The 60,948-nt window shown below is 41.6% G+C and overlaps 1 protein-coding gene across 1 annotated transcript; it reads left to right on the forward strand.

Annotated features, from left to right (window-relative positions):
- The first annotated feature begins 21,202 nt into the window (after window positions 1–21,202).
- On the forward strand, window positions 21,203–44,044 carry ACTR2 (actin related protein 2). The gene is made up of 9 exons (XM_066316471.1): window positions 21,203–21,360; window positions 26,904–27,014; window positions 31,867–32,082; window positions 35,547–35,619; window positions 37,404–37,540; window positions 38,307–38,456; window positions 39,151–39,296; window positions 39,680–39,812; window positions 40,969–44,044. Exons 1-9 carry the CDS (start codon window positions 21,313–21,315, stop codon window positions 41,137–41,139), a joined length of 1,185 nt encoding a protein of 394 aa, XP_066172568.1. The 5' UTR covers window positions 21,203–21,312; the 3' UTR covers window positions 41,140–44,044.
- Window positions 44,045–60,948: the final 16,904 nt, after the last annotated feature.

The following is a 60,948-nucleotide window of genomic DNA, read 5'->3' on the forward strand; positions in this document are numbered from 1 at the left end:
ACCAAAGGTAGGAGGAATTGGGCTCCTGACCCAGAACTGCCTCCCCATAAAAGCTGTCACGTTAGCACAGCAGAGCTCAGAAATCATTTTGCCCCTGGACTATGTATAAAACGGGGGGGGGGGGGTGGGAAAAAGTAATACAGGGATTTATTTGCCCTCCTGCCTTTCCCCTCCCCCTTCTCAGTGTCTGGCCCGTGGAGTGGGAAGCTCTCAGGCTGACAGATGCACAGCAGCCTCGGGAGAAGGTCAGGAACACACAACATTGCTGTTGGCTGTTTGGATCCTGGGAGTGCTGGGGAACAAACACTGATTTCAGCTTATCAATAGCAGCAATAGTGTCTCTCTGGCCTGGCTCACAGTCCTCCCATGTGTCTAATTTCTCTGCAGGACTTGTCAGCTACCAGTGTTTTTCAGACAATATAACCAGGCCATTTCAGATGGGTTGGCAGCACACCTGAAATGGTGTCAACAAATTCTTCCTATTAATTCTTGATTTAGGAAGTAAAGGACAAAGGAGAAGTAAATTGCTGATGGGCCTATGGTACCCCTGGGAGGGAAAGTACAAATGTACCCATACTCAGATGTAGTGAGATGTCTGAAAAATAATCCTGGAGAGGACATTGGTATTCTGGAACAGTTTAACAGAGCTGCTCCACTATCACACATTGCTTAAGGGAATTTACTGCTCTGTGAATCACCAGACACAGGCTGATGTCCAGCTCTACCTCTCACTTTGGCTGGACATCTGGCCTGTGCTTTCACCTCCCACAGTGAGAGGAATGCAGCCCAAGGTTTCAGTTTGGTCCCAATCACAGGCAGGAGACAAGAGGTTCCAGCAGGGTGGAGTGTCAAGAGCACTTGGATGAGAAGTGACAGCAGGATGCTTGGGGAGTAGATGTCCAACCCTGGTTGAGCTAAATCTCTTTTGGGAAACTCCTAGAAGGAGATATAGCACCTTGTTCTGGTTCCTTTCTTCAAGCCTAGTTTGCTTCAGTACTGCTGTGACCACACTTGTGTTTTTAGGGCAACTGTCAGCCAAATTTGAAGTAGAGATTTATGTTGAGCAGGACATGAAACACTGTAATAAGCAAGTTATCTATTAACTTTGATATCTTTCTGTTTTACTTCACACTGTTGCCACAGTTCAGATCCTGATTTCACAATATTTTGCAAAACTGATAGTGCCACATTTTGTATTGTAAGAGTAGCCATGGAGGAAGTAGAGGGGTTTGAGAGCTGGAGTTTCTGGGACACAAGCCTCTGGAAGCAGGGTTATATTGCCAGCTTAGGATAGCAGCTGTCCTAATACTAAATATTAAATATTAAATATTATATATTTATTTAGTATTATAGAAAATATATTGTATATAGTGTATATGTATGTTTATTATATTAAATACTATAATCATGTTTAGCAAACATGATTTGCTAAATTCATGCAAAAAAGTTTTTTACTCAGTTCCTCTGCTTCAGCTGCATCTATTTGAATCTCAATAGTGATATTCTTGAAAACGTCCAGATATGACAATTCCACTGTTCCCACAGGCCATTTATGACAGCACCCACAAGAAAGGCAAAAAAAAGCTCACTGCTAAAATGATTCTAAGGACAAATTAAGCAACTTAGGCTTTTACTTAAGGCTGCCAGTAAATTCAGTACACTTTGCTTCATCTGTTACATCCTGAGCATCTTTTCAATCATAATCTTCAATGCCTCAAGCAATAAAGAAGATGCAGCTCGAGCTAAAATGCTGAGTTTCCGTGGCTCTGTGCCAGCTGAGGATCTGGCCTGTTTGTTTTTATAAAGGCAGCTCAGAATCTGGACCACAACTCTGCCACGGGAGGTTGGGCTTGGAGGGTGCTGCCTCCTGATGTCCTGCTGGCTGCACTCATCTCCTCCCAGCAAATGAACCCTTTGTTCCTGCTGCAGACCTTGGTTCACCTCCTCACAGCCAGCGGGGCAGAGTCCTGCCTGGAAGCCCATTGGGAAAGGGCCCAGAAACACAAGGTTTGCTGAAGTGGGAGTCAGAGAACTCCCTGCAGGTGCTGCCCAGGGCTGTCTTCTCCCTCTGACTCACAGATAGCAGGGTAGTGCTCCCTGGAATTTGGCCTCTCTGCTCTTTGCCTAGGTATCTGTTTGCTTAAGAGGTCGATTCATCAGGCAATTACCATCCCAATGCTCTGGCACGTAGTCAGCCAGCTGGGCTGGCATCTCCCTGCCTGGCACCGGATGTTATTGAACACTGACATTGATTTAACACTGAAGGTTGCTTTATTGGGTCTTGTAGGTGCCTTTGATGCCAGAGTTCTGGGAGGCAGCTTCACCCTGCTAAGCTGAAAAGCTTGTATGTTCTTACACATGTGCATGGCATCCAGAATTGGCAAAAGGATGCATTTCTAGTGAAAAGCAGCAAATTAAATCAATGGCTGTTCTCTCTTTCAGCCTTCATTTTACCCTCTACTTTTCTTCCCTATCAGCTTTTGTGCCACCAGGCTCACTTCTGACTTCTTCCTCTTTCAAAAACTTTCTTCTCAATTTTTCTTTGCTCACGATCCTCCTCTGTTTGCTCATCCTTTTCACACACCTGCCTTGCACAGCACCTTCAACACTTTCTGTATTGCTTACATTGCTTGCAATGTGCAATTCACCAACAGGATGCCTCCCTTGTCTCATGGCCTGACATTGACAATATCATTCCACACTTTCCATGATCTGAACTTTGAATCTTGTGGGGTTTTTTGTCTTCCTTGGGCCCTGGCATTTTGTTCTCACCCTATTCATCCCTTGGAGTCCCTGTCTATCTTGGTTTGGGGCATTTATGAGCAGGTTGTGACACTGCTTGCACATGCATGTACAATTTAGTGTCAGGAGAGAGTCTCAGACCTCTGTAATGTCATTTGGGTCGGCAATTGCATTATTAGACAGTCTTCTGGAATTATCTGTTTCCATGGTGGCTACAAATGCAGGAAGGAGGAGCCACCTCCCACACTACCCCAGGAACAAATGCATATCTTCAGGAGGAAAGGACAAACAACTTTTGCCAAGCTCCACAGGCACTTTCCTCTCCCCACAGGATTAATCTGGAGTCCTGCCAAGGCAATGGTTAGGCACAGGGTTTGGGAAATACTGTTACAGCTCAAAGATGCAGCACTAACTAGACACTCAAGACACAGAATGTACTGTTCAGGGTTTGGGCCTCCTCAGCCTTGTAAGCAAAGAAGTCTTTCTGAAAACTCTCAACATTCTTTCTTAAAACTGTGTTTTTCTTGCCCATACTTTCTTTTCAGTTTGATGCATTTCATGCCTAAAAATGGCAACAGAGAAAAACAAACAAAAAAAAGAAGCCAACAAGTCCACTTAGTCTACCTAAAGTTCTGAATGAAACGTCTATTTGATGTTGGACTTTCCTGTAAACAGGTACATTTTAGCTCAAGGGTTTTCCTTTGTTAAGTGTTATGGGATTTGGGGGAGATTTGAAAGCAAGCTTACATAATTGGTTTATCCTATCAGTAATGCTGATAACTGCATACCTTTGCTGGCTGGCAGACTAAACTTCGAGTTGTCATACACTACATTAAACTAACAATCAACAGAAAACCAGATGGGATTCATCTTTTATTATTGTTATTCAGCATGAATCCTTCAATGTAACAAGAGTTCAAGGCAAAAAGCTCATGCTCTGCTTTGATTAAGACATTCAAAAGCCTTCATCTTCACCCTAACACAGGCCAGACAGAACTAAGTGAGGGCAGCTTACAGGCCTCTCAGTGACAACCTTTATTTAAAACCCTTCTGATGTCTGTTCAGGGTTAGGCATCATCCTTATTATTTCAAACAGAAGCTCAGCATTTGGATCATATGAGGTTACATTGCTACAGTCCTGTGAGGAGCATGGGACAGAGCACTCTAATAAGTCTTTGAAGAAGCAAAGAACAGTGAAATAATGTGATTTTTGGTAGCAGATTTTGAAAAAAAAATACAAAAAGGGCTTCATTCTGCTTAAAACATTAATCAGTGAATTCAAGGGGTACAACTCTTCATAGTGGTAAAGCCAATATCAAAATCAAGCATTCAGTGGGTCCACAAATGGTAAGGAACCCCGGCTCTGCTTCACTGAGACAGGTATCCCTTGAGGCTTCAACAAACCCTCTAGGCAACATGTCCTGTTTTACACAACTTAACATTTGCAAAATTTGAAGACCTATCTGTGAGTAAAAATGAGTCCAGCCAGGGGATTTTTATCTGGATTGCACTAAGCCAAAATTAGGAAATTACACCCAAGAGTCAGCAAAGTGTGGAAAATTAACTATACAATTCAAAGTTTTAATGATTGTTTGAATTTGTTTTCCCTCTCTCAATTTCTTTTTCTCTTCTTCCTCTCTCTCTACTCCTCCTCCTGCTTCTTTTTGCTTTTTTTAATTTATTTTTTTTATCATTGCACTGTGCCTGCACTGACTTGACCATACTATTTAGACATGCCCAACCTAAATAAAGCAAGAAACTCTTAAATTCCATAGAGATGTTTCATTCTCAAGCTAAGAGGCAGCAACATTTAATTACTAGCAAGCTAATCCTGCAATCATCACTCACCACAAGCACTCAACACATGGAAGGGTGCTAAATTGATTCTAAATAGCCTCGTGTAATGACTGACAAACATAAAAAAACAAACAAACAAGAAAGCAAAGCTGTTCAGATAAAAAGACGTGTTCTGAAATGTGGTGGAAAAGCATGAATTAAGACTAAAATATCCACAGTGGCAGGCAATTTAGATCTAGGTTGACTTCCAGGTATATCAGAATGTTTCTCCCAAATCTCACAGGCTGCTTACCACACCTATTAGTCACCTATGGATTTTTCGGTATGAGGTATTCTCCATGGCTGAGAGGGTAGCTGCAGTAATTCATCAATAGGATCCTTTCCATGAGACCAACCACAGGATTGGCACTGAGGAAGCAGCTCTCCAGTTTCTTCCTGAAAGCAAGCAAAAGGAGACAGAACAGATATAATTTCAGGAGCTATACATTCACCATTACCTATTTACAGTCCATTTGCTATTGTGAAAAATGATTACAAATAATATTATTTGATATAAGGTACTGAAATTATTTGTTCCTTTTACCTTAAGAAATAAAGCTTTTCAGGGATCAAGTAATTCATAGTTAAATGCAGTCACTCCCTACACACTGCATGCATTGCCTATATTCATTAACTAAAGAGATTCCTTTTATACCCTGCAAAAAAAAGGGTGACAGTTTGAGTAACTGAGATAAACTATTTAAATCTGCCTGTTTTCTAACACAATATTGCCCCACATAATATCCATTCCACATTAGGGCTTTTATGTCCAAATACAAAATCTGCTAAAATGTGTGGTTCAAAAGACATAGCAACATCAGACTTAAACAGAGAGCATCAAAACATCGTGTGGGGCAGAAAGCCACAGAGGATTATTGAGTGAGATGGGATTTGAAGGGAAAAAAAAAATAATCAGGACAATTACAATTACATTTGCTTTCCTCTTTGGTATCCATGAGACCTCCCCATAGAAGAGAGAGAGAGCACACAAGGGAACAAGGGTGACAGCTTCTGCAGTGATGACTTTTTTCTGCCTTTTTTTTTTTTCCTAATACTCTAGTTCAGAAAGAACAATGGGCTACTGTGCTTTCCACCAACACATAATTAACAGTATCAGAGATGCCAGCCCTCCTCGTTAATTCAAAGCAGGGTCTGATCTTTTCTAGAGTGTGCCCAGTGTAACACTTGGTGAACTGAATGAGCACCCCACTCGGAGCAGCTGTTTTGAAAGGCACCCAGTTCTACAAAACTGTGACACATTCTCCCCCAAATCCTGCTTTGACTTGGACCAAGTCATTCAGAATTGTGCAGACCAACCATCTGCCTTGTTTTAGTGGTTACATTTTCTGCTGTAAGTCATAAATCTCACGGATTACTGAGGAGGATGCAGCCTATCTCCAAGGAAGAGGACAAGGGGAGACTGTGCAGTGGCAACATGTACTGTTGCAATGTTCACTGCAGGCACAGGAGCAGAGAGAGCTAACAGCCCCTGGAAACGTTTTGTATTCAGGCATACAACACCACCTGCCACAGATCCTTCTAATAAAAGCTGAAGCAATGCATCTTCATTTTCTTTTGGTGGGCAGTCACTGTACATGACAAAAAGAGCTGCATGAAAGAAGCTGTGGACATGGCATTTAGTCCAGCTGTAGCTTTTTCAGTCATGATAAACCCACTAAACTGAGTCAGAAATTACTCATTCCTCCCCATAACATTGCTCCAAAGCATTTGGCTGCAGAGAACCCCCAGATACTGGCCTAGGATAATAAGACAGGAGAGAATATTCCAGGAAAGTTCCAACTGTAAGTTTATGCTTATTGCCATTTTGCCAAGTTCAAACCCATTTCTCCTGCTCTGTGGGCTATATCCCAAAGGACAATCTGGCATGTATCCAGCCAGAGACAGGCCCTGAAAGAAATACTAACATGGGGCACATGCACTTTGCCTAGTAAGTAATGTCTATTAAATGCTTGAGTAAAGTTGATGTTAATACCCACCACTTGCTTAATAACAGAGTGATAACAGGGAATGGCAGGATAAAAATGCTGCCCTCTGCCCTTCATTGCATATAGACATGTATGAAAATCATTCAGTACTTTAGATTCCTTCCCTTAGCTGTGCCAAAGGCTAGTTTTTATTACTTTTTATTGATTTTATTAATTTTAAACACAAAAAGTGTTTCAGACAGAGCTGGCCTGCAGGAAATGATCCTCTTTTTTAAATAACAAGATCCTATTGGCCTTTCCAAACAAATGGGTGGCTCCATTTGGCAACAACATCCTTAAGAATCCATTTACATTTTTAATTCGTTTATTGTGATAGTTAATAGTTAATTATTAATAGTAGTTAGTTATTGTAGTTAACTTTTCTTTTTAAAAAGAAGCTATTGATATAAAAATGGAGACTGAACCAATATCATGACCATTTTTAGTTTCATGTTCCCTGAAAGAGTATTAATTGCTGACACAATCTGCTCATCCCTACTGACATCATCACAACCAGCTCAGATAAAGGTGTTCCCTCTCATTAGAGCAGCATTTGCTTGGGCACTATAATGCTTTCAGAAATTTTCATTTGGCAGCAGTTTGCCTTCTAGAGAGAGCAAAAGTTGGTGTGTATAAAACTCAGGAACTTGGTTTCACTTTTATTTCATGGTTGCAACACTGCAACTCTGAAGCTGAAGGATGAAAAGGCTCCATCTTGCTGTGATATAAGTCTCTGTAGACAAGCTTACAAAATAGGTAAATAGGTCTCCCAAAAATTTATTCTGATTAAGAAACAAAGAAAAACTATGTATAGATGGACTGTTAATTTAACTGGATTTGCACAAATATGCCACTTCAGAGGAATATACTCCTTTTCACCAGAAATTTGAATACCAGGGATTTTAAAGGTGTATCTGTTCAACTCTGAAAAAAGTCCTTGCATTAGATGAAAATAATTAGATTTTGTTTTGACCAAACAAAAAGGGGGCATTTGAAGTTGGGTTTTTGAAGATGTATAAATGAAAGGGAGTAAGGACAAATCAGGAACATCCCAATTTTGTGGGTGTTCACGATGTTTTGGGAGACTTGGAGTTTCCTGGTGGGCTGCAATGATGTGCCACTCCTTCAGCACTACAGATCACCTGTTGAATAGACCTGAACTTGTCTAGGTCCAGTTTGAGATAAATGGAGTTCTGCATACGAAAAATGCCACTCCTGTATCAGTTTATTATCAGCAGCTGGGGAAGAAAAGAAGGAAATGGGAACTTTAAGTGGTTTGATTTGATCGAATACATATTAAAAAAAAAAAAAGCCCTTTTGTTTTCTAAAAATGCTGCTCTACAACCAGATAACAATGGATTGTAAATTCCTGGATGTAAAGACAAAATTTCGATACATTAGACTGGCAATTTTTGCTGCTTGCATGAACAAAACAAAACAAAACAAATCAAAACAAAACAAAACAAAAAAAAAGAAAAAGAAAAAGAAAAAAGCATCCTTTTACTGACGTTTATACAGAATATTACAGAATATTGTCATGTTCTGACAGAACAAAGTACATCTCCCGAGAAACTGTCCCACAGTGAGTGATGGCTTGTATCTCTGCCAATATTAGCTGTATGGACCAAGTAACAATATTATGTTAATAACTGCTGATTGCTATTTGTGTACCAGGCTGTTCCAATGCCATGGTGATGAGCATGCTGTTGGTGTCTGGAACAGATGGACAGCACACAAGAGATCTTTGCCTTGATTTTAAGACAAATAGGATTACCTGTTTCATTCATAATGCTGCATGAAAGCACAGACAAAAGCACAGTTCTATCTCCATCTCCAGTAAGTGACAGGAGGAAAAAGACACATGGCACACAAAATTTACCCTAATTTTAAAGGACAGCAAACCTTTGAATCACTTGTCAAGCCAATCCAGCTGCTTTATGCTGTTTAGAGTGGAAACAAAATTCACCATCTTACTGTGTCAGCAACAAAACTCCTTTGCAGCTCTCTGCAAAGGTGATACTTGAGGCTGGAGATGAGGCAGCTGCCTGCATTCTGCCCAGCATCACTGATTCTGTATCTGCTGGTTTAAACATCCCATATAAAGAAGTCATTGCAATGGCTTTCTGCCATTTGAGAAGAAAACTGAAAACACTGTGAGTGACACTTGACATCAATGCTTTGATATGACAAAGAAACAGGAAGAAAAGCACACTTCGGTTCCATGATGTTGTTTCTTAAGCCCTATCACCAGCACCAGATAGACACTTTATTCTGCACTCTCTTATTCTTTCACAGAAATGAGGAAGAAAGACCAAGAGACAAAAGAAGAAGGACATGTTTTCACTGTAGGTTGTGCAGTTCTGTTTAGAAGGAAGCCTGTGATATTGGGGAAAAAAAAGATCTCATGACAATCTCATACACAGTAGAAGATATGATGCTGTGTATTATTGACAAAGTGGTTTTGAATGACTGAAAAAGCAGTTATGTGGGGAACAGAACTTGGACAGAGCACTGAGACCACAACAATAACAACTCCTATCCTATCTCAGTGAAAATCGAAAAGAGGAAACTGAAATCCACTGTTTTCATATAAGAGCTGCCAATTTCCCGCTGATAGCAGAAGCCAGTCATGTTTGGCAAGGAAATGACCTATTCCTGCACGGCAAGGCTAGGAGGTGCAGATGGCTTGTGAACAAATTTCCCAACCACTGATCTGTTAAGGGCACAAAACAGAAAGTGCAAATGGTTTTATGGACAATCATTCAGTTCCTGCCGGGTCGTCCGCAGGATGATTCTGGAAGCACTTCACTCAACTTGGCATCCAAAAAAGGTTTGAAATAAGGCCACCTACATGGGGGAGGTGTCACAGGCGCTGCCAGAGTGAGCATGACCCAGCTCATGGCTTGTGTCTCGGTATGAAAGGAGGAAGAGTCACGAAAAATGCTAAAAGTCTGAGGAAATGAGATTTAGCAGCGTCTACTGAACGTGTCAAGCGAGGTCAGCGCTCTTCGCGCTGGCAGCCCGGCATCAAAGCCTCGCAACTGAAAGGAGAAAACTTTCTGCCGTGCTTTTTGCTCTTCATTCCCTTTTCACCTGCAAATAGCACCCATCTGCATCTGTTCAAGGGATCACCTCACACTGCCGCAAACAGAAAGAGATTTTGAGTGGGTCCCCGTTCTCTGCTGAAACACAAAACTTGAGAAAATAACAGGAAATAGCCGAGCAAAGACAGTTTCCAAGAAGCACAGAGCCAAATCAGCACTTTGTTCTTAGTGGGTAAATAAAAAATCTCCTTTGCTGCTCTGTGGAGCAGGGTGAAATATAGTAGAAAGACTTACACTGGTGCAGAGCTTTGCATTTGCAAATATTGACTGCATTTTCATTGGGTTCCAGTCACAAAAACAGGTTGGATAAGGTTATTAGTGTTAATTTGAAAGCTAAGCAGTGATGGCTGCACATCCAAAACTGCACCCCTTCCTTCTTCTGAAGGACAAGTCCCTCTCTCCTGAAATGGGTATCAAAGATGGAGAGAACCAATTATCTTCTGAATTACCTGTTTCTCTTTATTGCCTACTGACCATTTGGTGAGAGAAGCTGGCTGGCCTTTAGAGAGTGGTTCATTTTACTTTCTCAATTACTTCTGTTCTCTTCAATAAGAAAAGTGAATCTGCGTAATAAGAAAAGCAAAGCTGTGTATAATACCATCGTGAGACTTCATCTTTATTGTCTAAATAATTCAGTCTGTTCATTTTCATTAGGAAAACCCCAGAGTTTCCATGCTTCGGCACTAAAGTTTTAGCCTGAGTCCTAGAAGTTAAACTACGTGCTTTTTGTTAACTTTACTATCCCTACAGTTAACTTACATAACGCCATTTAGCAGAGGTACAGCTAAATGACTACCAGAAATTGGTCTGGAGTGATGATGTCATAATTGAGGGCATGAGATCAGAGAGCAAAAATCTCTATATTCAAGGATGTGCTACCTTCAAAGGGGAAAAAAAATGGGGCGAGGAGGAAAGAAAAAAGAAATTAAATGAAAGACTGCCCTGCAGCCTTCAGATTTTCTTAGATATTCACTAGTGAAATCAGTGAAATATTCTTAGGCAACAGTTAATTTTTAAGCTGATAATATTCAAAATACTACCCAAGGAACGTTGAAAATAGCACTGGAAAATGTGACCTGAGGTGCTGTGACTTACTCTGAGCATGTTAAGAGGAAGACCACAGCTGCTCCCAGGCCCTGGTGTCACACTCCACACAGCGTTGGTGGTTAAAGCTTGTTTTCCATGATACAGACACTTCCAATATACAATCTCAAAGAAAGGCTATCCAGAATAGGATGAACATGTAGTAACTCTTCTCAGAAGCAGTCTCCCAGCCTCCAAATTCCACATCCATTTGTTCCTCCTGCAGCCAGGAAGACATACCCTTGTCTGCTCCCAAGGATGCACAAACAAACCCTTTCCCTTCACAGAAGCAAAACAACCAGTTTATTTGCATAGCCTGATAAGTACAAAGATCACCTCAATCTACTCTTTTAGATTCAGGTAGTAGTAGTAATAGTAGATAAATTGTTGGTATTAACAGAAAGAAGGCACTTTAGCTTCATGATATGTAAAGGAGGCCTTGTACTGGAAGACAGCTCTTATTCCCAATACATACATAAAATAAAAATGAGGAATAGGAATTAACTTCCTCAGATTTAAGAAGGATTTATCCCTGGATAGGAGCTGTGCTGTTAGACAACACATCCTAGGGTGTACTGTACATATAGTTCTTGTAGAAGTTTATTACTTTCTAGAACCATAAGTTCCAACTCGTTTAATTGAAATATTACTCTGCTACAAGCCCTCCTGAAGGGTACATTTTTACTGAGAATTTCAGTGAGGCAAAGAAGGTTTTTTCATCACACCTATCTATACAGATTTTTCCATCCTAGTTATGTCAACAGATATTTTCTATTTGGTGGAAAAACGTTTGCACTTGGCTAAACACCTAGATAAAGCCCTTTTGTTTACTGCAGTTAAGATGTATCTTTTTTTACAGGCAATGACATAATCTACATGAAACCCACCTTTCTTTCCCACCAAGGCTGATAAAAGGTATACATTCCCTGGATAGAATAAAAAGGTGTAGATTCTCTGTGCAGAATAAATGTTTTAGCTGGTGTTAGTAAACATGAGGTAGGTTATTCAAGCTCATGCCTGGAGCTAAATGCAATTTTCAGAGACAGAGAGGACACGCACACTGCTGTTTGTTCTGAACAGCTCTTCTGATAGGTTCCTCTTTCATTTTCCATTTAAGCTTTTGTGGTTTTTTCCCTGGGACAAAAAAGCATAGTTTGCCACTACCAGGTATTTCAGCTACATGTTCTCCAAGAGTCAAAGGAGGATTATTTTTCAAGTCAACCATAGCACCAGCAAAACAATGGAGCTCTTGCCTACAGAGATGAAGATCAAAGATGAAGATGTTGATAAGAACTATAGAAAATTGTTCTGCCTCACAAAATTAAACTTGACCTACATGTTCAGGCAGATTGCTTTGTGCACCTGCTACTGGATTTTGTGTGCTCATTCATCCCCACTAGACAAATATATGTAATTTTGGAATGACTATCAGGTTAAGCAAAATTATTCATATCAGTAATACCAACGTAAGATACACTTAAAAAAATGCAATCTACATATAGATACAGACCATCTCCTGGAATTCTAGCACATTTTCACCTAGTGAATAACCAAGTTCCAAATAAATGCCAACAAAGTCCCACAGGAGAACAATATTGTAAACTGGTCTCTCAGTTCTCTATAAAAGAGGGCTGAAAGATGAAAGCAGGCTTAATTTTGAAAAGCTGCTTCCATTTGCCCTTTCTATGTCCCAGTGAGGTAACCTTGCCAGTGCTGGAAATCACCAAATATGAAGGAAGTGCCTTCTCCAACTGTTCTGATTCCCTAAGGAAAAAAAGGCCTTTGTCATCATATTTTGTATGTGAGTGCCTATTCTGCTGTCTTCACTTCCTCTTAGAGTAACTTTTGAATCCAGTGCTGATTTTAAACTAAATTTGAAAATGAATCACAGGTTTGAAGACACAAAGTTTAGTGAAAGCAGGCAGCCAGCTGGGAAAAAGAGGAGATCCAGATGGAGTCTCCAGCCATGGAAAAGAGTGTAGCAAAAGCCTCATTCTTACCAGGCATCAGACAATCCATCTAAGACAAGAACCATACAGGCCAGAAGGAGAACTTGCGTGAAGCACAAATCCATTGGAAACCAGGCTTCAATGATTTCATTACTCATGGACTTCTTGCTTATTTCTCTTAGACTTTTCTACCACCCACAGGGCTAAGGTTCCCTAAACATCTGTTCATGCCATCCATAGTCCAACCCTGCTCTCAGAATAGATCTCCTTAGTGCCCCAAACCACTAAATAGTTCTTCAAATACCTTTTCCACATACCTTTTCCAGCCAAGGCTACAGCTACTGTTGTTCCAAGAAAGTAACAATCACAAAGTGAGCCCTTAAGACTCCAAAACTACCTACCCAAAAAAAGAGAAAACCATATTTCTCCAGCAATGCAGACATTATGAGGCCCAAGTTTATTGCTCTTCCTCCTAGAACAAAATGCTTTTTGGCACATTTTCCAATCCTATAAATGTGGTGAAGGAGTGAAAATTAAATTAATGCACAGAACAACTGTTATGACTCAGCCTTCAACCTAAAAGTAGTGATCAGTACTGATCATACTTGCACAAGTTTTGCACATTCTTTCACAGTTTCAAAAACCAAAAGCCTTTTCAAAAACCAAAGCCTCACAAAAAGGGTAGCGCTCATCTTGGCTCCAAATAAATCTCAATTTTTTTGGTATTTTGGTGTTCAAAACTTGCATATCTTCTAAATTAACAAGTACCTTAATACTAGTTCTTCCCCCCCAGCCATCCACTTCCATAAAATTGCTAGGAAGCCGGAAGATTGGAAGCTGGAAGTTCTTCTTCCACATGGAGTGAAATGGCCAGTGGGGTTCCATATCATTAGTGTTGCATATTCAGTGCTGGAACAGGCAGAGAACGAGAGCATGGAATTATTTCTTTAGGGAATCCTGCTCAAAGAATCATCCTCCACCCACTTTTTGCACTAAAAAGGCAGCTGTTAACTCCCTGATCTGCCTGCCTATGACAGACAAAGGAAGTGAAGAAATAAAACAAGTAAGTGATGATGTTAACTGAGGAATAAATTACTTTTGGTAGTCAGATGGAGGAGAAGCCTCTGAGGAAATCACCACACCCTGCCGGTTATTAAAGGATTGTGTGGAAGCCATGGCTGGGCAGCTGCTAATGCAAACTTAAGGAAATATTTGCTTAATAAAAAGATTAAAGGTTCCCTGACAATGTCTACTGTGCCTAACAGGACCAGACTGTTATAGAAAATGTGGTCTCTCCTTCAGATCCATCCCGGCAAACTGCTGTGTGTGCAGCAGACAGATCTGTGCATGCACAGGTTAACTGCAGGATTCAAGCCACAGGGGAAAAAGAGGAAAAGGTTATTTTTTGCCTACAGACTATGACAAAAAAAAAAAAAAAAAAAAAAAAAAAAAAAAAAAAAAAAAACAAGCTCAGAAAATTAGTTCTGTTATGGATCAAGACTTACATGACTGTGTACTTTCCAGACAGAACAGAGTTGCAACCTGTTCTATTTGAAGGATTTGTTGCTTAGCAAACTTTCAAATGAAGACTTTTCGCATGCATCTGAAGGAAAAAATTGTAAGTTGAAATTTGGCCCAAAATACATATTTTTAAAACTTGAAGCTGTAGGGAAAAAAAAATCAATCAATACGTACACAAAATTTACAATAATAAAATTCACAAGTATAATTCCTACTATGAATATCCAGAGGAAATGCACAATGCTGCAGAACTCTCTTGGTTACATTTTTTACCAGTGAATGGTACTGTTCACATTCTTCAAAAAGATTAGAAGTGGGAGGTTGCATGGAGCCACTCTGATTCATTTAATCTTTTTTTGTCTTTTTCCAACTAAGCATTTTCACAGGGGAAAAACAATGATGTCATCAAGTTCCTCTCTGCTGAGACTGTGTAGTTGCAAGGTTTTCTGCTGATTTATGGATTAGAAAATTTCAGTGATATTGCTAATAAAAGTAGGTTATCTTGCCATTACTATGTGGTAGTTCATGAGGGAGATAGGAGCACGTCATGACCTGCTTGTACATCACAGTTAAGGGATGAAGAATCACCCAAAATTCCAGGATACCAAAAAGGAGACCAGAATTAGGCACGATTTTTATTTGAATAAATCAACTCCATATTTTATTAGTTATTCTTGTCTGCAACGTGATTTTCCTAGTTAGAAGAAACGGACCCAGAGGAGAATGACACAGATTAAATCCTGCCTCTGCAGTGTGCTGCAGTCTTTCCTGCCACAACTTCTGAGCCAAATGTTAAAAAAATCTAGGAAAACTCATACAGTTTCACATTAAAAGTAATACACAATTTAAATACATTTTTTTAATTATCAGGCAAAAAGGACAAAGCCAGTTGTTGCCATCTTCACTATCCAGGCTGCTTGTCGTTGTGATGTTTAAGAAAACGAGATGCTGAGTTATTTGTGCCCAGCTCTGACTCCATTTGGAGCTGAGCTTAACTAAGCAGAGACAGCAGCGAGTTACTACTCAAGACTGCCACCTCCTGTCTTAAATCTCCTCTCTTAAATCAGTAGTTCCCTGATCAGGGTGCTCCTCCCAACGCCGGCTTTGATTGTAAAGCTAGTTCTGCCTAGAACGGATGTTTCCTCGAAAATAATCAGAAACGATTATTTACATAAGTTACTAGAACTAGAGCAGCCATGCAGTATGTCGTGTCCATCTCTGAGCAGCTATTGATTTCCATGGATATCCAAAGCTATGAGACCTAATGAAATCAATTAAAATAAGATTATTTCCTTCTCTATGCTGTGTGTCATTGTTCTGCATCTCAGCTGACAGGCCTATCCATCTTATTATGCACATTAATCAATTGCCAGCTATAAATACATTACTGGCATCTGGAAAGTGCTACTGCATTTATAAACTGTTGATTAAAGAGAGAAAGATTAAAGAGAGAAAGGCTGCATTTTTTCCCCCAAGTATTAGCACTAATTTAAAGTACAAGTGGCATCAAAACTGCCAAAGCTGAGAAATTAGAGGCCACAGTCTGACAGCTCATTGCTTCTAATCAATTAGGTGACAACCTCACCATCTTTTATTTGCATCAGAGACTTTCTCTTCATGTGCCTGGCTACTGGAATCCAAGTAAATGCACGATCCTCTCTTACTGTCTGGTCTGAGACATCAATATCTCCCTAATCAAGAAGCATAAAAACTCTCATACAAGTTTTGAGAACATACAATATTTACAAAATACAGAAATACAAAAAACCCAAACCAAACACCCTCCCCCAACAAGTATTTCCTTTCCTTCTTGTTTGTCTTATTAAATTTGAAATTCAGGGCAAATAATCTCTACAGAGTTGCTAGCTGAAAGTTTGTGATATTGAGCGTGACAAGAGAAGAGAGATTTTCCTTATTTTAAGCTAGCCACTGTCTAGTCACCTTTCTCATAAAAAATATCTTTCTTATGTCCAATCTAAACCTTCCCTCTCTGTTTAAAACCATTTACCTTTGTTGTGTCACTTGGTAAAAAGTCTTCTGTCACTTTTCTTATAAAGCTCCCTCCTAATATTGAAAATAAAGTCTCCCCAGAACTTTCTCTTCTCCAGGCTGAACAAGCCCAGCTCACTCACTCAGCCTTCATAGGAAAAAATGGAAAACCTCACTGCTTTCTATCTTCTAATATCTACAGTATTTTACAGCAAGCACAGATACTCCCATGTAGAAGTATTTGGTAAGAACTGATTTTAAAAGTGCAGAAAACAGATAAAGAATGGTAAAACCTCCCCCAAAAAAACCCATTAATCAATTAATTAAAAGTAATATTTACCTGCATGAGGCTTAACTTCATCACACTAAAGGATAAATTTATTTGGGACCACTTTCTTTGAAAATTGGAGATGCAAATTGACTTCAGCTACCAGAATTCAGCAAATTGCATCAAAACACTATTTTGCCTGTGCTGTGGATGAGTTTTGAAAACTGCATTTATTCTTTTAACATGTGAATATTCAAGCTCACAGTATTAAAAATATCAGTGTTGTGGTTAAGGCACAGGACTGGGCATCAGATGGTTTAGATTCTAGTCTTAACTCTGTCTCAGACTTCCCCTATGAGATCATCAGTTCCAATTATCTTTTCAGAACTGGCATCTAATTTTGGATAACCCAGCTTTGCCTGCCAGGCTTTAATATCTGGAACCCAGTTTTCAGAAAATGGTTTGATTCACTTAGGCTGGTATAAAAAAGACTCGAAATCTCTGGAACTCAGGTTTCTAAAACTCTGAAATTCCACTGGGTGCCATTTATATCTCTGAAAAGTGGCCTCAAAATGTTACCAGTGACGTCAGTGGAGAATTCAGGTTTATTAATACCTTGCATCCATATGCCTAAACAACTACAAAATATTTAGAGCAATGGATAAGAGAATCCAGAGAGAGCATCCAGAGGTTTCCTATAAGTCCAGTGTCCAACACATCTCATCTGCACATTTCACTGCTTCATCTTAAAACCTCAGAAATTAAACTGTTTCAAATAAGAAGCAAAGCTATAAAGGCAGATTTTCTTTACCATAGAACTGTTTGTGGCCCCTAAATTTTAGTGAAATCAGCACAAGTATATGCCCTGCATGGATCTGGGCTTTTGTGCCAAAGCATCATCACATCTACAGTGGTCAAAATTCATGATGATTTGCAGTGCCTGAACTCTGTAAGATCACTTTGTTTGAAGTTGAGTTTTACAAGTTTTGAACGGCAGATGGGATATATGCTAGAGACACTACATGAAATGGAATTTTTGTTTAATCTAAAACACAAAGTGACCTTTACAATGTGTTCTTATGTTTATCTGGAAACGAGCCAACAAAAATAAAAGTTCATACTCTGTACCCTGTGACGCTAAAAAGGAAAAACATTTTCTCCACCCTGTGAAGAAACACTCGTGAAAAATACCCAACAATAAAAACCTCTCCTCACAGTATTTTAATTACAGCCAAATATCTCACTCAAGAATCCCCGTGTAACCTACACTGGATCATACCATCTGTGTGAAGATGTTTTGCAATTATGCCAGTGCTCCCAGCTCAGATGACTCAGAATTGGGTGGTGCTTATAGGGAGGAGAATCCAGATCCTTTTGTCCTTCACAGAAATCCAGGCCTGCTCAGCGGGCGAAGGTTGGTGAAGTTTGACAACGAAATTGTCTTTTCTTAGCAGGAAAATGATCCTGCTTTGTCCCCTGTGGCCACACTGCCTCTGGCACCTGGGTTGGCTCTGAGAACCAGGAAAGTGAGATACTCAGGATCTGGTGAAGGTCAGAGTCCCTTAACACTAAAGAAGTAGTCACACAGTGTCGAGGGTGTGTCTGCTGAGGGTTTACCTGCCCTTTAAACCATGATCTAGTCTGTTTTTAACCCACGACAGCCAGTTTGATAAATCCAGAAAATGATCAGTGTTTAGTCAGGGGACACTTTTCTGTGAATATTTCTAGTCTTCTAGTTTGGGGAAAGTCATGAAATAAACCCCAGAAAAAGGTAAAATGCCTCAATAAGAAGCCAAAGAGATCATTGAAGAGAAAAGATTCATGCCAGTTTTCAGGTAGAGTGTCTTTCTCCTGCCCTGCCAATACAACATTGGAACCAGCCTCATCAGCACAGGAATGAGCAGGCCTCAGTTCCTCCAGGCAGCCAGAGTTTGCAGGTCCAAATTCCATACACCTACACTGGGAGAGAGCTCTGTGGGCAGTGGAGGTGGAACTAAGGAACACACTGTTTGCTTTGCTGCAAGCAAGATATCACTACACCCTCCTTTCTCTTCTACACTGAGCAGAGCTATAGGATAGCTATTGCAATGAATAATTTTTCTTTTGAATTCTGAGTGTTTCCTGCCTCTCTTTGTGTGCCTGCACTTTAGGATAAGCACTTAATTGGCAAGTTCATAGAAGTCTATTAAACTCAGTGTAAGAGAGAGGTAATAGTTTCTCTGATATGACTCTGCTTAGTCATTACACTTTTATTATCTTCTATCAGGTCTTGCTCACTCACAAAAGTCACAGCAAGCCACAACACCTTATCCTGTTAGGAAACTGTGGACACTTCTCTCCATGGCTTTTCCTCCTACAGACACTGCTTAAAAAAATAAAAAAAAAAATCTTTAAAACAAGAAGTAATATCTCAGTTCAGCTAAATCAGTAAAACAAGTTTTAAAGGAGATGTCTGTTCAAACCACATTGTATTTCCTCTCCTCCACTGTACATGACATTTAATAAATTACAAAAATCTTTTATGGCCATCCAACAGTTGGTAGTAAGAACAGTAGTGAATTTATTGACTGTACCATGCAGGATGTAAGTTCTAGTACTTCTGGTACAGAACCTGTGTCTCTCTGATAGGAAATCTTTATGCTGGGCTATAAACAGAAAATTAACCATTTATTTTTGCCAGACTTCAGTATCAGTATTTCTTGAGAGACTTTAAATACACTGTAAATTCTAATGGCAGTTAACAAATTAACCCTTTTTCATACAGCGTTTTCTTTAACTGATGGCCTTAAATTCCTGGCAGGAAAAGGCTCACCTGATAAAAGCTACAAAAATTATTAAAAAGGAGTTTTAATATATAAACTGATATATGTAACAGGTTATATATATTTATATATAACCTATTTAAGATCTAGTGAATATCTAACCTCAGAAAGGTTAGTGAAGAAAGTCTGCTCCTTTTTCACTTCATCACTGCCATATTAAAACAGAGTTTGCCTTGGAGCAGAGTAAATGTACATGAGGAAGCACAGCTGAATCATTCTGTCTGACAAATAATTTGAACCCCAAATGAAACATTTCTCACTCAGAGACTGCAGATGCTTTGTCCATGAGTATGAGGTGGCATGGTACCATATCCAGCTCTGTGGCACTAAGGCACAGCCTGGTTAAGTGTTGTGTCCAGAATTACCCAAAAAGTCCAACAGCAGAGTAGGAAACAGGGTGTAGTTCCCCTAGTGAACCCTCTATGCTGGGTTCAACAAGCTGAAGGGTTTAAAACATACAGATTAATTAATTTTTCTGGATAAAGAGCAGGCTTTTAAGGCAATTGCTTTATGCATCTGCCTTCAACCAGCAATCTAAACCGTGCCATGCTCTGAAAAGCAGATTAAAATGAGGTCATTAATCATATGTGTATTAGAAAGCAATCTGTACCCAGGTAAAGCTGTGCAGAGTGACCAGGATGTCCTTCCATCACAGCTGCATGCCCCTGGATTATTAATCCATGTTTGTTTCCATAGCCTCTTCCTCCTACCAGGTATCACAACCCTGTCATTTCTTCATTCTCAATATCTGGATGTGATTCAAGTTTAAAAAAAGACAAATGTTATGGCCTATAGTCTGGTATTTTTAAAATTTCTGATTGTTCTCACTTGTTCTGTAAAATTATAGGTAGAAAAAATCGCAACCATAAACCTATACATCTATCCATATGCGATAGGAGAAATGGGTTTAAAGTCTTTACTGACCTTAAAAGGCTCAATCTGAAAGGATCTGCCAGGTTCTGGAAGAATGGATTCTTCTAAAGTAAAGCCCTGAAAGTTTGTTGTAGAGTGAAGTACGGACTGAACTTGTGAATTTGGGGGAGAAAACGCACTGACCTAATAGATTTATGAGTATTAATTTCTCCACCCAGGCTGGGCTAACAGCTAATTTTAATGGGGATTATGATGGAGGGGATACACGTTCGAGGGGGAATATTTAATATGGGAAGGCTGTACCTAGGGAAATGAGGACAACTTGTGTCCTCCAAAACTTGGGGAGAAAACCCACAAGAGTATGGCCCAGTGGGCTCTCTCCCTTTATTCGAATAAAGTTGATTTTTGTAGGATTCCTCGGCCTCCGTTGGGGACACCGGCCTTTCACAGCCTCATTTTCCACACAATACCTAACTCTCATAATTATACAACCCCCTTCGTGGTTATATTGTGTGATACCTAATTTTAACAGGCTGCTGTTCGTAGTGGAGCGACCCAGTTCATGGCACGGAGGGAAAAACCTGGGAAAAACCTCCCCTTGCTCCTGACTTCTCATCCCAAGAGAAGTCAGGAACAAACCCCAGATTTTTTTTATCCTTCCGGCACGCCGAGCTCTGGAATAACACAACATTCACGGCAAATAGAAGCTTTTGAGAGCGGCCTGATTTCGCTCGGGGCGAGGACAGAGAGCAGACGGGGAGGGCACGGCGTGAGGGGGAGAAGGCGGGCGGCCCTCAGGGGAGCCATCCCCGCCTCGCCGTCGGCGGGAGACGAACACAAAGCGCCGACTTGGCAAATTCGGGTGGCACGGGGAGGCTCAGGGAGACTCGGGGAGGCTCGGGGTGACTCGGGGAGGCTCGGGGTGGCTCAGGGACCGGCTTTCGGGGCCGCGCCGCCGCCCGTGTCCCGCCGCCGCCATGGTAACGGGGGCGGGGCTGGCGGCGGGCGGCGCGCGCTGACGGCTTCCGGCGTGCGCGCGCGGCGGGCGGCGCGCTCGGGGGGCCCGGCGGAGGTCGGGGCGGTGCCGGTGTCGCGCTCGGTGTCGGTCCCGGTGGCGGAGCCGCGCTCGGCGTCGCAGCGATGGACACGCTGGGCAGGAAGGTGGTGGTGTGCGACAACGGCACCGGGGTGAGTGTGTGCGGGCGGCGCCGGGAGCCGCCCTGCTGCGGGGCGCGGAGGGGAAGGGGAAGCCGGGAGACTCCCCCCACGGAGCCGGCCCGGCTTCCTGCCGGCACCGCCCGCGGGCCGCGCCCGCCCGGCCCTGCCGCCGCCACCGGGCCCTGCCGCCGCCGCCGGGCCCTGCCGCCGGGCCCGGCCGCCATCCCGGCGCTGGCGCGGGCCCGCGGAATGAATGGGCGGCGGCGGCCCCCGGCCCCGTGTCGCCGCGGTCCCGAGCCGCTCTGCGGGGCCGGGCCGCCGCCATCCCCTCGGCGCTGTGATTTTACCGCCGGTAGCCTCGTTGCTCTACGTGACCTGAGCCAGTCCCGCTGCAACAGCGAGCGTTTGAGGCAAAAACGCCGATTTTTAAAAATCCTGAATGAGCGCATTATGCGTTGAGCAATCGGGATGCCTCCTGTGTCTGCAGGGTTATGAGGGTAGGGAAATGTTTGCGGGCTTAGTTGGTGGGGTTTTGTGGGTTTTTTTTTTTTTCTTTTTTGGCAGCTGCTGTTCAAAATAGAGCATCATCCTTTCTTTAATACCTCTCTCATCTGCCACTTACCTCCAAATTGGCTTATTTTTTTTAAATGAAAGGTTTTCTCCCCATCCTTTCCACCTTTTCTGGCCTCTGTAAGGCTGCAGGCACCCGCTGGAAATCCATCCTTTTGTCAGGCTGTGAGGCACCTTGGCAGCCAGTGAAAAAAACACCATTTTAAAGCAGAAGGAGATCAGATGCTATCAGTGGATATTTCCCCTTGGTAATCCTTTTTTAGCAATATAGGGTTTCCCCTAGTAAAGCAGTAATATAGGGGAGTTACCTTAACTGGTGGTACATTTAGATCACTTGAATAGCCAAAAAAACCCAAGTTTGTTTTGTTTTTTTAAATAATATGGACACTTGCAGTAAAGAGTTTTTAGGGTTTTTTTGATAAGCCTTGGAAAGAATAGCTGAGACAAAGGGTGATGTTATTAGCAATTCAGCATCCTAAATTAAAGGGTTTTTCAGTTAGCATCTGAAATGGTTAGAATGGTTCAGGAAGAACATCATATTTGACAGTTCAGGGGTTTGACAGTTTTGATGTCTTCATTAACCCTCATGTAGTAGAAATTATTTTTAATAGGGCTAGGGTTCAGAGCCTTTGGGCACTTCTTACACTGTCATTGAGAAAAAGGAAAGAAGGAAAGATTTTCTTTTCTTTTAAAAGCATTTTCTTGTATGGAAGCTGCTTTCTGGTTTGTTTGGTTTTGCTTTGAGATTTTTTTTAATGTTCTTTTTCCTTTAAATATTCCTATTGTGAGGCCTAGATTTGAAAGAAATAATTCAGAGCTCCATCCATTAGTGTGGATGGCAGTAATCAGTGGGTTGTAAAATGTTAAAATGTTTAGTGTATTGGTGTTGACAGCAGTGTTATGCCTTGGCTGGTCTCAGATGTGACTCAGGAGGGTAAAAGCAATTGTTCCAATCAGATTTCCCAATTCTGTGCCACACAGAGATTTTTTTTTTTACAACCTGGGGTATATTTGTACCTGCTGTTAATTCCAGAGGCACCTTGGATGCATGCTTTTATTCTCCTCGTGCCTTGTACCAGCAGGATATTAATAACCACAAGGGTGGAAGGTGCCTTTATGGTGCAAGAGGAGGGGCCTGTGTCACTTCAGCTGCTGTGGGTTTGGGTGAGGGAGCAGAGTGTCACAAGGAATTGTTCAATCAGTCAGCTCAAAATGTTGAGATTGAGCTGGGATAATGGGACAAGGATTGGGGTAACTAAGCTGGACCAAAATTCCATTCAGTAAAACTTTCAGAGTCTCAACTGCATGTGGAGATGTCAGGTAGTTCTATATCATTAATATTTTGATAATAGTATTTTTCCTATGTGACAAGAGATGTCTTATTTTAGAGTTCTTTCTGACATCTCACACTTAAAAGCACGATTGAAAATAAATCTCTTTCCAGGTGTCAGAAATCTTATAGATTAAAAAATGAAGACTCATTGGAAAAATCAGGGGAATTTTTCACATTAGGCTTGTCTTTGAAATTTGCTGTTCTTGTTAGGCTGCAGTAGGACTTCTGATATATCAGGCTGCAGCCAATCTTTGAGGAAGAGGTGAGTGACTAGAAGGAAGTTCTTGCAACATGTGGTGTGGGAGGCAGGCAATGGCACCTCTAAAGGTCTAAAAGCTTAGAGGTGGATGTTCTTATTGTTAGAGGCCAAACAAAAAGTCACTTATTGCCCTGCAAAATTGCTGCAATTGTACTTAGGGTTTTTTGTTCGAGGGTTGCATCGGTGGAAAGGATCAGGCACAGGATCTGATAAGAATATTAGTGTTCATTTTAAAACCAGTCACGTGAGGTGTTTGTGAGCTTCCTCATTCTTTTAGTTTGAAAGAACACTTATACATGCAAGTTCTCAGTGTTTGATGACTCAGTAGGAAGTGAAAGACACGGTATAAAACCACAGTGAAATGGAGAAGAAACTATATATGGTAAAAATTCTTACATACGTGGTCTTGCACACAGGCAGGCTAAAAAGCTGCTCTCAGAACGTTCTGAATGTGTAGCAAATTGTGCAAAAACAAGTGCTGATGAAGTCCTTCCAGAAATGGGTAGATTCATGGAGTGCTTGTGTTATTGTGGGAAACATGAGCATTGCACTGAAATTGTTCAATAATTGCTGTAAGGGATGTGCACAGCAAGAGGTGGAAGAGAAACAAGTGCACTGTGCTTAAATTAGAGAGTTTCAAACTGAGAGGGGGCAGGACAGTGAATGTTTAATATTGGGCCTTAGAAAAGAGAAGTTCTGCAGTTCATGACATTTACTTGAGGATTTTGAAGGATTTCCTCTAAGGGACAGGAGGGAGAGGTATCTTATGTTTCCTGTACCCCTTCAAAAAAATCTAAAAGAATCCAAAATCTATTATTATATAGATCTATGCATTTACCTGTTGGTAGTTTTACCAAGCCTATTTCTTCAGCTGTGATAGGCAATGTTAGATCATCAGAAACATACTGAATATTCAGAATAATGCCAGGGAGAATACTACAGTGGGGGTGCCCCCATTGATGGGGAGGCTTAAAAGGAAGGGTCACTTATTGTTCATTAAATTTTTAGGTAGACTGAAAGGGGAAATTTCAAATTTGAAGGCAAGTTAAAATTCTGTCCCTTCTGTCTATGACAGAGTCTAGCAGACTTTATAAAATGTCATTTTTAAGGCTCTGTGTTCTGGCCAGAAGGAAGTGGGAAACTGACTGTGAATTTCCAAGCTTAATCTCGCTCATTGCAGTTCCCATTGATTAAATCTGGTTTTGATTGTTTTTTTAGGCTGCTTGGAGAAATGACAGTCTGTTTTTAAAATCTAGGATTTGTTAATTGCCAACACAGTTAATTTCCCAGGAAGGTCTTAATGTAAAAAGAGGCTGGAAGTTACTATTCATATCAAATAGTTAGAATTTTTGTGGGTTTGTAGGTCAGCAGTTTTTAGGTCAGTGTAGTTGTGTGTGATTCTGAGAGGTGTTTTAAAGGCTGGCCAAGAAGTGCTGATGTTTGTGCAGATTTTTTTTTTTGTTTTGGTTGCTCTATAAATACAGAGAGTTTAGCAGGGTTTAAACATTTGAGCAGTGGAGCTTTTTGAGAGGGTGTTTCAGGAGTTTAAATTGTTAATATCTGTTTAGATATTACTTATCCTGTTCCTTCTGATACTCTGGTGTATTTCAGGTATGTGATCCAGAAGTGCTTGTGGCTGCTCTTTGCTTCATCATAGCAGCGCTGCATTCTTGAATTCACAGATAAGATCTATACAACTCCTAGGCACGTCTGGCCTTAGTATAACCAAAAAGACTTGGTAAATACTTGCCTTTGCAGAGTATTCCATGTTTGAAGTAGAATAAATGAAATGAGTTGTGTACACAGTGTCATTCTTCAGGTATTCTGCCTTTGGAGGGCAAGCGCTGAAGGAGTGAAAGGAACTGGGGTCACAAAAAAGCAAAATAAAAATCTCTTCTCCTCTCTATTACCTCTTGGCTCTTTCTGTAACTGGCTCTCTAAATTTCTTTCCACAGCAGGTGCCCTTTTTTACTGCAATAAGGTGAATAATTAGGAGCAACAGCACGAGTGACTTTTCATGTTACAGTCAGTGTAATGACAGAATTCCTCTCAGCTGCAATTAGCTGTACTCTTTGCTGGGATAATTGTTCCAGTGGCAGTCTTCAGACCTTGCTTCAGAAAATTCAGGGAATACTTGGAAAATTTTAGCAGATGGCTTTTAATAACAGCCTGCAGGGGGGAATTACATTTTGGAACAGGGTCCCAAGGAGTCTGTGAATTGTCTGTTCCTGGAGGCTCCCAGCACCCAGCTGGTCCAAGCCCTGAGCAAGCTGCTCAGAATTCAGTGTTTGAGCCCAGCATTGGATGAGACAGCTCCTGAGGTTCCCTCCAACCTGAGGGATCCCATGGTGCTGGGTGGCTGCTGCTGCACCTCAGTGGTTGGGTAATTTTGCAGATGAAAAATTTTGGTTCTGTTCTGGCTGTTAATATAGTCCAGTATGCAAACTGTGCATCAAGAATAAAAGAAGAGTCCTTCTCTCCCCTTCTCTCTTATTCTCTCTCTTCTATATGAGCTGTGGGTGGAACATCAGAGTACAATACGTGAAAATATCCTATCAAAATAACTTGCTGATTCCCATGAATTAAACTTGTAATTTCTTGCTGGCACATTTAAAGTTCACATTTTACAACTGAACTTCCTCCTGTAGTGACTCTATGTATTTTTAAATTGCTCAGTAAATTGTCATTGTTTTCTTAGTGTGTATACTATCTTGGAGCCCAGTGATATAAAGTTTCCTTTTGTATATATTTGGGTGACAAACACTCTTTCAGAGCATCCTGTTTGGTGTGAACTGCCATCATCTGAGGTTATGGTTGTGCTGTTGGTTTTAGAAATGCTTACTGCAGACTTTATCCTTAAAGGAAACCCTCAAAATTGTGAAACTTTAGGAAATCCGTCTGAATTGCTAGTTCACATTTGAGCACTTCTTATAAGAGTGTAAAACTTGAATTCACAAGGTTTTCTGGCTTTTTCTGGTGTGTAATTCATTATCCTACTGTGTGCTCTGATTGGAGAGATGATTTAATTAGGTTTCGCTGGGTACTCATTATAAAGTGATCCATTACAAAATTACAGACTCCAGGTTGCTAGAGGACTTTTTAATAGAGTGGCAAGAAATCCAAATTCAGACACTGGACTTTTTTTACAACTTACACTTACTCGTTTTAAACTGTTTCTCTAAAATCTGATAGTCTAGATTTAAAAAACATTCTGGAAAATACTTTTATTCAGTTTTAAAAATCTATGCATCATCTAAAATGTGTAAAATTGATTTGAAAGTATAAATCAAATTGATTTCCAGTGGGGCACATGCTCTTAAATTTGGACTCCTAATTTTTTATCCCAGACCAGATTTCTATATGTAAACAGAAGTAATGTGTATTTTAATAAAATGATTTCTTCTTTTTCAGTTTGTGAAATGTGGCTATGCAGGCTCGAATTTTCCTGAGCACATTTTTCCAGCTTTGGTTGGAAGACCCATTATAAGATCAACTGCTAAAGTAGGAAACATAGAAATCAAGGTAAATTTTTTTGATTATTATTTCTTTCTGACAGATAAAAATACTTAGTGCAGCTTTTAACTTGTGTAATGTTTGGAATTTTTTTTTCCTTAACTCTCTTTTATGCTGTTTCAGTATCTCTTGATTCATTTCTATATTGGATTTTAGCATGTCACAAACTACAAAGTTAAGAAGAGGGTAATCTAAAGCACTGGAGGCCTTCAGATAGTACACCTGAGGAGGCAGCAGGTAGGGCACGAGTGGTTCTGGGCAAAAAGGGGCTTCAAATGCCAATGTCTAAATGGTGTCAAGATTAGAAGGCAGAAATCAGACAGGAGTGACTGACTGTCACCAAGCTGTACTTGTGGGTTTTTGAGACAATGCTGAAGAACTGCTGGAGCTTCCAGGTTTTTCTGTATGGTTTGCTTTCTACTCAGAGTTGATCATCTGTGATCTTGTACGAGATGTTGAGCCTTGGTTGTGTTTGCGTTTCATTGTTTCTATGGTTTTCGTTTTCCTTTTGCTGTTGATGGACGTGGGTGCTCCACACCAGTTAGAGAGGGAGAGGCTGCTTTGTCTTGGGGCAGGATTCCAAGACATGGGGGGCAGAACCACTGCTGGAGAATTCATTTTCTGAAGTCCAGGGAGCTGTAATTTTTCACTCATTTCGTAATTAGGGAGTAACACTTCAAATGCCGTTAGTTGCTTGTGCTGTAGGAGCTTCGGTAAATGTCTTGGCCCTGCTGTGGTCACATCCTTCCTTCTTGCTTCCAGCCACACAATTCTCACCTTGTGCTGGTCATGCTGCTTGTGCAGGCATGTTATGAGCTGATCCAGGTGAAATTGAGGGATTTCTTGGACAAGTAAAGTAATGAGTGCCTCACTAGACCATCATGCAAACTCCAGTTGGAGAGTGAGGAGGAAGCAGAGGCAGCATTGCAGAGCTGTGGAAGTGCCCATTTAGGCCAGCCAAGGTTGAGTAGGACCACACATATATAGGGTTTCAGTTTTGCTTTCCTTACTGGTTCTGAACAGCAGTTTAGGAAGAAGAAAAACTGTTATCCAGTTTTTCAGTCCAGTCCTGTTCCTTGTTTTCAGAACCCTGTAGCTGACGAGGAGGACTTGAGTTGTTGGGTTTCTGCTTCTGCCTGTAAAATGGTTGTAGTAGCAGAGGCCCTACAAGGAAGTCAAAAGGCTGAAAGATGCTAGAGCTTCTCAAAATGTGATTGTGGATTTGTCTCGTTGCTGCCCCAATAATGCTTTACCCTGTGTCAGCTAGGACAATTTAGTTGAGAGGATAGAGATATTTCCCTTCCACAGTAGAGAGGATTTTTTTTTTTGTAAGGAGACAGAAAACATAATCCTTTTTCTAGAAAGATTTGGGGAGAGGTATTTCTTTGGATATCTTCTTGAACCTAATGTGAGAAGCCTCCTTGAAGGAGGTCCTGATAAAGTTTTATGAAATTATGCAGTGATTTATGAGTCTGAACTCCCCCCCAAATTTTCTTGCATGAAATCTCACTGTTGAAGTCCTGTTTTCTTTCCAGCTGACTCAAAACAGCCTGCCCCATCAGTTTTGGTATTCTCTGATAATTTAATATTGTTACATATAACAGTGCTGCATTGAAAAGATAAGAGGTAGAAGGAAGTGGGTAATTGCTATGAGATCAGCAAAAAGAACCTGTAAACTATCATCTCACATACATTGCTGGTCTTCTGCTTGAGCATGGATCGTGTTGGTGTATTTCAAAGAGCATAAAATGTATCTAGATTCTTTCCAGAGGTTTTATATCATCTGCCTATAACAGCTTGTCACCCTTTCTTAAGGAAGCAGTGTATCAAGAGAAGAAATCCCTGCCACAGAGTGCTGTTTTTCTTTGTGAGAATCTTGTAGATTTCCCAAAAAATTGTATTTTAGCAGATGAGTTTTATGCCAAAATTTAATTCTAGGCAGACGCTGTGAGTTCTTACAGGGTAAGTTTAAAGCTGGGTAAAGGAAGCTGGCAAGGAGATTATCAGTTTAACTTTTCAAAACTATCCATGAAAGCTGCTCTCCTGTGAAATTCAGAAACTCTGTGAAAGGAGGCTGGAAGGTGTTAAAAACAGTGGTTATCATCCATTGAGTTACCAATTTCAAGTTGCTTTGGATTTTCCTTATGGATTCTCATGTCAGCTAGCATCAGGGCTATAGCTTTTTCTCCTACTCAGGGATTCAGTCATTACTGGGATTATTTTGCCTCAAATTGCAACTGAAACCAGAAGCATAGATGCTGTTCTTGGCTTTTACTGATTTACTAGTGTGCAGCAGGTTTGGGGGGGTATTAAGAAGTCAGTACTAAGGAGTAGTTTTCAGTTCTTGGCTATATTAAGTGAATTTTTAAAACAAAATTTGAATTTACAATTGTCAGAGCTAGTTGTGGTCAATTGTCCTGTGCAGAGTCTTGTCTAGTTCAGATATACACCTAGCCCAGGGTGAAACTCTACTGTTACAGAGTATTTATACACAGAATCCTATTTATGAGAGATAGGCAGATGCACTGATCTTGTTTGCAGTCTAGGGAGCCTAAACATGACTTGGCACTGACATGTAGCAGTAACTTCCTCTAAAGAGACAATTGAATCTGATGTCCTGATAACGTTAGTTTGGCCCTAACTGAACTAACTCAGATCATTTCCTGCTGTACATGCATCTCTTTTCAGCCTAATTCTACTGTGTACTTAAAATAATTTGAGAATTTCATTTAGGCCTTTTCTGACTTTCTTGCTTCTACCTTTTCTTCACCTTTCTTGACCTGTTGAAGTAGAATAACAAAATGATGGTAAGTGAGGTGGCCCTGTGCTTTTTGTTTACCATTTTTGCTTGATGAGACCTAGTAGCTGTTATGTTATTTTTTAAATGCTATTCATTGTTTTGTCTTGTCTTACATTTTACATTTGAATACATACTTATTTTGGACATTGTTCATTGCTTTGGTTTACTGGCAACTAATTAATGAGACTATGTTATGTATTGCTTTTAAATGCTATGTAACCTGTAGTTTTGCAAGATGCAAGAATAACATTGAAAGATCAACGTGAAAGATCAACTCAGCATCTTTAACAGTAGAAATTGCTCGATTTAACATCACAAACCAAGAGTTTGAAGAAACCCTTCAGATGTCAGTTAGATACTACTGAGTAAGGAAATGGTGGAAACATTGGATGCTACAATATTGATTCCTCTGCAAACTTGGTTGTGTTGTCCTTCTTCCTCTGCAACTGCCAAGTGTAACGTGTTTGTTAGTGTGCTAGTGCTGATTTCTCAAGAGAGAACAATTGTTCTGCCCTTTAGCTTTGTTTTAAAAGGATGTGAAAGTTTCATGCAACTTTCGCTTTGCACCTTTGAAGTGCAGCTTTTCCTGGGCTGTGTCCTGTTGGGCAGCTTAGAGCCTCAAAGAGCAGTGCACAAAAAACCCCTTCTGATTCTTCTGACTGATGGAGTTTGTGTTGTCTTCAATTCTCATGAGTAACATGGCTACATGGTGGAGTTCTCATAGTCTGATTTCACCAGAGTGCTTTTGGTTGAAAGTGTTGGAGTCCTGACTATTGTCTTCTGTGCAGTCGAGAGCTGAAGCGTGATCTGCTGTGCAAGGGAAATAAAACACCTTGTCACGGAGAGGGGGTGCAAGAGGAATGGTTTCACTTAAACTATTTTCAATTAACTTCCTTTTTTTATATAGTCAACAGCAACTGCTTAGGTTACATCTAAAATAGGCATTATAAACTGGATGCCAGATTTTTTTTTTTCTTGTGCATCTTTATTTTTTTCCCTGGCACTGAACAGTAGTTTGAATAACCCTCACTTCCACTGTGCTGCAGCACCTGCAAACTGTCGTGGCATATGCTTGGATGAAGCAGCTAGCTTTTCTTTTATTTTTTTTTCCCCCAATTAATATTATTATGGACACAGAGCTAATGGTTCCTAGAAATATGTTCTTCCAGCCTAAGTACAAGTGAGTCAGTTTAGGCTTCCTTAGAAAAGTATGGGATCTAATGAGGAGCGAAGATAAGATGTTATTGTGCATACTTCCTGTGGGAAATACGTGGGAAAGGAGAAGATGTGATGTTACTAATTTGAATGTGCAGTGTTTGCATAACTAATGTTAATAAACAGATTGCTTAATCAGTGTGAAATGACTATACAAATTGCATTAGTTGGTTGTGTTTGTGCAAGAATGCATTACTGGGGTTTCTGGCTTGGGACTTTTGGCAAGGAGCAGACGAGGTTATATTCTGTATTCAGATGTGTCTCTTCACACCCTATTGACACAGGCAATATGTAAACCATTGTTTCTTTTAATGTCTGGTGTGGAATTTATAATCTCTTATTTGCTTTTGCTCCTGTTCGGTATGCTTATTCACCACTCATTATTCCTTTTTTGGTATTGTGCACAGAAATTTGCAACATGCATGGAAAAATATTCTGCCAATCCCACCTACTACCCTTATGTGCTGTTTTGCATCTCTCGGCTCTTAGAAATTAGTATTTGTTAAAATAATTTTGGAGGTGTCAGTGGAGAAACATCTGTACTGACAAAGTCTTTGTAGTCTCTAGCTCTAACAGGGTTTATTGGTTTCCTTAAGATTAATTGAAAAAATCAAATTAATAATATCTATTTTGGAAAAGCTTTGGGATGGGTAAGAGCCAAATTTCAATATTACATGAAATATATTCTACTTCTCTCCTAAGTACCTGCAAATGATTCAGAAATGTGGGCATTGTTTTAGAGCACGTCTGGCCTCAGGCTGAAGCACCTCACTGTCATTCTTGAGGAGTTTGGTGCTTAGAAAACTTTGTGAATGCTGACATGTCTTTTGTATTGAAATTTGACAGGATCTGATGGTTGGTGATGAGGCCAGTGAATTACGATCCATGCTGGAAGTGAATTATCCCATGGAGAACGGCATCGTCCGCAACTGGGATGACATGAAGCACCTTTGGGATTACACCTTTGGACCAGAAAAACTTAATATTGACACAAAAAATTGTAAAATCCTCCTCACAGAGCCTCCCATGAATCCGACTAAAAATAGGGAGAAGATTGTGGAGGTATGTGTGTCTGGTGGGAGCTGATACACAGTCATTGCAGCATTGCTAAGAGATTCCTTGTTCCAGCAGCACACAGTGACTGCCTGCAGTAAAGCAGTTCTGTTCTCTGACCAAAACCCCTTCTCAGCCATAGGCATGAATGCTACTGTGCTTAAATTCAAACCAGCTGATCTCATTCACGAGCTGTGAGCAGGCTCCTTGTCTCCAGCATTAATAGCAGCATTAAAACACAGAATTGGAACTACATGTCTGTCTTCACATACCCAGGATATGTTGATTACTGGCTGTTGGATGGATGTTAATTACTTTAGATGACTTGGACTTGTATAAGCCAGTAATGCAGAGGAGATTGGAGCTAGATGGTGCTTACCAGATGGAGCAGTGTGGTTGGAGGTAGCTGAGATGAAGGTGTGATGACAACCAATGCTCTAATCTTTAATTAGTGCTAGGGATTATCAATGAAAGCCTTGTAAGAAGGAAAGCCTGGTTCTTGTATCCTCAGTCTCAGGGTGCTGCTCTGGGTGCTCTAAGCTCCAGCTTAGGCAGTGTGGGTTGTCAGATATATGTTGTTTAGCTCCTGTACCTGTGACAAGGACTCAGTAATGTTTGATGAGAACAGAATGTTTAGTTTTCTGTTTTGTTGAATTTTTTTTCTCATAAGCATCATAGGTATTTTCAATTAATACAACATTGAGCATCAAAGCTTGTATATATATATTTCCCTAAATTCATTGCTTAGTCTGTTAAGAATTTACATTTATCCTCATCTTTCTTTTGAAATCCTTTTGATGTCACAGCTACAGTAGTGCTTTCTGCAACTTGGCAGTGAATACATTTGCACTAATCCTTTCTTTCAGTGACCAGGGAGCAAATGAAATCTAGCAAAATTGGGAAAACTTAAGTGAAAAAAAATCAGACTGTGCAACCTAAATTCAAAATAGTTTTTTAGCAATTAGGGTCCTATGACCTAAGTATCAGGTAATGCAACAGTAGTAATATCATGTACTGTATATCAGCCAGCTGTGGTGTGGTAGGCAGAGCAGGTTATTCTGGGTGGCCTCCACACTGCAGGAGTGGCTCTATTTTCTGCCCAGGGTTCTTTGCTTTTTAGTTGTCAGCAGTAGTGTTGTTGTTTCTGTTTTCCTGATAAATACAAAGGGATGGATTTTGGTTGTTTTCATGCCAAGTAATTTTATACCAAAAATTCAAGAGTCCAGTGTGGCTTCTGAATTCTGATAGAATATTTGCATTGCTCCATTTGCCTTTTTAACACCACCCCAGAGACCGGAGATACTTAATCATCATGCAGAAGATTAGTGAGAACTAGAATCCATTTTTGTAAATTTAAATTTGAGTTACACAGAAGCTCATTGTTTCTATTAGTGTTTTTAATGGAACACAGCGTTATGAAAACTTGCAATATTTAGTTTAACTGCAATGTATTTATACTCCTTCCATTTTTGACATGGCCTCCTCCTTTCCAGGGAGATGAGCCCAGAATGAATGAAGATACTTCCTAAAGCCTGCAGTAAATACAATAATGTGTCTGCATTTTGGGATACACTGCAGTAGCATTTTAGAAGAAAAGCTCAGTCATCTGGACCATATAAAGTTGATAGATAATTATATAGGCTGTCCTTCCTTCTGTCTCCAGTAATTCTCTCTCCTCATTCCATCCCTTTGTCAGAGCCCCCTGCAGTGGTGAGGCAGCAAAAGTTCACGTGTCAGCTGTACTATAACATATGTGTTTAAAAAGTGCTTTTCCTTTCATAGCATGTACAAGAGCCAGGTTGCTCCTCAGCTTGACAGAGTGTTTGCTGTTTGTCCTTATCTGCTGCACTCTCATTGTGTAACACCCTCAGAAGCAGCCAGACTCTATTGGCAAATCAAGAAGCTGTAGAGACACTTGAGCAGAGTAACTTCATCTAGTCCAATCTAGGATTCCTTGTATTTTTTTTCCCCAGTCTTTAATTTTTCCTTTCTGTACCCAGTTAGAACATCAGTTTGTAGGTAATCAAAAATCTCCTGTTATGTGAAGAAGCAGCTCTTCAGGGAAACATTGTGCTCAGTATTTATATCTTGAGATTTGTTAACATACATGCCCTTTGTTAAGGCGTTTTCCATGTCAAAGAAATTAATGCAGAGGAGAATGCATTTCTTTTTTCTTGAAAGAAAGAATGACAACACCCCCAAAGGTTATAAAAGGTTTTGCAGAGGCCTTTAGGGTTTGGTACATGTGAAGGCAGTAACTAGTGCCATTTGAATATTGATTTTGTTGTACGAAGGTGATAATTTAGATTTTTCATACATTATTTTTTCATTTAATAAGCACTCAAGTTGTTTGAAAATACTGGAATAGTGCTGGGTTTAGACAATGACTACTCAAAGGGGATCTATTTTGAGTTGCTGCCCTTTCAACTGTTCCCTTTCTGTTCCTTTTCACACTGTTCCAACGGAGGAGGTTCTTTATATAGTTCAGAATTCTAAAATTGTCAGGCATCAGCTTTTTTTCTTCAAAAATATTTAGATATCTTTTACTTGAGCTGTGGGAGCACTTAGGATTCATTCAGTTTCTAATCCCAGAAGGGTTCAGAAGGTTGCAGGATAGCAAAAGCAAGTGTATGTATGTATTGGAATAATCAGAGTTCATCCATTTTTCCTGGTAAAGCTTATTGAGGGGAAAACTGCTGTACAGCATGATTTGTTTACTTGGCCTTTTCTTGTGTTTAGGAAGAAGACAAGATCCTATAAACTCTACATCCTTTAATCTTGGGCTGCTTCTTAACTGAAACTAGTTCAGTGATTAGGGAAACATGGTGTACAAGACAAGGAGTTGGTTTTCCTGTTTGAGTGTGAGTTCTGCAGTCCTGCAGTGTCCTCTCCATAGTGGACTTCACACTAAATTTAAAAGTTTGTCAGTGGTTGCCCGTTAAAGAAAGGAAGAGGGTGATCCAGATCCAGAGAACAACCTGTGATACTGATATGGACGAGTCTGGTCTTTATTTGACAAGGGTGCAGTTGTACAAAGTCTGTATGAAGAATGAAATATGCCTGAATTTTGTTTGAAAGCATACATCTTAAACAAACATTTTATTCCCAAGTCACACTTCAGTAATGAACCGCTTGGCTGGTCTACAAGTACTGCCTCCCACTCATTAAGCACTTTGGAAAAGTGAAAATTTGTGTAAAGCTGTAAAAATTGATGTGTGGGTTTCTTGTAAGTATTTGCTTAATGGATGTGGAATATTTCATCTGGCTTGTCTGGTGTGAACAGGTAAAATACAGAACCCAAAGCAGATGTGTCTCTAATGTTTGTGTAGAATCTGTGTGATGAAAATTCTCAGGGAGTGTTTTTGATTAGTAGAAATACATAATTCTAGAAATACAGTTTTCAAACACGGATGAAATTTCTTTGAGGCGTTTGGCCTGTTTTGGAAGCTGATTTTTTTGCCTTCATCTTACAGGTTATGTTTGAGACCTACCAGTTTTCTGGGGTGTATGTAGCCATCCAGGCTGTTCTCACTCTCTATGCTCAAGGTAGGCAAAATTAACCTCAAATTTCTTAAGCTTCCAGATGTGTTACTGAGCCCAAGTATTAGCATGGCATCACTGGGTTTGGAGATTAATTCCATGCTGTTCTCTAAGGATACTTGGCTCTGACTGACACCTTGCTTTTTGTTTTGAGGAACCATTGATAGATGCCACTGTTGGTGTTATTTTCATGGATAAATGCAAAAACCTGGTTCCTCAAAACCCTTCGGCATCAAATCTTCATGGCTTACTTTGGATTTTCGGAAAAAGAAAGAAGTTTTTACCATAAATAATTTCAAGAAGGGGATCATGGGACTTTTGCACTATTTCCAGGGGAAAAAATGAATAAAAAGTTGAGTCTTTTGCTGTAGATAAACTAAATTGAAATGGTCCTCAGCTTGAGCAGAAAATTATGGATTGACTGAATTCAATGGAAATTCTACCATCGACTTCAGTCCATCTAGGATTTTAAGAAGCTACTCAAGCAAATCAGTTCTAATACCATTAGTCCTTGCATCTCTTTGTTGGTGACTTGGTGTATTTAGCTGTCACATAGCAGGACATAAATATCCATATCCATAAATTTAACACGTCACTGTGTCTCTGTCCAGGACCAAAAGCAATGAGGTACTGCAAGTCAGTATAACTACTTGAACCAAAACCACTTTTGCAAATCTGAATATTAATTTTTATTTTCTGCAATCTGTGCTATCAAATATTCCCTCCATGGTTTTCTTTGGTTTGATTCCTTACAAATATTTATTTAACTGACATCTACAGTCTTAAATTCTGCTGCAATTGTACGTGTACCTTTTGGTGTAGTGCTCTGTTACTTTGGAATAACAGAACGTGAGACAACTTGGAGCAGTCTGTAGTGTTTCTACATACCATCATCTAAAACAAAGCTGGAGACCTTTTAAGTTGTAAAAATCAAGGGACACATAAACATTTGCTTTTGAATTTTTTTTAAAGTCTTTTAAACCATCCTACTTCTTTATATTACTTCGAAGATTAAGGTACTGGCTAATATAGAGATGTGCCTCATTTTAGTGCATCACACTTCCTAAGTCTCTCCTTAAAATATGGTTTCTTGCTTTAAGTAGCTTGTGAGAAACTATAAAACTGTGTTCTGATCAACTTTCACCATTGATTTTTGCCTCTTAAGTATAGAAACTTCTGTTTCTACATGTTCATGATATCTGTTTTGTATACCTTAGAATTTAATAATTTGTGGTAAACTTTTTTCGTGAGAGTTGATTTTTTTTAGTCTGTGAAAGTGAATCTTGTTCAGCCTAATGCCACTTGTGTGAGGAAATATTAGGTGTGTGCTGTATAGTCCAGATATTCTCTACCTTACAAAAGTATTTGGTTTTTTTAAATACCAGTAAAAATCAACAAGTCCCAAGAATTTAACAAGGTAAACTTGTGGCTTGATTATCTCTAGATTTCTTAATATTTCAGAAATGAATAAAAGATTGCACAACTGAATCCAGTGGACAGATTTGTGCCCTAATAGGCATTTAATGAACATAGATACTCCCTTTAATTAGAGTGCAATTTAAGATGTCAAAACACCACATAAAACTGTGATCAGTAGAGTTCTAAACATCAAGGTAAAAGTAATACTTTTTAAAAAAGTAAGATGAAAACCTAACATTCAGTATCTACTGATGACTGAGAGAAAAGAGGTTGTATCAGTTTACAGTGAAAAATCCTATCTTAAACTCGCTGCTCTTCTGCTTTATTTATGGAAGTGCAATAGAAGTTATGCTTCTCCTGCATTTTTTTAGGTTTGTTGACTGGTGTTGTGGTGGACTCTGGAGATGGTGTCACTCACATTTGCCCAGTTTATGAAGGTTTCTCCCTCCCTCACCTCACCAGACGGTTAGATATTGCTGGGAGGGATATCACTAGGTACCTCATTAAGGTAAGCTGGGAGGGAAGAGGGTTTAAGATTGAGGTGCTGTCTGTGGTGTGTTGGTTCAAGTCAAAATCCCTTGACAGCAAGAAACCACTCTGTATTTTGTTATTCATGTTAATTACAGTAAGAACTGTATTCTCTGTGTTGCTTCAGTCTGTTCTTACTGTGTTTCCTCATCTAAGTCACATGTGTTGATACTGATGTTATTCAGAGACATCACATTCTCTTTGTGGTAATCTTGTAGGAAGGGAATTTATTCCCTGTTTGGAAAGTTGGCTTTCTCAATACCTAAGGTGAAAGCTAAATTGTATTTTCTAAGTTCAAATCACTTGTTTTCAGAAAGACTTCCTTCCAGTGTGGAAAACAGTGTAGTGATTCTTCCCTGATTATTAAATGAGAGACATGTTTAATAGACAATTCATTTCTTTGGGCGTTTTAAATAAAAGCAACATCTTACATTGACAAATCTTATGGTTAAACTGAAATATGGGAATGTTCTGAAGTGAAGTTCTAAAGGGAAGAATTACTTTGGGGTTTTTTTCATTTGTCTTTGTGCTGGTTATGCTGAAAGTTCTAATGATGAAGAAAATTTCCCATATGGAATAATGCTGCTGCTTTTCTGGGGATAATGGATACGCTGGGACGGATTTGTCTTAAAACCCAAATTTACAGCTCTGAAGGGGAGGTGAACAGTCATGTGTTTAAATATCCCTGTAAGGAGAGATCTGGGCTGTTCCTCTCATTTCCTGCTGACCTGCTGTGTTCCCTGCAGCTCCTCCTGCTGCGAGGTTACGCCTTCAACCATTCTGCTGATTTTGAGACGGTTCGCATGATCAAGGAGAAGTTGTGCTACGTGGGATACAACATTGAGCAGGAGCAGAAGCTGGCACTAGAGACAACGGTTCTAGTTGAATCCTACACTGTGAGTGTCTCATGACAGCTTTCCTTGTCCTAAACTGCCCAGGTTTAAATTCAGGTAGCATTCAGCTTTGATTCCTTCGCAGTTTTTGTTGGCAGTAGCTCACTTCTCAGCCTGTAGAATCAAATTAGTTGGTTCTGGGGAAATCTTCTATAGGTTTTTTTCTTTCCAGATTTTCTGTAAGACTTTGTAGTCATTTTTGTCGTTGTAGATCTTTGAAATTTGAGTATTATAATACAGGAATTTGTAGAGAAAGTGGGCTTACTCTAGCAAATGAAATTGTTTCAGCTTCATCCATGCAGCAGTGAGACATGGCACTGATATCTAGTGGCAGAAAAAGTAAACTAGCTCTCAGTGGAAACTTTGTGATCACAGTGGGAAGAATTTGCAGAAAAGCATTTTTCTTGCTGTAAGATAATTTTTAAAATTGATGCTAGGAGTTGGTATTGCAGGGAAATATTGGTAGGTCAGTATCAATATGTCTGGCCCCTGATGTCTCCAAGTCAACTGCAGAGTGATTAAAGCATTTGTATATTCTTGCAGTACTACTGAACGACTTCTTGCAGTGCTGACAGTTACCAACAATTTCCTGTGTTAAAACATTTGGGAGCAATGTAGGTCATTTCCTCTTGGGGTTTTTTTTTTAGCATTCAAGTGGCTAAAAGTAGTCTTTTCAATGGTGTTGTTTCTTCCCTAGCTCCCAGATGGCAGGATTATCAAAGTTGGTGGAGAACGGTTCGAGGCACCCGAGGCTCTCTTCCAGCCTCACTTAATCAATGTCGAGGGGGTTGGTGTGGCTGAATTGCTGTTCAACACCATCCAGGCTGCTGACATCGATACCAGGTGAGAGCAGAACATTTAAATCCTCACTCCAGGTGCAGAGCTGATGGAAGGACTGTCTTCAAAGTAACAACTTTTGCTTTAGACACCGATTTGTGCTCCTGGGAGGAGGGTGTATGCTGGGAGCTGGGCTCAGGCTGAATTTTTGGAGCTTAACAGGTTGTCTGGAAACTTTCAATGAGAATGAGCAAAGATCAAATCTTGAAAGCACAATATTTTTTTATTTCTGCTTTCTGGGAAAGCATGAGCACGTCTGCTGAAACCGTGCAGTCTTGTCTTTGTGTGGTGATTTTTTATATTTGTGTTTACTCTCCTGTCTGTACAGGTACTACTGTAGTACAGAGTAAACTGTACAACAGTACAAAGAGTGTTTTTTTTGGGGGCAGGTCTGAGTTCTACAAGCACATTGTGCTGTCTGGAGGGTCCACCATGTACCCTGGGCTGCCTTCACGGCTGGAGAGGGAACTGAAACAGCTCTACCTGGAACGAGTTCTGAAAGGAGACGTGGAGAAACTCTCGGTGGGTATCTTGGTGGCTGCTGCACCCTGGGGGCTCAGAGGCTTCCCCTGAATCCCCACTAGAGGGAACCAAGTGGTCAGGAATGAGGGATGCTGCGGGTGGCCCTCCCTGCAGCTTGCAAAATCTCTGCCCCTCTTCCTCACCCCTGCCTTTGCTTTGTATGCACTTGCAATAAAATTACCTTCTAGACCCTGCTAGTAGCCCTCCTGAAGTCTTGGGTTGATTCGAATGTAAAACAGGATGATGAATACCAGCACACAAATTGTGATGTTGGTTAAACAAATCTAAGGAGTTTCTGTGCCTTAAAGTTGTCATTGGGAAAAAAAAATAATCAGTGAAAGTTTTGGTTCATACTACAAGTGAAATACTCAAAAGTGAGAGAGGCTAGAGTTCTAACACACTTTCAGGTGGAGTAAGTCTCCCTTTTCCATTGGTTATTGTGATAAGCAGGCAACACAGGCACATTGCAGAGATAAGTAGCAGTGTGTTGTACTAAAAATTCCTTTGAGTGGAGTTTCTAATGGTGAATTGAATTGAATTTCCCTGTTTCTTAATACAGTGTTCTCTGAAGGTCTTCTGTGGAATGACTCAATTGTACAGGATGTTTTACATCTGAGACAGTATTTCAGTCATAGCTTTGTAGTCATTTTTGCTCTTGAAGTGAGAGCTTTAGCACTGAAGAAGTTAAGGGAATATTAGTTAGTGAAGCTGGTTTAGATTGTGTAAATTGGTATAATTCTAAAATATTTGTGATTTGATGGTCTGGTAACTATTGATAATTTTAACCATCAAAGATTAGGAATGATTTCACTTTTAGTAGTGTTCGTGAAATGCATAAATGGGGTTTTTAATTTTCTGTCGGTATTCTGAATCCTGAGTTTTTTGTTGATATGCTGAAAGTACAATTTCTGGGCAAATGTCAGTAGCTGTGTGTAATTTCCAATGCAAAGCCATTATTTTACTTTAGTTTCTCAAGCTGAAAGCTCACACGGAGTGCCCTGTGCAAACATTTCAGTTCTTTAGTTCATTTTTCTCACTAGACAGTTTCCACTTCATTATTCTGGTGGAAAGCCCAGATTTCATTTTTACAAAGCTTCATTTCGAGAATCCTACTAAGGATTTCTTTTCTTTTTTTTTTTCTTTTTTTCCTCCTCAGAAATTTAAGATCCGAATCGAAGATCCCCCTCGTCGGAAGCACATGGTGTTTCTGGGTGGGGCAGTTCTAGCAGACATCATGAAAGACAAAGACAACTTCTGGATGACCCGACAAGAATACCAAGAGAAGGGAGTGCGTGTGCTGGAGAAGCTTGGTGTGACTGTTCGATAAATCCCAAAGCTTGTTCCCATCACGTGTCTAAAGCTTTTTTTCTTTCATTGCCAATCTCTGAACTCACTCAGCTCCATGCTATGGAAGGGCCTGTCTGTGGCCTTTTGACCCAAACGTCAGGTTTTGTTCTGGTTTCTTGGGGTAGTAGCTTTTGTTCAGTGTTTTTCTTAATGTGGCTACATTTGACTATTAAATTTGACCACTTCCCTGCAAACAGAACGGAGCAAGAGCAGCCTGTCTACTTCATTGTTCCCTCCCAGTAGGCAATTGGGTAATTCTGGTAGGCTTTTTTCTTCTGGGTTTATTGCTGTAGTCTTGCTAGCTTTTGTCTCTAGTTTACAAGGGGTTGTGTGCCTTTTTTAGCATAAGAAAACCTTTAAACAAGAGTTTTTGCTATTGGATCATCGTGGTGGTTATCTTCGCATCTTTATGCCTCTCTACATAAAGTTTTTTGGGTTTTTTTTTTCTTTCCTGCAATTAGGAAATTTTGATTAAACATTGTTAAAAACCTAGTTGAAGTAGCTGGAATGACTTTAACACAACTGTTTCGATGTAATGTGGTTTCATATGCACTGCTGCCTAAACTGGCTTCTGAGGTGGTTCATCCTTAAAGGTGGTGGTGGGGCCTTCAGACTGTGTTTCTCTAAGTGGGAATGTGCAGTTGCCACGAACAGAGAAACACCTGATGTTCTGGCAAGTGTACATTTGTGGCCTTAGGTGTCTTTTTTTTTTCTGGAGAGAGGAGACAGGTTTGAGCCGTGTTTCTTTTTTGTTAAGGGACAGCTGGGGGGGGTCAGCCTGACCAAAAATGCCTCTTTTTGTAACTAAATTTTGGTACCCTGTTGTCTCAGCATAGGAAGCAAGAATGTTAAATTAGCTGTTGTGTAATTGTTGAAACTTAGATATGCTGAGACAGGAGCCTCTGAACTTATTGAAGAGATTTAATACTTTCAGAAATGCTTGTGAGAACTGTAACTATAGATATTTAAAGCCCCAGAACTAAGTTTTAAAAAGTCTGATGTTTTAAGTGCTTGTATGTACATCAGAAGCACTTCCATTAAACTTTACAAGTATATTAACCTAGTGCCAAGTAGTTACTGCAAATGAATATTTCAATGACCAGTGTTTATTGCAGCAAGCAGATATTTATAAACAACCAGTGGCAGTAGGTTATAAAGAATGACTTCTATTTGTTCCAGTTAAGAATAAGATTGGAATAGGAGATGTTGGTTGGTAAATAGCCACAATTCATTTTATCCAGTCTTGATTTTTTGATACTTAACATGGGGTGGGGAAGGAAGTGAAAACCAGTGATGAAAATGCTGTTTCCAGAAAGTACATTAAAGCTGAGTTGTTCTAAAAAAATAGAAGTTGTCACTAGTAATTATCAGCCACCTTCTCTGAGTATAGTTGCCTGTATTTTTTTTTTTCCCTACTAGCAGACTGGTAACTATCATTGCAATAAAATCTGCCTTACATAAAGCATAGCAAAAACTGCTTGCATACAAATGCTAGCTAGACTTAGTCCTACTTTACTTTCCATAGAAAATATTATATTACTTCTTACTGGTTTTCGAAGCCTACCATAACATTTAAGCATAAGGAAGTCAAGATGTGCTCTTGACTTCCAAACCTTGGAATGTATGAGAGATGCTTTCATATACTTGCCATTTGTCTACATCTTTACATTAATAATTGACCCCAGAAACATGGAAATATTAAACTCCCTCGGACTCTTTAAAACGTGCTTCCTTTCTAAATTGAGCAGACGGCTTCCTTTGGCTGAGCGAGCCAAAGGGGCAAAAACTATGTCTGCATTTCTTTAATAACAAGACAGTCACTATAGTATTGCTAGTAATGACCATTTAATTATAGGTGGGTGGGGTTTTTTGCAGCTATATTTACTCTTAACTTGAACAATACGAATTTACAGGCATGCCGGTCGTGCCTCAGTGCATGCACTTAAGCAGTTACTAGATTTTTGGGGACATGAATGTAAGGGGTACTCTGAATTCCTGTAGTCTTCTCAACATTTAATACACAAGACTTAAAAATGCTGTGGGCTTGCTTTAGAGCTGTGATTTCTCATGTGACTGTCTCTGGGCTTTTCAGACAGTGTTGGGAATCATGGAAATAAACCAAAGAATGACTTTAAAAACTTTTTTTAAATGACAATCTGTCATGTGGTTTTTCAAATCTAGACCTTGACCCTGCAACCCCTTTTCTTAACCATCTTCTCCCCTGTCTACTGGCTTCAGTGAGGTATGTGCATGTTTGAGTAAAGGTTTTGGAATTTGGCCCCTTCACTAGAGAACTTCACAGCACCATGAGTAATAAATGTCAGTTGATTGTGCAGAATCTTGGGTTTCCATGGAAACCATGTATATATTAAAAAAGGCAACTAGCATTTAAAATGAACTGTGATCATGGATTCAGAGGAACACGTTCGTCATCCAGACACTGAATGGGGTGTTCCAGTTGTGCTCAGTGTGGTTCTCCATGTTTGTGTTTGCACACACAAGAGCGTTGTGTGTGTTCTCTCAGCTGACAGCTTCAACACTGCTATGAAAGCAATCTGGTTTTAAAGTGTTTTTTTTTTTTTTTAGAAGACCAAATAACTTGAATTGTATTTGCGAAATGCTTCAGCTCCTATAAAATTAGAATAGAAGATGCCGCATCAGTTGTGAGTTTTTTGGGAACATCCTATTTTTAATGTTAAGCTGCTTCAAACCCTCCCCTCCCCCAGTGTTCTAGGATGTTAACCAATGTAACACAGATGGCTTTTTATACAGTTCTGAATAATGTTAACACACAACACTGGTTGAGACCATGAATGGAAATAAACATCTATTTAAATTGACAGGTCTTTTCAATACGAAAATAAAATCAGATTTTTTTCAAAGTAGATTATGTTTGCTTTGTTTCCTTTGGGAAATCACAGTTCTGTCAGTTTTTCTCTAACTTAACTTCCATCACAAAACCATCACGAGCTGCTCTTGCTGAGGAAATCTGACATGACAAAATAACACATTGTCTACTGATTGCTGTCATACTCCATCCTTTAGCCAGTGCTCCACTCCCTCAATCCTTTCCTTTAAAAAGAAAAAAAATCCTTATCCTTGGACGGGAATCTTATTCTAGTTCAACCTCCATACTGCAAACTGGGAAGAGCCCTCAACTTCTATTGACCTCAGCATCCTTGGCTGAGGACAGAAGCCACATAATGATGCCCTGTTTAGGAAAACTCTTGGCATTGTGACTTCATGTGCTATTTCACCTGCATCCCTGATTTTAACTGGTAGAAAAAGTGCATGTGGGGTTGACCTGTAGCATTTAGAAGGACGTGAGTGGATTGATGACTGGTCCACCACTCATGATGCATTTATGTGGCTTTTGAAAGGAGCTCAACCAGCTTTTTCCCCCCCACCAGCTCATTGCATTTGCTGTGCTGGAGGAATATTCCCCAGGCATCTTGTTCCTGGTGGGATAAATGGGTTTGTTTCTTAGATGGAGCCACTGTGTGCAGTTTGGCCCTGGATGCATCTGCCTCAGTGCCTGGGTCAAACACTTGTCACCTTAGGGACAGATGCAGATAGACAGGATTTTAATAGAAAAAAATGTTAGGCCGCCCTTAATTCCAAATCTGTGTTTCTTCACTGTGCATTCTTGGGTAGAAATAAATACATGTGGCTATACCTCTGCTCAGTACTAATTCATGGTCCCTGCTCCTCCCCTTTGGCTTGTTTTGCCTGACATGGCTTTTGTTTGGAAAGGACTAAATACAGCCCAGTCGACATTTGCTAATCAACTTTTTCAATAGTGAATTCCTCCCTGTGGGCACTTCAGCTGTTTTCCACAAACAAGTGTCCTTAGCTGGTCCAAAACTCTGGAAAATCTAGTTTTGAAAGTTGTTTTGGTTATTGTTTGGAGAGGAGAGGGTTGGTTAGTTAGTTGGTTTGGATTTTTGGGAAGTTTTTTTTTTTTTTTTTTTTTTTTTTTTAAGTCCAAGTATTATCTGCTTCCACATTCTAACTAAGCATGGTATTAGAGAAAATTGATTTGGACTTTTTCAGCAAGTATTTCAGCTAAAATTTTGCTTTATTTGAGCTCTGCTATGTCGTGTTTGTTCCTTCCTAATGGGTTGGTTTGTTGTCCTGGTGCTGTAAGTCACTGCAACTTTGCCAATATAGGCCTCAAGAAAAAAACCCTTCCATTCAGAACAGGCTGCTAATTTTGCTAATTTTCTTACCTTCACTGCATTACAACATTAAAATAGCTCTTTAATAACATCCTCCATGTGAATTGCCTACCTTCCTGTAAGCTGGTGCTGCAGCCCATTGAACCAACTAACAGCTGCACAAAACAAGATTTCTGTGCACATCTGCTTATTGCCCAAAGAGCTGAAGAAGAGCTTCTTGCCTTTGTGCCTCATGCAGAATTCTGTTGTGATGCTGCTGGAAAAAGGAAAAGTTCTGGGAGGAGAGGCAGCATGGGGCTTTGTTTCTTAATTGGTTTATTTGTTGTTTTTTTTTTTTAAATTTTGGTTTTCCATTTGAAAGCAACCTTAACATTGAAGGTTAGGGAAAGAGTTTCTATCTGGATCATGAATAAAACTTACTAAGAGTCTTAGCAGAAACTTGGGATGGTACTAAGGGCCATCTCCAGCTGCAGAACTCATGTTCCTTCACGTACCTTTTTGAAAAAAATTATCATTAAAACATAAATCTCTGTTCCCAAAGCCTCGGAGTAGTAATTAAACTGTAGCTGCAGGAATAATGGCAGATAGGGGCCCCTTGCCTACACCTTTTAATCTGTGCACCCATCTCCCATCTGGTTTTTGTCTGCCCTAAAGCCTGAAGTGGTTTGGAGATGCTCCTCTTGCACGCACGTTCCCACCGTGTGCCCATTTCAAATCTCTCCAGGTATTTTAACCAATTCATTAATTGCCGGCTGTTGGCCTCAATGCAAGTGTAGATCCTGTAAGTCCTGACTGCCATCAGGCACTTTCCTTAGCACAGCAGCGCTTCTGGGGGCTGCTCCAAATTGAAACCTTTGCCTTGGCCTGCAGCTTTGTGTTCTAAACCACTCGGTGTGACCCTGATTTTGGCTTTGCCTGCCAAAGCAGGAAAAGCAAGGGTGGCATTAAGGACATGAGAGGCGGTATTTCGGGAAGCACCCGACCACATAACCTCCCTGGAATATTTTAGGGTTTTCCTCTTGCAGTGGGTATTGGCACAAATCGTGTGGGACAAGCCCAGTAAAGAGCAGGTGGGGTTTGTGTTAGCACCTGCAATAACTGGGGGATTTGTCCCCTCTAAAGTCTTCTTGTAAGAGAGGTTATTAGGGCTTCTCGTGGCATTATTGGGGAATAACCTGGAACAGGAGCCTTGGAAATGTGGCCACTGCTGGAATCCACCTCGTGCCACGTAAGACCAAAATGCCGTGATGATAATTGCTCATTATCTAATTATACGAGAACTTAACAGCCCCAGAGGGTGAAAACTAATTAAATGGTTATCCACTCTTAAAATGGCAACCAAAACAACAACAACAACAACAAAACCCAAACAAACAAACCCCCCCAAACACCAAAAAAAACCCAAAAAACCCCCCCAAAACCCCCAACAAAACAAAACAAAACAAAAAAAACCCCAAAAAACAAAAAACAAAAGAAAACAAGCCACGCACCAAAAAAAGAGGAAAATTCATTCTTTTGGCTCTTGTTCCCTTATTGTCAGCAAAGCCACGTGTTCCTTGAGAAGTGAATGAGACAGTCCAGGATGGACAGCGTTCTCTCCACTCTGCTGCAGGGATTGAGACAGGCAGCTTAATTTTAGGAGAGTAGTCTGCTTAGTCAAAAGTACCTCAAATTTTAAGCTACAGCTCAAAATGAAGGAGGATTGATTGACCCAGGTTATCCAGGAAGGTAGCTGATGCTGGCCTTCAGAGCAGCATGGGTCACCTTTTAAGTCTGCTGGTGCAGAATTTTAAAGCTAAAGATAACCCAGACCACTTGGTCCCTTGGTGTGGATGTAGTGTGCTAGGGGCAGGCCTTGGGTTTACCCCATATTGAGGCATTGCTTCTTCTGTCTAGGAAAAGAAGCTACCTGTCAAAAAAAAAGCAAACAAAACAAAACAAAATAAAATAAAAACAAAAAAACAAAAAACAAAAAAAAAAAAAAAAACAAACATAAAAAAAAAACAAAAAAAAAAAAAAAAAAACAAAAAAAAAAAAAAAAGAAAGAAGTGTGGTGGTATTTTCCTGCGGTTCTAAACCCTGCAGCTTTTGCTCCAGCGGTAGTAGACCTCTGTAAAAACCCTTGTCCTGCCAAATGCAACAATGATCAGCACCTTAGGCCTTAATTTAACTTTCCAAAAAGTACCAGACAGACCCTTGAGCCTCATGCCTTTCTTTGGAGCCCTCATTCCTGCCTCTTAGCATTCATATGCTACTGCTGCCCTGGTAAAACACCAAACCCCTCACTGCTTAAACCAGGGTCCCCCAAATTCCAGGGCCAAACCTGCTGTTCTTGGGGTGCTGGAGTGAGAGGCGGGCAGGCAGGGCTCAGCAGGACCACACACTTCAGCTTCTATCATCCAGCAAGAAACAGGTGCTGAGCTTCTGTGGGGATTTGGAGCTGCAGCCTTCCCCTCTGCCTGTGAAACCCAACCCTGCAGGCATTCTCCAAGCGCAGTCTGTAGCCTATAAAACACACCTCTGTGCTTGTGGTGCTCTCTGGTAGCTCACAGCTCACACCTGGGGGACACGGTGGCAGACACTGGGTCAGAGCTGGTGGCTTTGCAGCCAGCTACAAAGTCCAGATATCCTCCTCATCAGAAAAAAAACAAAAAATCCTCTAGTGTAACCACCAAACACGAGAAGCAGAATTTCTGCCCTTCCCAGAGCCTGGGACTAATGATTTTAATCAGAAAAGCATAGTTTGGGTTAGGAATGAAGGTTCAGTGAGTGCAGGGACACCCAGGCAGTTTCTGGGGAGCAGCTGATGCACCCATGCCCACGTTTCTACAGTTTTACAGGGATATATGTATGTTTTGGGGTTGCCACAGACTGCAGAGCTGTTACCTGAGTGTCTTACATATCCAAACTGGCTTTTTCCTTGCTTTCCCAAAAAGCATAGTGCAAGGTCCTGCTGTTAAGTGTGGGGGTACTGACTTGGGAGGTAGGTTGGTCCCTTGTAAATCAGAATACTTGCTGTTTCTGGAGGTTTCCTTAAGGAATGGAGCGGGTCAGAAGGAAATGACTCCTTATTTTTTTAATTACCCATCCCCCCGACATTGTAACACAGTTGTTGCTTTCAAGAATATGCATGGTCTGTTTTCTTCAGACTATTGGCTCATCTGGTAAAATAATTAGCTGTTCGGCAGACAGAGGGAAAGGATCACATCTGCACAAGACAGGAAGACTGGGACAGTAGAAAGCGGAAAAAAAAATTCCCTGCTTGAATCACAGCTGCCCACCATGCATAGTAACAGGGCTTGCCAAGAATATTCAAATTGATTTAGGAAGAAAAGCTGAGGAAACCGTTTAACCCCAGCCTGCTTGGATCTGTGACAGTATCTCCATGGGCTGCTCTGCTCCCACTTTGGGCTGAAAGAAAGGTTTTCAAGCTGCCTGTTTCCCCAACCAGCCTTCCTGTGTCCCCCCTTCCTCTTCTGCAACAGGAACACGAAACACAGCCCCGTGGCTGGGCGTGAGGCTGTGAGCAGCTTCCCACACCCAGAAAATAACCTAAGGTGGGGAGATTTATTTCATACTGATGGGATTAAGCTGTAATTGGATCGTGTGATTAAAGCCAAGATATTTGGGACTAATTTGGGGCAAGGGAACCTTTTTGTGCTTGTTGTATACTCCGGATTAGGCTCCTTCTGAACAGAAGTGGTCAGCATGTGCATCATCTGCAAACAACCTCCTCAAGTGTTCGAAGCCAAAATCACTTGCTCAAGAGTTTCCGAGCACACAAATCCTTTGCAGATCATTTGCAAGCAGTTGAGAGGGTTTTACATCAAAAAAATGAGTAGCAATAGTTCAGACATGTGAGTCATACAGCAAATCCCTTTCCCTACTTAAATCAAGTTACATCTGTAAGGATATACTCATTTAATGATTAAAAAAAAGGGGGGCATTTGGAGTATTTCTCCTCAGAACCTGTTATCTCTGGGACCATCTTTTTCTGCAGGAATCCCAGCCTCATTCCCAGCACTATCTTTGGGATACAGCCACCAAAAAAAAAAAAAAAAAAAAAGTAGAACTGCACAGAACCGTATCCAAATAAAATAAAAGTGCTCTTACCAGGTGCTTCAATACTCGATTTCAGGTGCTGGTCCCACCTAAGCTGTGGGTGGGCTTTCCTTGACAGCTGGAGCAGCCAACTCCAGCATTAAGCCCCTCCAAACCTCTGCTCAGCTGCAACCTCCCCCATAACAAGAGGCCTTTGGCACATAAGCTTTTTCCCAGTTAAAACACGAGCTCCCTCGGTACCTAAATGTCTGCTGTGAGGTGAAGGCAGATCTGTTGAGGCCCTGACAGCACTGAGCAGCTATGTGCTGTGTCCATGCCTAAACCACAACCAGCAAAGCGTTCTCCATCGAGCTCGCCTGCGGAGGAGCCAGCCTGGGAGATGTGTGCACAAGATGTTTTTGGATCAGGTCTCTCACAAAAAACAGCTGTGGGAGGAAATGGGCCCGGTAGTCAGACCACATTCACCATTAATATTCATTTATGCACAAATACTAACACAATCGTAGATGACTTCTAAAGGAACGAGCCTAAATATTTCCAGGAAAGAGATAGCTCTGCGTTCTGGACAAATGATTTAGAGGCCACTGAAAGGAAACCCAAACCCTCTTCCTCTATTTCGTGAGAAGGGCCTCTCTTGCAGAGTTCCTGCCTGTGCATCCTGAGGAGGAGGAGACATCTCCTTGTGGCAGAGGATGGAGCACCTGGCTGGCTGCAAGGGCTCACAGCTGTGTCTTCAAGCTCTCAGATTTGCCAGGGTTTGGCAGCTCCTTGCCTGCAGCTGACCAGCTCCTGGGGATCCATCACACACCCAGCACAAAAGAGAGACCCCAGAAGTGGCAGCTCCTCCAGGCTGCAGGGAAGCCACATCCCTGCACACATCCCCATCTCCAGTTGCTCTCTAGCTCCTGCTGGAGAGAGATGATCCTCCCCTCCTGCAGCCCCAAAGCCCAGCAGGGCTTGGATATAAATGTGTGTGGTTCAGGAGGGCTCAGGTACAGGAGTGAATCAGGCTGGAGCTGCACTTAGGTGGATGTGTTGAGTTATAAAAAGAGGCAAAGAGGAGTGAAACAGAAAGAGGACAAGAGGTTTGTCAACAAAGGGGCAAGAGAGGTGACAAATGTGCAAATGTGTGGCAGCTCTCCCAAGGTTTAGAGTACTGTAGAGGCTCATCCCTGGCCAGACTTCTCCTAAAGTCGATGAAATTAGCCCTGAATGGCATTAGAGAGGCATTGAACAGAGCTCTAGGGGTCCAAGGAAAAATTTCACTTGTTCAGCACTGCATTTTTAGTTAAAGCACTTGATGCTTCCATAACTCCCTGTTGGAAGCAGCTCTGTCCAAGGAACACAGTGGAGATGGAAGTTTGGGTGTTCCTCAAGGACTCTGCTCCATTTTGAAGGCCAAAGCCTAGAAAACTGCACAAGAGGGAGGAGACACAGAAACCTTCCTCCTCAAGATCTGCTCAAGTTCCCTCTTTAGAGAGTAGCAAGTGTAAACAGAGTAACACCAGAAATACATTTTCTTTCAACCCAAATTCCTCTGTAAAATCAACGAGACCAAATCCAAACCCCATGTCAATGCCTCAAATAGACAGTGAAGCATCACCTTACCCTGAGGGTCTGTCTGACTTTCAACATATGCAAGCACAGGGCCAGCTTCTAGGGAGATGTTCATGTGCACAACAGGCAGGATGAAGCTTTAAAACCACTGGTAGTTACACTTTTAGTGCCAGAAGCAACATTTTAATCTAAGTATTGGCTCCTGACAAAGGCTGTATTCTGAAGAGCTCCAACATCTTTGCTCCATCTGAGTAATTGCAAATGCCTGTCTTTAATCTGTTTTCAAGAATTGTTGGGTTTGGGTTTTTTTTCTTTTTCTTTTTCTTTTTTTTTTAAGTACAAAAGAAAATGTTTCTGTGTGTACACTCATGGCAACAGAGCTACACAGAGACATAAACTAGTGGAAGGTCCATATGTTTAGAGAATCTCATGTGTAATGAGAACTGCTGCATTTTTTGTAAAATGTAATGGGACAGATACGCAGCAGCTGTGGGTTACTCAAGAAGCAGCTAATTTAGCAAGCTGAATTCAAGGATATTTCCCAGATCTCCCAAACAATGAATAGCAGTGTTGTTTAAGATTACCATTATGCCTTACATCCTCCTTTGACTGGAAGCAGGGGGAGGAAGGCCCTATCTGTGCTTCTGGGGCAGAAGTACATGATTAGTGCTTAGCTATCATACAAAGTCCCAGGGGAGCAGAGGGGGTCTGGACTTGAAGGAAGGAAGGAAATTGTGTAGGATAAACAAAAAAAAAGAGCCTCAGGAAAGGAGCTGAGATGGGCAAGACTTGGTGAAAAATAGAAGAGAGAAATTGAAAAGGAAATATTGAAGGGATTGGCTTGAGTTCTAACTAATATTGAACTTTAAAACAAACACGCTGACTTCAGAAACAGCGCTAGAAATTCAACAGGTTTGTACTTTTATGTATTTAGGTTTGCTCTAAGGCAAGGTATTACTCATTTCTAATACATGACTGGAAATTTTAAGGCTTGATTGCCCTTAGATTTCACTTTTCCAGGGATTTTACCTACCCTTCCCCCTACAAAAAATGGAAGATACAGACAACCTGGATGGAGTCACAGCTCCGTTTTGCTGTTCCCTGAGGACATGGGGGTGGTATGGTCAGTCCTGCTAAGGTGGCCAGTTTGCCTGCAGCCACCCCACACAGTCACAGAGGCCCACAGCACAGCCCACTACACCCAGCTGCCCTCATACTCGCATATTAAAACAGGTCATACACATTGCCTAAAAAAAACAACAAAAAAATCCCCCCAAAAACTAAGGAAAAAAAAAAAAAAAGGAAAAATTAAAATTGAGCCTACTTGAAATTCTGATTCCTTACAAGATCTTAATTTTTGTGGGGAAGGTCTCTGCAGTGACAGTGTCAATGGCAGTTTGTGACCAAACTTCTTCAGCTGGAAGACAAAGAGGGAGGATAGGGACTGCCTAATCTGGAATAATTTGTGGGAGGATTTACACATGTAAATAGGAGTGACCAGGTCTTCCCCAAAGTGAGAGATTGCCTGAGGGAATAGACTTTCTAAAGGATTTCAGATATAGTAACTTGGTAGTAGTAGGCTGCAAAGACATTGTGGCATTAAGATATATTGCATTTATCTGCTTCCTGGATCTGATATTAGAATTTCCTCCTGCTGTACTATGGAGATAACCAAAACCTCTGCCTCTCTATAAAAGAAAAATGCTTGATTTCCAAACAAATGGGAAGAGCTTACACAACAGGAGTACAAGGAAAATCCACTTCTCCTGGCCAAGCTCATCTGTCTGCTCCACTGGTGGAAATCGGGAGTAAATGCCTAAAGCTCCAAAACTTGATGTGAACTCCTGGGGGTAGAGCAGAGCAGAGGCTCGTGCTTAACTGATGGAGTCATTCCCACAAGCCCAGCTTTAGAAATTCATTATAGCAACAGGCTCAAGCCAAGCCTTTTGCTTAGTTACACAGAGAAAGGGATTTGTGCTGGTGAAATGAATGTTAAAACCACTGAGTGGCTTGTGTCATGTAGCATTGGGCCTCCAAAATGTTCCATGGCAGAGGAGCGCCTCTGGAATCAGCAAAAGGCTATCTTTGCTCTTTGCCATGTAAGAGCTACGTGGGCAAGTCTGGGTGTAATTCTGCTTCCAAAATCGCAGCTGAAGTGAGATAACACAGCTAAAACTTGGGAACTACCTGAAATAAAATTCGTTTTTAAGTGGACAGTTTTTCCTTCTTAAAAGTTTTTGAGCAGACCCTTTATTTAGTGATACAACCCTTTATTTGAGCAGACCTGTATTTAGTGATACACAGATACCACCGCTCTCGTATCAGAACGCGATTCCCAGAGCAGTCCATTCCTTTGCACATGGACAAAAAAGCCCAGCCCATCAGCAAGAGGAGCTGGAGTTTATTCAGGAGTCCATAGGAAACAGCTGTTGCTTTCAACCCAGCCTCTCCTTTATCTCCTTTATTGTTTATTCATGTCTCAGCTCATACTAGCCACTGTGAGCAGGTCAGGACTCTGCACTCCAAAAAGCTCCTCAGGAGCTGATGGAACTCAGCCCAGTGCCAGTAGGACGGAGGAGCCGGGGTTTATATTACCCAATTCCCAGGTGGTGACAGAGGTAAAGTCCTGACTTCATTAGTTAATAGTGCAGACAACAGCCAGCCTTTTGCCCTGGATTTTTTTTTTTTGCAGAGGGGGGCAAGTGTTCAGCGAGTAAACATGCAAGAAACGAAACGCAGCAAGCCAAAAAAATGGAGGGTGCCTTGGGATGTTTCTCCCCTTCTCTCCGAGTTTGTTGAAAACTCCTTTATACTGCAGAGGATGTTTACTCCCCCTCTCCTCTGTAATGATGTCGCGAGTAGGACTGTGCTTACAAACCTGCAAATGTTTATCCGCAAAGGCTGTGCTGCGGTGTGATGGCATGCAGAAGTGGTCCAGAGCCCAAAGAGACCAGAGATGGTTTGTTTTTTACAGAGGAGCAGGGAGTGGTGACCCCAGAACATTTGGCGGAAATTTGCTACCAGGCAGGGGGAAAGACGGCAGTAATGAGCCCAGGGTGAAGAACAGGAAAATAGAAGGCAAAGCTCCCACGTCCTCCTTCTGCCTGCCTTCCTTTGTCTCTGTTTCCCAGTCAAAACGTGGGTGTAATTGTTCAGGCATAGCATGAAGCTTTAAAGACTGGCAGTGGATACGGCATAGCGGGAGGACAGCGTGATGTCAGCAAGAAGCGAGCTGTTCTCCTCAGCAGTGCAAGAATTAGCGAGCCAGAAACCCAGGGATGTCACGACTTGAGTCCAAACTGGGAAGGACATTTCGGCTCACCGGACCGGCGAGAGACAGAGGGACGACCCCGCGTGTCTCCTTGCAGAAAAGCTTTCCTGAGTCACAAACCACCCAAAGCTGTGTGCATCGTTCACACCCCCCTGAAAGCTCTGCAAAACCCAAAGCAGTGTCCCCACGGCGAGCGGAACGGGAGTTTGCTGCTCGGAAGGGGAGAGGAGAGGTGAATGCCTGCTGGTGAGCAGACCTCCTTCCCTTAACAGCTCATGACGGCGTCGCTTATTTCCACAAACAGCCATCGAGCGCAGGGAAGCGTCCTGAATAGAGAACAGCAGCTAAGGCATCAATTCCGCAGCTAACTCAAGAGCACGGCTCCTACTCGAGTTTAAAAGGCAGCCAGATGTCTCCACATACTGTGGGGCTGCGAGTCGCTGTCGCAAACCCTTTCAAAGCTCAGCGAACTGGAGTCACAATGCGAGCTTGATTTGCTTGGCTGAGCGGGGAACTTCCCGAGCTGCGAGCAGCTGAAAATACGGTGGGAATGAGTCAGTTCCTTGGAGCTTGCGTGGGAGGCAAAGACAGAGCTGTGGGTGGCTTCAAAGTGTTAAACAGCCTTTTCGATTCAGGCCCCTTTGCTCAGAGGAATAAGGAAACGGAGATGTTCGCCCCGGCTGGGTCTGGTTTCATGGCTTGGGTCAGCCTTGGGAAAATCGCTCTCTGATAGGAGCAGCCGCTTCCCAGGCACACAAACCCATCGCTCCCGAGGGAGCTCGGCTTCAGATGGGATTCTGTGGAGTTCGACAGCGACCCACTCAGTCCCTCACCCACAGCAAGGCAGCAGCAGCAGCTCCCCATTGTCTCTTAACATCTGCGAGCTGCCCCCAAGGCAGGGCAGAGCCCCAGCAGCTCCAGGTCAGGCATTGCTCTGTCCATCTCTGCATCTCCCTGCATTCCACCCCTTTTCCCTGAGCTGCCTGGCTTGAGAACTCTGCCAACACAGCCACCTCAGGTACCCAGTTCCCTGAGATGACAGAGAGCTGCTTCAATCTTTCCAATTCTCGACTGGCAGGGAGTTTCCCCATCCTGCAGTCTATCATTCCACCCCCGGTGCCAAGAATTTTGGCATGTGGTCCTACCCGCAACTGGTTTGCACATAGGAGGGAAAGGGGATGCTGCGGGTTAAATTACCTGGTGCATTGGAAATTCAGGCCCCATCCAGTTACCTCCTGCCAACTGTTTGCCATTCAGCTTGGTTCTCCTATAGTGCAACTGGAGTCTGGTCAGCTCTAAAGAGGATTTATTGCTTTTACTGGATCAGGCTCACCCTTCCATTTAAGTGGATTAATGTGGGTTAGCTCCACACAGCATTAGCCAAGTCAACAGAAAGTTCCCTACTACTGGCAGTGTTGTTGTTTTTTCTCTGTCACGACGAATTTTAATGGTCTTTTTGTGCAAGAGCAGCTTTGCAAAATCTTAGACTCCTGCTTTCCAACTTAGATGATTTGGCATGTGAAGAATGCAATGAATATTTAAACCTGTAGTTTGGCATAGCCTCCACAGAGCAGCTAGAAACCTGGTCCTGGTCTTTTGGGTACCAGCCAGCAACGATGCAAAACCCCAAGCTTGGAGGAACAGCACGGGGAGCTTGTGAGGTTACATAAATCTTTGGTGCTCAACCAAAACCTCTTTATACTCTACCATTCTTTAGATTCTTGAAATTAACCTCAGGATTCATATGGAGGGGCTGTATATTGGTGGGAGCTGTGGGTTATTCGATAAATGACTCCGATCACTCCTCTGGTCATGTTTTATTCACGTGAGAGTGACTGCTGAGGGCTGTTGTTTACCCCTGGAACCAGAGTCCCCAGCACAGCAGACAACGTGCAGCCATGTGGCAACAATCTCTGCCTGGAAGATCTGACAACCAAACCAGATTAGACAGAAGGGTCATAAAGGAAGGCACCCCTCATACACATGGGTGAACTTAGGGCCTTGCACACACACACAAGCAGCCACCAATTAAGAGTTCACTGTAACCCCTTTGTACCCCGCTTAGCCCACGGCAAAATCAAGGAAAACAGCCTCAGCTTTATTGGCTGTAAAAGGTTCAGGAGCCACCACCAGAAATCCTCCATCACCCGCTCCAGCACACAAGGATAGATGCTGGAACTCAGCCAAGACCAACGTGGCTTTCATCTTCCACATGAAAGGGGGCTCCCTTTGGCATTTGGAGGCCTCTCAGGTTTTTTAGGAGCTGCTGTGCAAACTTGGGGTCGCGTGAGCCGGAGCAACGCGAAACTTCCAGGGCAAGCAAAGGGTCTGTGTGCTCTGGAATGTCAGTGGGAACAACCCCATCAGCAGAACAGCTCCAACAGGTATCAGTGTGTGACCACCAGCTACGAAGGATGGCAGTGGAAATGGATTTCTGACCTCAGTATCCCCTGAGCCATGGTTTCAGTAGAGATATTAGCGTGGAAAGAGGCACATTTCTTCAGAGCTCTTCCCCTCTGTCTCTTGTGTGGCCTTCTGGAAATCCCAGATCTAAATATTGGCACTTCTGTGCTATTGCACTTGTGAAGCCATCCTGTAGCCAGTGGCCTTCTTCACACACAATTATATTTAGAAGGCTCCATAGGCTGGTATGTCATTATCTCAGTGTGTTAATTGATTAAGTCTGGCCTACATACAGTCAGCTGGACTATTCTCTTTTGGGTTGTTATTATTAGCAAGACTCAGACATTTTAAGCCTTTTGGAGCACAGGAATCTCTCTCATCATGCAAGCAGAAGCCCACAGAAATCTCTTGGAATCACAGGCTTTCCAGCTACAATAATTGAGCTTCATAGATGGAAAAATACTCACACTGATGCACAAGAAAGTAGTAAAAAAGGTGAAAGCAGACTTCAGTCTGACAACAACAACAAAAAATCATCCACCTACAGTCCTTCAAAGATGCAGCCAACACTGGCAGCCGAGTTAACAAATTGTGAAGCAGACCATCTAGCAGTTAAGGTCAGACGGAAAAAAAAACCCCAGGGATTACTTGACAGATTTCTTTGCTCTGATTGGGAAAACATGTCACTTCCCTCCTAGATATCACTGGGATATGTGAAAACAAGGAATCCACAAGCGATGAAATAAAGAGGGCTTGGTTTCTAAAGGATGTGTCTGAGCGCAACTGGCTGTTTGAGGGAGAGGTGTGGTGTGAAAGCAAAGCTGCTCTTGTGGGGTGGCTGTTCAGTGTCCAGCAGGGCACGACTGCTGGCCGAGTTTATCCACAGGTAAGGCACTCCTAACAAGGGTTTCCCCACACTGTTTGCCCAGTGTCTAATCAGGGATGAGCTCAGCAAGGGCACTGAGAGCTCTCTGTTCTACACAGCTGCCTATTTTTGTGAAGCCTGTAGGAAATTAATGTCTATGAGACCACAGTTTGGTTTTCCCTGGACATGTGGCTCGAGAAGCATCGCTGGAGCAATGGACGGGACAAGCAGAAGATTAATGGTGCAAATAGAAATCTGTATGAAACCAAGCCAAAGATGAATTTGTGTGTGTCTTTTTTACTCCAAGCTGTAATTAAATTCAATGAGGCACAGAGCCTTAGGAGCCACATCTTAGAGGGCCCTGTACCTACTATTTTCAGTGATCTGTGGCCTGGTTTCCAGAGATGCTGCTCATCTCTACTTCATGTTGAAGCAATTAAAATTCACTAAACGACCAAATTAGAAGTCTCACATGAGAATCCAAACATCAACCAGCAGAACCACCAAGTTTCTTCTATTTGACTGAACTGCTCAGCTGGCCAGGCCTCGTATTAAGCAAATCAGGTCTTTGTGTTATTTCTGACAAAGGCTGAATAAATGACCCTTAAATGGATTGTGATGGCAACTTGGGCCGCACAATTTTCCTGTATTTCATGATAGGTTTTGGGAAAATGCATGGACCTTTGCACAAAGAAATAAAACCCACAGAGGCATTCTGGTGTTCCCCTGTGCATTACCCAGGCTCTTAGAAAAATAGCTGCTGATAATTAGTCTCCTAACCCTGTATTTTGGGGGTGATTATACTTCACTAAAGTCAGCGGGACGTTTGCCATTGACCTCTGCAGGGCCAATGTTTTACACCTACCAAGCTCATGGGAAAAAAATTAAGAAGACATTCAACACCTCTCAGAGCAAAGCCCATTGAGCCTAAATACAGAGTTTACATCTTCCTGTCGTTCAGCCTAGTTAACAGTCACAGCCACAGCACAGCTGCTTTGGAAAGGATCTGAGTTCTAGAAAACAGAAATTATAGATCCAGCTCAATGTCAGCAATCTGACAAACAAACCAACCAATAAATTGCTGTGTTTTCACTACCTGCCTCGTACCCTCGATCTGTTTTGCGTCTTTGACACAGAGGAGGCTCCAGAGAAACTGTGCAACAATAACACAGTATCATCCCAACAATAAGGAAATGATGGTAATAGGATCCGTAAAAGAGGATTAAACCTCTTGCCAGGAGAAGGATTTGGAAGAGGAGATACTGTCATCTGCAAAATAGCTGCCATAGGGCCACAGCTCCTGAACCTTGTCACATCTCAAGGACAATCTTTATAAAAAAGTGCCTGGCAAAACCCCCTCAAACTGTAATTTCAGCACCAGGAAAACCACCAGAGAAAATTATAGAAGAGTTGTTATTTTAGCGAAATCAAATATATTTCAAATAAAAATTTGTTAGGGTTAACGAACAAACTCACATCACTGTTACATTCAACTGGATTTTTTTTTTTTTTAAGAGGCACATAAACTTGCCTGTTCAAGGGGATAAATCAATGACAAATTGTCTGATGCTGGGAAGAAATTTCCTCTGCCAGCAGATGATTCCAATACAGAGTTTCTTGTATTCTTTCCCTTTGAAGTATCTGGTACAGGCTGTGGTTAGAGGCAGGATATCAGCCTGATGAACCCCAAAGACATTTTCTTGTAGCTCAAAGTTCAGATGGTCACAAACAGCAGTTGTTCTGGTTAGAAAAAAGCATCACGCATTTGCTCTGAGTTCAAAAGCTCTCTGCTCAGCACCTGGACTTGCTGCTCCTCATGCCACATCTTTACAACCACTTCCTTCAGGAACTGGCTGTAAAAAGTGCTCTGATGGTGACAGCTCTTAAAATGTTATGTATGTGAGTGGGTTTGAAAACACAGTCATTTCAGAGGTGCTTCTTTGTTGCAGGACCTTTTGGTCATGAATATTAGTACCCAGGCATCCTTTCAGCCTTTTTTTTTTTTTTTTTAATCTTTGATCGGAATTTTCAACCTTATATCAGAAATAACTGCTGCCATCTGGAAACCCTGCAAGCTGTCAAAAGTGAGTGTGAGGTGGTTGAGGGAACCTCCCTGCCAGTTTGTCACTTTTTAAAGTCAAAACTATTTACTCCTCCTATCTATATTTCTTTTGTGAAGGTCCAAGAAAATGAAATGTCCTGGTAATTGGGCACAGGAAAAAAACAAAACAAAACAAAACAAAACAAAACAAAACAAAAAACCCCAGGTGACAAGCTAAGGTGCTAAGTTTGAAATCAGTGATCCTAGGGTCCCACAAAACCTCAGCTGTCACTAGGACACTTGCTCCTTTGCAGGAGCAGAAAGTGGCTCCCATTTCAAACAGCCTTTTAAGACAGAATCAGGGAGTTGGTGCGCTGCGTCATTTGAGAAATCCCCTTTTAGGGATGTTGACTCTCATTGAGGAGGATGGGGGAAGGAGAATGATGGAATATCCTCAGCTGGAAGGGACCCACAGGGATCACCAAAGTCCAGCTCCTGGCCCTGCACAGGACACCCCAACAATCACACAACACTCACTCCACGTGCCTGAGAGTGTTGTCCAAATGCTTCTTGAGCTCTGTCAGTCCTGGTGCTGTGATCCCTTTCCTTAGGAGCCTGTGCCAGTGCCAAATCACCCTCTGGATGAAGAAACTTTCCTTAATATCCAACCTAAAGCTTCCCTGACACAGCTTCAGGCTGTTCCCTTGGCTCCTGTCCCTGTCACCACCGAGCAGAGATCAGTGCCTGCCCTTGCTCTTCCCCTCCCAAGGAAGCTGTAGCTGCAGGAAGATCTCCCCCCAGCCTCCTCCAGGCTGGACAGGAAGAGCATGGGAAGTTCACCCCGGAGAGCTGCCAGTCGAGGGACCTGCTCTGGGTGCCAAACCTTAACATACTGTCACCCAAACTCTTCAAATCCCAGCAGAGAAATCCTGGATTCACTTTAGTGTATGGGTCTTTTGCCACTGATTTGAGTGGAACTAGGATTTTAGCTCAGGGAGCTGGAGAACAATCTCCAGTTGTCTCCTACCTGTTGCTGAAAGGATTTATTTAAAATTTATTCAAAGTCTAGAGAAGCACAAATGCAGCAAATAGCATTGAATTGGTGATGGCTGCTCAAGTTTTGAAATTAAATGTATGTGGTGTTTTTGCTACCTCTCCAGCACACTGCAGCCCTTCAAATCCCTCTGCAAAGATCTTTTTGCAAAGACAGGGGTTAACGTGAGGACTCACCCTGCAGCCTGCTCCAGGCCTGTGGCATTTCTGGCCACATGTGGAAGTACAACTATGTCTCAGCCTTGTGGCAGAAGCTGTATTTAAACTGTGGAACTGGCACTGGTGCAAAGGCTGCCCTGCTCTGGCCAAATGGCTGGCCACAAACCCCTCCATTTCAGACGGATGAATGAAAGCACAGG

The sequence above is a fragment of the Sylvia atricapilla genome, chromosome 3, assembly GCF_009819655.1.
Source record: "Sylvia atricapilla isolate bSylAtr1 chromosome 3, bSylAtr1.pri, whole genome shotgun sequence".
NCBI classification, from domain to species: domain Eukaryota; kingdom Metazoa; phylum Chordata; class Aves; order Passeriformes; family Sylviidae; genus Sylvia; species Sylvia atricapilla.

Coding starts and splice junctions, on each gene's coding strand:
- ACTR2 (XM_066316471.1), top strand. CDS start 21,313: ATGGACACGCTGGGCAGGAAGGTGGTGGTGTGCGACAACGGCACCGGG. Junction 37,541..38,306: donor TCACTAGGTACCTCATTAAG/GTAAGCTGGGAG, acceptor TGTTCCCTGCAG/CTCCTCCTGCTGCGAGGTTA. Junction 39,813..40,968: donor GAGACGTGGAGAAACTCTCG/GTGGGTATCTTG, acceptor TTTCCTCCTCAG/AAATTTAAGATCCGAATCGA.